The sequence below is a fragment of the Pungitius pungitius genome, chromosome 5 (genome assembly GCF_949316345.1).
Source record: "Pungitius pungitius chromosome 5, fPunPun2.1, whole genome shotgun sequence".
Taxonomy (NCBI): domain Eukaryota; kingdom Metazoa; phylum Chordata; class Actinopteri; order Perciformes; family Gasterosteidae; genus Pungitius; species Pungitius pungitius.
The window spans coordinates 12,992,823-13,064,911 of record NC_084904.1 but is presented as its reverse complement, the minus strand read 5'-3'; the positions used below and the strand labels follow the sequence as shown (position 1 = coordinate 13,064,911).

Below are 72,089 nucleotides of genomic sequence, written 5' to 3'. Positions count from 1 at the left end.
CACTGTACTCCATGACAATATGTCCCACATTTGAAATCCTTATTATAGTTTGGATGTGGAAAAAAGGAAATGTGCTTTCATTGTTCAGGGACATGTCCCCTCTCTCTCACACACACACACACACCCACACACACTATTCCCCTCACCCAGGTGCCTGTGCCACACCACCCACCCCTGTCGTTCTGCACGATGTAACCTAGCAACTATTTAATTAAAATAGCATCAGCAAGGAAAGAGGCTTTTTTTCTATCCCTCGCAACAATTTCCACCAATCAGAGTGCTTTTCAGCACACCATGGATCATAACTGACGCTATGTATTCCACCTTATTGTAACCCTCACTTCCCCGTCTTTGTTTCTACATTTGGTTATTTCAGAAAGACCTAGCTCGCGTCATTGACACCTGCCTGCCGGATCATACCTGGTGTCATAAATATCTTCTGCGGTGGCACCATATATTCATCAACTGGCCAGAGATTTAATGCAGAACGTTATTATGCCACAGAGTTGTACAAGCAAGGCCATCACCTCTCTGTCCTTCAGAGTATTCTATTAAGGATAATATGACGCCTCCTCTTCAAGAACCACACCCCCCCCCCCACACACACACACACCCCACCACTCCTTCTTTTCTCTTTGTGTGCCGAATCACAGCACCCTCTGTTTCAACCTAAAAAGGAGGCGTCTCTTACCATGCTCTACATGTGTGCCAAGCTCGGGCATTGCGGAGCAATTAGAGGAAATGTGAAGCAGCTCCACGTGTCAGCGTACATCGGACTTACTGTCACTCAAACCGCATCCATGACTCCTCTGCTGTGAGAAAAAAAAAACAATGGAGCAATACACTGGTTCAGGGATGTCAAAACAGGAGGCCCTATCTCTGTTTCGTTATCTCTTTGCCCGTCTTTTTCTCTTGTGCTTCCTCTGTTGCTGCTAATGGATGCCCTGATGTATCATAGAGCACTGAAGTTTTCTGGCCTTTCTTGATTTCCTGTAATGTAACATGTCGTACAGGTGCACCACAGGGATACTGGTGACTTTTCACTTTCTCTCAATAGGAGGACCTTTGTCATGACTTAAGAAGCACTGAAAGTCATAGTAAATGGCTATGACGTGCATCCATCCAAATGGTTACATTATCGGGTTAACCTCTGCTTCGGGTAGCCATAGCCTGTTGACCAAAAATAACATATTTCTTCCTGTTAAGCCCCTCTTTTCCTATGTATGTTATATCCATTTCTACAAACAGCTTATCCACTCAAGATGCTGCAATTAAAACACAGGCATTAAAAACCATAGAAAGTTAAGACGTGTAAAAGATGTAAAAAAAATTAAAATCACATATGCACTAATAGTCACATTCATAATCAAAATCACATTAAACCAGATTTAGGGGCTGCCGGCATTGGACCATTTTGTATGATCTCTTCAATAAAAAGCATCAATAGAAGAAAATCCTCTTAGCTTGAAGAACATATCCAGATTTATGTGTCTGACTGAATCAAACTCGGGGCCAAACTAATTTAGATTTTTTCATCTATTGATTCCAAATTTTGATTGATTTTGTTCTATTGAAGAATAAATTGAAACGATAGCTTATTTTTTTCAAAATGCTGTAAACAGATATGTTGAATTAGTAAAAAAAAAAACAGAGAGAAACAAAATAATTATGATTTTGAAATGAATAGTAAATGGACTGCACCTGACAAAGCACTTCACAGTGGGCCTCTTGTTCACCAATTGAAATACAGTGACGCAGACGGACCTGCAATACTCGATGCTGGTCCGCCCATCTGGAACAACTTGGGGTTCAGGGCCTCGGCCAAAACACGTGGACAGAAAGATTCACTGTTAACCCTCTGATTAATGAGCAACCCGCTCTACTGCCTGACACACAGCCGCCACTTACATGCAAACGCACTGATAATGTTTTCATCTTTAATGGTTCAATCACAAATCGCGAATATTAGTCATTTTCATAGATATAAACATACAGTATATGTAAGCATATATATTTGATTACCTCTGTAATTATGCAAATTCGCAACTGCCTATAGCCCATATAGCTATGTAAATCTTTGAGAGTGTGTGTTTACATATTGATTTGCATAATGGCACATGATTTTGACAGACAGGAAGAGCGAGAAAGGACCCCTTGACATTTTTATAATAGCACTTTACAGGGTGGACAAGGTTGGGGGTAGGATGGGATATGAGCAGCTGTATGTGGTGGAACAAAACACATGGACCTCCAGTGTATGTGTTTCCTTTGAATAGAGACAGTAACCTACAGTACTTTCTGTCATTCCAACCACTGTGTTTCACATCAAAGTTACTGCAATTAAAATCAACAGAACATAAATGCATGTATGAAGTTGCCCCTAATTGAAGATTTTTTATATCCATTTAGTTTTATTATTACACAAACCAGTATTTGACTTTGTGGTAGCCTTTGTGCAAAAGATAATACCTTAACCTACTAAGAGTCCAACTGGCTGCTCCCAAGGGTTGTGCATAAACGCATTTCTGAGTAAAAAGCAGAGCTTATTTCATTGTGTGTCACTTCTGTACTGGGTCACATCCTCTGAGATATTCACATCGATGCTCGGGAAAATCATTTAAATTCTTCACAGATAATAGACAATATTACATGTGCAGCATTGTATTAATTATCTACAGATTCTTCCAACTTGGCACAGCCCCCATAACAAAAATAATTGTGTGTGTTGGCATTTCATAACCTTCTCCAGCGTTACATCAGTCAAATTTAATCTAGCAAACGTGTCCCTTGTCAATACCGATGAGATTGATAGAGTCCCAAATCACAGAGTGGGGCATGTATGGCTGACACAGTGGTCTGTGGGAGAGGTCACCGGCAAATTAAAAGGTCATGGACTTTAATGGCTTCTCTTTGCACTGACACACAATACGCCCCTACGTCTTGTCTGAATGACACAATGGTGTTTCTGCATTTGACGCAAACAATCCAGAACAATGCTGCAGCCTGGAGCCATATGCTGTGCCTATTGCCAGCCACAAGTTCCTCTTCTATTTGTCTGTTGGAACACCGGGGCGACAGAAAGGGTTGTCTGGGCTGAGGCCCCGTAGCGTATCTCCAAGCATCATGTAGTCTAGGACATGACAGACAATGCGACCTAGTCGGGAGAAAGTAAATCAGACAGGATTGTTTCCAACACACAACGATTGTGGCAGTGCAGGTTGGAGCATGGGAAGTTAATTAGATACTTGGCATGAATAAATAATATTAGTCTTAATTAAACAGATTATTTTGAGTTTCTAATCAGTTTGCAAATATACAGAATTTGGACGTTTTTTTTTGTCTACTGATCAAAATAATACTAATCATACCATGGAGTAGTAAGACGATGATGGCGACCATCTCCATTTAGTCTCGACTAATTCCCAACTAATTATTTCTCCATTCCACCAAGATGCATCTGCTGTCTTGAGCCCCTATTTTTATACCTGGTTGCACATCCATCACACCTAATTCCTCAAATCCCTGTCATCCTGACACGCATGTACACACAGACCACATTTAAAATGCATAAAACCCTCAGTCACACACACACACACACCCCTGCCGTACGCATTAATGATCACGCTGGTAAAAAGCTAGCCTCTCCATTCACACCCTGAGCCTCTTTCATTAGCATAACAGTGGCTCGCAGCGGCCAGGGGCCCATAGGCTGCACGGTTCTCTTTTCGGGGCCCTTGATTAAAGGGAGAAACTTAGGAAATCCTACAACGCAAAGCTCTCGGTTCCTTTCATCATTGCAGACATGCGGCGTCTCTCGTACGATCCCTGGACCTCAAAACTGTCGAGTACGGGCCGGACCTTCTCTCTGTGTCCTTGACTCCAGCATACACTGCTCCCTCAATTCCCTCTGACCCACTCCTGTATACTTTCTCCCATCTCAATCTCACAATGTCACATCCTATCTCTCTCCAAACCCTTATGGGCCTCTTTTTTCCCCCCTACAGCTCTTAATACATGTATGCAAACAGGGAATCCTCGCAGGTGTCGGCCTTGTCTTTGAACATAGCTGCGGACCATATCATGCGTACCATTTCAGGTTCACAATGGAAGCCCCAGGTGACCCATGAAGGGTGTCGTTGCTTAAAGGCTTGTCCTTATTTCTCAAACCTATAGAAACACCTTTACACTCCTCAGTGGTAAGAGACCCGGACAGCCTAGCACCCGACGTAAAGGGCGGCTATCATCTCAAGGCCTTGCTCATCAGGCCCCCCCCCCTCACATCCACCCTGGATTTCAAGGCAAAATGTCTCATTAGCCGTGGTCCTTGAAAGAAGGGCACTCAATTTCAAATTCAGTTACACATTCCCTTTGTGTGGAACTAGGAGGCAAAGGAAAGGAGAGGGGAAGAAGGAAGGTATATGGTCTCAGTTGAAGGCTGAGGCCTTGGACCCAGAGGGAGGGAGAACAGAGAGGGGAATATTGTCTGCTGAGGCAACCATAATTTCACGCTATCATTACCTCTATGGGCTGGAGATTTATGCCAATGCCATTTCAGGGAAGAAGTGCTGGACCAAACGGCTTGAGATGGTCAAAAGAGAGCCAATTTTTTTCAGTACTGAAAATGCATGTCGGTATCCATTTTTTAATTTGTTGAATTTTTTTTGTATATTATAATCCCTTTGTTTGGTAATTTGAAAGATTACCTGATGTACTGTAAGTATGTAAGGAATGTTGCGAGAAGGCACTCCTCTATCACTCATGTCCTTAAAAAAAATACTCCATGAGAGATTGCACTTTACATTCAATTCAATTCAATTCAATTCAATTCATTTTATTTTGTATAGCCCAAAATCGCAAATTACAAATTTGCCTCAGAGGGCTTTACAGTCTGTACACATGCAACATCCTCTGTCCCGAAACCCTCACATCGGCACATGAAAAACTCCCCAAAAATGAGCTGGTTTCTGACATTCTCCCCCCCCCCCCGGTTGACACAGCACTTCTCACGCCAGTCAGAACTTCATCATAGCTTCGTACCGCTCCGTAGGTTCACATCTGTCCACTGCTGGACTAAGTTGAACTATGACTAAGACTATGTTGGACTATGATTTGTGTGGGCAGAGTGGTGTGAGGTCCGTGACCTGGACCCCATACTGGTACATGATAGCCTCCTGGAGCTCAAGAACGCTGGTCCAAGCTTGTGCTGTGGCAGCCACATACAGCACCGTCACTCAGTAATGCTGCTTGTATGGGTAGTGGCTACATGCACCAGGGGGGGGCGGGTTGACTTTCTCCTAACAAGGACCTGTCTCACAGAGAGACAGGTCAGGGGTGTGAGAGCCAGGCAGACATCATAAAATAACACATCACACACGGATGGAGAAAGTCTGACCCAGAGCAGAACTAATAATTAGGATTGGTTGATGTTACTAAAAGGAGCAAGGGGGGTCTGGCATCCTGCAGAGTTTCATAGGTAATGACCGACGTGCAACAGCAGAGACTTTGCCGTGCAATAACGAGGGAATCGATCGACGTTGACCTTTCAGTGATTCCTCCTTCTGACCTATCGATTATGGCATCTATTGATCTAACTTTCTGCTGTGTTCTGTTGCAGTTGTGGACATCAGAGATGAGATCAGTAGCAGATACATGCACCGTGGTGAGGTGGAAGGGGAGGATGGATAGTTATCATCAAGCCCACCTGTCACGCCTTCAACCTTCCTCGACAACCTCATCAAAACTCTCGATGTACACCGCGGGAGGTCAGGCCATGATAATAATATACCAGCTGAAAGGATAAGGACACAGACAGAAAGGAAACAGGCTATAACATGTTTTGCAGAGAATAGTAAAAGCATCAGTGGCAATAAAATGCCACTACTATTTCATTCCATCCAATCATTTGAACATCTTGACAGGACTGGGTGATTATAAAGAGTATATCTGCTATGCAATCAATCTTGATGAATAATATGATTGCACAGCAATGTGCAATAAAGTTTAAATTCTAAGATATCAGCTTCTGGGTGTTAATCTGATTAGAGCAAACTGGACACGCAGTGCTGCTGTTTAGCAACCTGATCATGTGATCACTTTGTATTTCACATAATTCAGAAATAATAAGGGATGCAGGACCCAGATTGTGTGTGCTCACGTACATTTTTGAAACTTCCAAAAGGTGGAGGAGTATGAATACACATACATGCAGCAGGATTCCTGTACAGCAAACCTACAGTGTCAGAAGATGTGATTCTTCTGTTGATGGAGCACCGCTTTGGGATTTAGGCCAAAATAACAGGCACATTATTCCTACAGTTGCTTGTCTAGCTCTATTTTTTTCCAGAAAATCTGATAAAACTATTTTAAGAACACAGAAAACAAGTGTGGGTAACATCCCTTGATGTTTATTTTAAGTGATATGATTTCTATCTCTACACCTAACGCATAAAGCTATTCACGTCAGACCGTTTCCTTGAATCAATTTGTCAAATAAAATTGGATTGCCTGTACTGGAGACTGAATTGAGCACTAAGGAATTTCTCCACTCCTTTTTCAAACAATACATGACATTTGTCTCCGGCATGTCTCCGATGGCCAATCAAGGTGAGGCTATACATTAAGTAGACGATTCCTTTTTCAAACAAGAGAGAGCTCTTCACCTCTTGACACGGATACACATTTCTAAAAGTGTGCATACTCTGATATAATGGCTGTCAAAAGTCAATTCATCCCTCCTTCAGTTGTCTGACATTGCTGCAAATTGAACTGTGCCAGAAAAGTTTTGTCGAAAGAATTCCACACAAATGGGGACAGCTTGGAGGAAACGGTGTCAAAACTGCACCAGGCAGCTGCTGTCTGTTTGCTTGCAGGAGGGTGAGCCTTTGTGCCCTACGGCACTCTGCAGGGGCTAAAACGTTCCTCCACATCTACGGAGGCTGCTAAGAGACTGGAGGCATACATGGGATTACATCCTGTGCTATTGCCCTAGGCTGTCACCAGGAGAGGCCCTCACACACACACACACGGTGAAACCACATACACAAACACAATGTTGTGGTGTAAGCGCATGCACGCTCACAAATGCACACAGAATCCAAATTGTGGTGCTTAATGTTTATTCTATTGCTCTGAAACACATCATCATCTTGATTCCATTGGTCATTGGTCAGACTGGAGGTTAATTACAAAGCACATTTTAAAAGAGGTTTATCTTTATTCGAAGAACAATTAATGCAAAGTGAAAACAACCAATTTAAATATTGTTAAGTCTATCTGATCAAGTGTCAGATTAACAACAGTTACTGAATGTGCAATGCAAAACGTATGTTTTCTTCTCTGTGTTGAAGAGCCCAAGGTGACATATCTCACCAGCTGACCATTCAGATAAACACTACAGACACACACAAATGCATGTCCATACTGCCTCAAACACACACACACAAACACACACACACACACACACACACACAGACACACACACACACACAGCAAGATCTCTGTGGTTAGCAGATGAAAGTCTATCTTTGCTGCACTCTTTTTGGTCATGTGGAGTACGACCCAGGGGGTAATCTGGACCGTCTAGTACATATACAACATTCCCCTGACACACAAACTCAAACTAGACACACAGCAATGTGCGTTGCATATTGAAGTACTCAGTAAGTACTGCAAGGTCACATCAGTGCAAGAATGTGCTCCCGTTACAGTCTGGGGGGAAACATATCTCCTTTCAGGTTAAGGTTATAGAGTTTATGCTTCACCTTACACCTTTTGATGTGTTTTTAAAGAGAGTTATGAAAAGAAATGTCAGGAACATTTCTCACACTCAACCCTTGTGGCCGGTAACAGTTAGTGCTTTGAGTAATTGTGAATGGAAGGTAACCCGAAATATATTAAATGAGAGCAATGATCCATAGACGGAGGACAGGTAAAGTGCTTTTAACGAGAGGGCTCTTATTTTACCAGGCAGAGGGGAGCAGAGAGGTGCGGAGCTGCTTTTTCACATTCAGCTTCAAAGCAGTGCTTCAAAATGTGCAGACGAGACTTCATTTCCTCTTATCTGTCAGTGTATAGGTCCTCCAGAGTGAGAGTGCACACAGTGGAAATGTGAGGGAATGGTTGGTGAAGATGTATGGAGCACACAACACCACAGAGAGACGGGGGAGACTCAAATTAGCTGAGTACGAGAAGGAGAAATGGAGGAAGTTGTTAGACGTTACAGCTACTTGCTCTGTGGAGTCTCTCTTGTTCTCCTCAAGACCATGAAATGTTTACAGTGAGCAAAGTCCACATCAGTCATTTTACAGGACACTGAACTAGCACTGCATAGACTCTCCATCTCAACTCGGCTCAGGGTTCCACTTTGACTTTTAGCATCCCATTTTTTTTATGTTCACTTAATATTTAGAAAAGAAAGGTCAAGGAGGGCCTGCAGGGAGCTGAAGAACATATAAAAAGGGAAGTCAAATTCCACGTGAATGTAAAATGAAAGTGAATGAACAAGCATCACATTTTATATTTCCGTTCGTAGTGCACCTACAACAACCCAAATCATACGAAATGTGTTAATAATGAAGTTAGCACTTTATATTTGTCAAACATAAAGCCTAAGAATATTAGAAAACACTCCCATTGAGATAAAACATACATTTGACGGTTAACAGGTGATTAAAATGACTGCAGCTGCTACTATCTTTTCATTCTCCTCATTAATGCTTTCTGTGTTTATTATATGCATTCTGTTCAGGAAATGACTTTACAACATAAAAGGTGATTTAGTGCTGCATTTATGATGTACTAAATTCAATCTGTAATGAAAAACCCATTGACATTACTACAAGTGGAACAGGTGTATTTTTTACTTTAAATACAAAATCTGAAAACTATGAGAAAACACAAACAACAAATGAATAAAAACAAGCAAAACCTACTAATTTATAGTAAAACAGATTTGGTTGCTTAACCAAACACACAGGGACTGGGCTCCCTTTAATGAAAAGCTTGAAGCCAGACCAAAATAATTTAAACACCTCAACCTACAAATCGGCTCGGCTCTTCTATGTCATTCAGGGAAAAGCTTTTAAGGAAATAAAGGACAACGCCAGAGCAGAGGTGGGAACAAGTCACTGTTAGGCAAGTCACAAGCAAGTCTCAAGTCATTGCCCTCGAGTCCCGAGTCAAGTCGAGTCAAAGACGAAGCAAGTCCCAAGTCGAGTCACAAGTCAAAGCCAACAAGTCTCAAGTCGAGTCACAAGTCGTACCATTTTATCTTCGAGTCAATTCAAGTCATCTTATTATAGTGGGGACGGGGAACCCTGGGTGATGGTGCGCTGCCTCACAGACCTAGACTACGAAGGGAAGGGTAATGGTGGATCGACTGTGACTGTGTTATAGTACTGTAACGCTCACCCCAATGCTGCAGCGTAAATAAGGAGGCGATGACTGGCTTGCAACTCCGCTGCATTTATTTATATAAAACAACTCAACTTCGGTCACTGTTGGCCGTCACCACGCCGAACGAACACTTCCGCATACACGGCCCCCCAAAACTCGGGTTGTCTCGCGTAACTACAGCTGGTAACAGAGCATAACGTGAACACATGCAACATCTGCATAACTGATTAACTAATAACTTTAACTCAGCTCATTACACTACTTTAAAACGGACGTTGACATAATGTTGGCGAGGATTTCCATCGGAGTCTGAATCCGGGTTCAAAAATCCCGATTTTTGTAACCATGAACGAGCTGTCTCGTTGATACGGTCAAATGGACTGCAGTGATTGGATGTCGTGCAGGCAGCGCGCGCTCTCTGCATACAGGTGGCGCACATTTTTTTGACAGATGCAGATAAACAGAGCGGCGCGGTGGTGTGAAAATGTTTTCCCCCAGTTTTCATGGGAAGTAGCAAGTCTTCTCGAGTCAAAAGGCTCGAGTCCAAGTCAAGTCACGAGTCATCGGTGTTCAAGTCCAAGTCGAGTTGCAAGTCTTTGTACGTTTTGTCGAGTCGAGTCTCAAGTCATCAAATTCATGACTCGAGTCTGACTCGAGTCCAAGTCACATGACTCGAGTCCACACCTCTGCGCCAGAGTGACACAACCTCTCAACCTTGACAGACATTAGAGGACCCAAAGTTGACCTTTTTCTGCTACCGCTGTTAGTAAGTGATATATTAACAAACTCTGTTAAGGTTTTTAATAAACTGTTTTTACAATGTATGACTGACGATTTTACAGTTTAACAACAGGCTACATTTCTTCCCCAACCACTGAATGCATGTTTTGGTCCATCTGGACCAAATTCAGGTGAGTTTGGAAGATGTAATCCCAGAAAAAGATTACACAAATAATACTAAGATCCAGTCACATTACTGAGTATGATGTAAAACTATCCAACAAATTACTGCAATGTTAGAGCAATAATGGTGGATCGAGATGGAGATGGAGGCATAACATGCTAATGTAAGTCAATTTTTGCTCTAGCATGCTTTCATTCAGTCAAAGTGAGTAGTACACAAGGCTTTTTGATTTGCTTTGCATATTTGTGCTTCTGACTTTGGAAAAAGCAACAAAATTGAAGCAAGCTAGACACTGAGCTCCATATTGGTGATGTTAGTAGGAAGAGAACATCAAAAAGTATTTATTTCGTCATCAAAAAATCTTACTGTGTTTCATTCCCCACTGATAGAAATCCTTGTGAGGAACTACAGCCAACTTAAATGCCGCCCTCCCACCTTACAACAAAGCATCTTGGACTAGAGAAATACTGCTGGAAACCTTTGAGGTTGAAACGAATGAATGAAAATGAAAAAAAAAATGTCACCAATTCAATCTTCGAAGATTTCAGATAGAGTCTGACAATGAAAGTACATCAAAGGGAAATGCAGACCCCACAGTCTTCAAAAGGACCCGCGAGCTCCACATTCAGGGTTATTAAATAGTCGAATATTGACAGGGTTTTTCCTATTTGAGGTGAACGAGACCTTAGCTATTTCCACAGATCCAACAGGACCAGAGAGATGGCGAGAACGGCCGGAGCGCTCTCCACCTCCCAGCTATTCACAGCGGCCTTAATTGACAGGCAAAACCCTACAACGGCTCTTTATTCCACCTCTCACCTCCTCGCTGCTAACTTTACCCACTGGACCAAGCTGTTGCTGAGCCAATCACAGGAGGATTTGTTTGTTGAACTCAAAAATGTCCGTCAGCAGTTTGGTCCCATTCATCTCACCAAACAATCCCCCTAGGAGTTTAACTGGTGGGCAAACACACAGCACATGGGTGATGATGGGGGCACCTTGACTGTCTGTGTGAATATTTACCCTGTCATCAAAGTAGGGGAGTGCATACCAATGTATGCCTTAAATCCCAGGTTCAAGTTCAGGTTTTCGGAGTGGAGGTAATGCGAGAAAGACAGCATATGAATAGTCCTTAGATTTTACAGCCAATGGAACAAGCTGGAGCTTTACATCTATGGAGTATGATAGAAAATTAGCTTGCTTTGTGATTCTACAGGCACGCAGATGTTGTTTAAAATCTCAGATCCATGAATAAATACATTTGACAATCAAAATGTCACTCTCCCATTGGCCAGGGCTACTCCAAAGTAGATGTGTGTAAATGCTATAGTGCATCCGAAGCACCCAGCACTTTTTACAGATATAAAGGTCTTGTGCCCTCTTCACGGAATGAAATTGAAACAAAGTCTGGTTTTCAGTCTTGTAAAAGCTTTGACCTTTTCCACAATATTTTTGTAGTTTAACCCACCGATAAAGCATCCCTCTTCCATAGCTTAAAAAAATACATTTGTAGGGGCCAGGAAACAATTCCGCTAAAGGGACCAGCAAGAAAGTATTTGCAATTAGCTGCTAGATTGCAGTGTTGGAGAGTGGAGAGGTTCTATCAGGCTAGTTGTGGCTTATAATATGCTAGTGTAATATGTTCAACCTGGGTAAACTTACAATAAGACGAAAAGACATTTTATTTAAACTCATGAAAAGCCTACAGATGCTGGCATGGTGTATTAGCGCTATGCATCTCCATGTGTACAAAAATGCCCATCTGTCCAATTTTTTGTTTCGACCTTGTGCGAATAGTTGCTTTATCATTACCACCTGTTCAAAAACAAACCATGAAATGTAACCAGGTATGAACATTTCACCAAGACAGGTAATGTTGTTTTGTTGTAATTTTTGCATGTCAAGTATTAAAAGACTCTAGTCTAGTCTAGTAATATGACACAATAGGTGGTAAAAACTCTTTTAGCAATCTATCACTGCACCTGAGCAGTGTGCGTGTGTTTGCGTGTGTGTGTGTGTGTGTGTGTGTGTGTGTGTGTGTGTGTGTGTGTGTGTGTGTGTGTTGCGGTTGAGGGGGTCTTTCTCTACCATCATCTCTCCAAGCTAACGAACACGTGCCCCTCTCAGATCAACAAAGCCCTAGTCACACATTACTTTATATGTTGTTTCCGAGACCCTGAAGATGCAACAGGCCAAAATGTAGTAACGGGAGTCATTTTGTTGCTCTGTTCTTTCTGCCATGTACACAGTGAAGAAAGTGATAATGCCATGAGGCATATTTTATTTATTCATTTTTCTGGTTTCTATTCATGATTCAGTGGCTCAGTGTGTTGGGTCCAGATGAAAACTAAGGGGCAAAATGTAAATACATTGAGGATATGGGTAAGGAAGAAGTAATTTGCACATTTGTAATATAATTATAATCAAGTGGTTTGTCTTTGAGTTATATATAATTTACACTGTTATGTACTAATAATGTTATCATTATTATAATGAGCAGTTATGTGACAATCTAGACATTCTCCATCATCATCCCATATTTCCCATTTGAGAGTTTGAGTTTTTTACCGATTGCCCCTTTCCAGCTGTGATCACCATGACAATATTTGACTCTCTTAACCATTATCACAATTACAACCTTAAAACCTCAGACCAACATTTATTGGTAACAAATATTTTGATACTCATAAAAAACTGCTGATGTGTGTAGTCAGTCACACATATTTCTCTTTAACACACACACACACACACACACACACACACACACACAGACAAAGCCTTTTGTACTGTCTTGCACACCAGCACTCCTCCAGGGGCCAATACTGTGCTCCAAAGCCCTATAGAGGGGCAGCAAGCCGGAAAATGACCCCATGCTGTCTCCGCTCGCCTCAGCCCCGCCTGGTTACGCCCGTTTCCCAGGGACCCGCTGAGGGCCCTAGGCCTCCCTCTCACGCCACACTACCTCCTAGGGCCAAACGTTAACGGGGGCTCCTCACGACGGACAATAGAAGCCTGGAAACGTGGGAAAGAAATGTCACAAGGCTCTCTGACAACCGAGGTTTGCCCCGCTGATCTCCAGGGCTGGTCCCACTGGGCCTCTTTATGTAAACACAGGTTGTGCAAACAAAAGCAAACCCAGTGTTAATCAGATTCATAACCCAGTTGAGAAGATGTATGGAGGCTAAGGTGTGGACGTTTTTTGGTTTGGACTTTTAGCTGCTTATTCATATGCTTTGAGGCATTTTAATACATTTTCTGGCTTAAATAAATCAGCACCTGATGAAATTCATTTGGATTGAATTGTTTTTAATCATTGATTCTTCAAATAAATATTCATACCTGGACAAAAATGTGTTAAAAACTGTCCCTCTGTGTTCCTTTAATGGAGTCATTAACAGGTTGAGGACAAAGACTGGACAAGCATCTGCTGTTTGAACTCCCCACAGCCTTGTAAACAGTCCTGGTCATTTAACCTCTGACCTTCCGCCAGTGTGTGCCTCCATTTTGGAGATGCAGGTCCAATGAGGATATGGCGTGCCACGGCGCTCCCTCAAGGGGGTCTGCACCACTTTTTTGCAATCGTAGGGGGGAAATTTGTTGTGGATTAGGGGCTTAACGAGGGAATGATGGGCGTTAAGCGACACTTGACTTCATCCTGGACACTTTGGCTTTGACTTTTTTGTTCGCAGTTTTTGTTCATTGGTTTGAATAAAATGTTTTTGAATTTTTGAATAAAATTATCTAGTAACGGGAGCTCAAAAAAATATTTTTGAAAAAAATATATCAACATGCATCTAAGTGATTCCTTTAACTGATAAACTACTCAAGCTGCCAATAAAACAGGGCCGTGTGTTAGTTTTCTTCTTCACGGGTCACATAATTATAGTGACGGGCAGGGAGGCAATTGGTCCTCCTATTTACAAACAAAGGGCCTAATCTGTTTGCTCAGGGCCCTTGAACTCCTTGATGACCTCATTGGTTCAAGAGCACAAGTGTGGGTCAGAACACTGTGGTCACTTGAGGTCAGAGGTCATGAAACAACACCTCGACCTCATTCCCAGGAGAGCCTTGCTGAAGGGCTCTTGTGCTAGTTAACGGACATTTTTAAGGACTTATGCTGGACAGTTGAGGGATTAATTATGAGGGATCAATTACTATTAACGCGCTACTAACTTATTATGACCATAAAGCCGGGCAAATGCATCGAGTTACAATGCAGAAGAACAACTAGAAGCTTACATTGTAGTCATTAAATTCCCAGTCCAACAGTTTAGCAATGGTATACGGTAAAATAACTCTCTATAAAGGGTTTTTAAAGGGGCAGTTTTTGAAGATAGCATCTTTCAAGGTTAATTTTAAGGTTAGCACGGAAATAAGGGGCCAGAGGTGCAACGGTTGCTGACCACAAGCCACATCCAGAATTAGCATGTTAACATGTTCTGTGTCCATATGAGCATTTTAATGTTAGTTTACCTATGAATTAGCACGTACTCTATATCCACCCAAAAATATTATATTCCCAACTTCTTGCGGAACAGCTTAATTTCTGCCTCATCCAAGCCTCTTCATATGTGTCCATCCCCTCATTGTCATCACCATCATCATCATCGCTACACCACCACCATGATGGCATGCAAAACCAAACTATCCCAAAAGAGAATAGATGAGATGCTGCATTGTCCCACGTCTCCTTGTGACTCCCCATGCTCATAAATCTGCCTGCATGGTCTGTGGTCGTTTATGAGCACTTTGCATAAAGATCGCTCTCACCAACAACGCCCTTCAGCCAGTAATGAAAGCCAAGCGTCAAAGTTGAAGATCAATGTCAGGTTCCGAGATTTGTGACAGGGATGGCTTGTATTTCGAGATATTCAAGGGATGCGAATGGCGAGCAATGTGAGCTACCGTGCAATCCATTATACTGACGGGCATTTTGCTGTTTCTGACACTCAAATAATGGTAGGAGCACCTTTTTAACTGGACTTCAGGCCTTTAAACTGATCTGTCCGTCAATCAGCCGTCAACAAACACTAAGATTGTTGTGAGAGTTCATTCTTAATCTCCAAAATATGATCTGATTCAAGGTTGTGTACGTGCTATTATTTTAAGCAGGATGATATTACACAACACAATGTTGTGCAATAGAAAAATATCAATGTATGTTTAAAATGTAATTGAAATCAAAACGTGGTTCCAAAACTTAATCTGATTGAAGCTATAGCCCCACTGAAATGAACTGAATCTGTTCTCAGCCTGTAGCTGAGGTCAAGGGTTAAATGACTGAGGTCAGAGGGTATTGAACCTCTGTCTAGGGAATCGCTCTGGGGAGTTAAGCATGTGTACTTAGGATGGTGGATTGATTAAGGACAAGTGTCTGATCGGTCTGTGATCAGTGAAAATAATTCTGTTACTTAAATCCCAAAACGTTTGTTTGTAAGGTATACAAACTATGTTTTGGATTTAAATACTAAAATACGCATTCACGTTTAAGGTCATTGTATAATATGAAGTAAACACCGGTTTAATAAAGTTATCCATGAAGTCCCTCAAATTAAACTTTAAGAGTCGTCTTGAACAACCCATCCAAGTGTTTTCTAATCAAACAACCCTTAATGTCTTCCAAAAATGATTAGAAATCACATTTATTGATTTGGTTAGGTTCACCCACAAAGACAACTTGACTACGGAAACATCACAGTTTGGGTTAGTTTGTAAGATTGGTGGTTTTGGCTTCAAATGTAGAGATTCAGGGACTTTCGTTGTTATGTTTACAGTAACAACCACTTGGTCAAGGTTGGGCAATAATTGTGGTCATGGTTTTAAATAGACAACATCTCCCGTGGTACACTCTGGAATTTGGTCAACCCATCGATCCCCCCGACCACTTCCCTAAGTGGATTTGTCCCCTTAATAATAATTTCAAGTGAATGCAAACAAACCACGTTTTAGGGCATTCGCCAAAGATTTCCTTTTTATTTTCATTGGTGGACAGACAAGCATATAAACAAACCAAAAAATTATTACAGCGAAACCTTTTCCACTTCTTCTGCCTCCTCATAAAAAACGTTAAATGCCAAGGTGTACTCGATGCTTTGAGTAGACGGCCCAGGCTGTGCTCAGGCAGGTGGCAGCTCAGATCAGCACCCCACTCTCGGGTCCGGGCCACAGATTAAAACACATCTCCCTCTGCCCACTTTCATCTACAGCCAACTATCCAGCCAAGCATACCCTGTGCCTCCTCACTACTGCATCTCTTATCCTTCTTATCGTTCTTGTCCTGCCTCCAGTTTCTCTCTCATGCAGGGGACCGAGATGGGCATGCAGGGACAAACCAGAGGCCTTGGAGAAAGAAAAAAAAAGGAAGAAAACAGGAGGGAAGGACATTGAGCTTTGGGGAGGGTGAGGAAGAAAGGAGGCGGGTAGAAAAAGAGAAACGCACATTGTACTTTTCAAATGGATGGGAAATGATTCGCTGGGATTTGCTGACAATTATACGGTGGGGTTTAATCAATTCGGACCATTCACAGCGTGGAGAGGGCTGATCCCCCAGTACAAAGGAACAGACCGTGGGAGGGCGGTACCTGAGAAAGCACCGGCCTGGTGTAAGTAACATGAGGCAACACTCCCCTCCCCACACATTGCACTGCAGCATATGGCCCCTCTCTGAACTTATTAGCGAGCGGATTAAGGCCAATCGCAGGGACCCAATGGCCTGTGGCTGCCTCTGACGCACCCTCCCTCGCTCCTCTTCACCCCAAGGAATGAGGCTGACTGACAAGGGGCATTGTGTTGGGCACCTAGATCACCACACCCCTCACTTACCCTGTCATGCAGTGTAGTTTGATGAGGTTATTTGGTAGAGAGAACAGAATTTGACCATTAACCTCAAGGCCACAGAACACACTATGCATGTACTTTGATAATCACTGCGTCGTGTTCTACCAGAAAACCACTCTAAACATGTCTACATCAGCATTTTTTATAAGATCATTTTTGCCTTTTCCCTTGACCACAATGGTAATGCTACCTGCAAATTAGCAGACTGCTCGGCTATGGAGTGGATTAAAAGCACCTGAATGTGAGCACACAGATTAGCCCTGTAGATATGAGGTCTAATTAGCATCTCATTGCAACTCGACATGCAAGCTCAACATGAGTGCAGACACGCTGAGAGAAAAGGCTCCATTGGCCAGGGGTTGATTATAGGTCTATTATGTGCACAGTACTTAGTGATGGGCTGAGAGTAGGAATTAAGAGCTTGATGGCTACTGCGAGGGTACCTGGGCTGAAGTACAGACGTGTTAGCAGTCAACAGGGCCTCGGGTCTACAGGAGGCCAAGACTGGGGGGAGCTATACAGTAGTCTCTGGCCTCCCTGAGTATTCATGGAGAGATTTGACAAGAGGAGCCCCCTATTTAAGCCTTCATTTGATCTGGCAAGCGGCAGGTGATCCTCTGCCTCTTTTTGTGTCAGACCGCAGGGGTACGTCGACCCCTCGTGACCTGTCTTACCTGGCGCCCTTCAGGACACCTCATTTAGAGGGGAAAAGAGAGGCTAATTCAGTCTCGGGTGTCCACCCATCGCGGAGCTCCACCTGGCCACAGGTTCGCAAGGTCAGCTCCACACTGAGACAGCGGGGGGGCGCGAGGTCGGCTTTTCTAATCCCCTCATATACCGGGAACTGTTGGAGGACCCCAAAGGCCAGAGTAGGAGCAGAAAAGCCATCTTCCCGATTATTTTAGACAGGATTAAGGAACAGCAGGGGTTGGACTTGTGGGGTTGAGGTTTTACACTCGGAGATCATGAAGGCATTTCTGAGAAGAGCAGCAGAAGAAGACCCAGCTTTGGTCTACTCTTCTGATACCGTCTTTGACCAATGACCTCACCATGACGGCACACAACCACAGCTCATAAAACAGTATATTGTGCAAGGCCTCTTCTCCCGTTCACGGTTCCCTTCCGAGTGAGTGTTTGTTTGTTTTGTTTGCTTTCAAGAAAGAGTTCTCGTTAGGCGAGAGCCAAGCAGTTGATCTTTAATGAGAGGGGGAATCCTCTCCCCCTCCTCCGTGCAGGATGGCTCGCTATACCTTATCTTGAACCTCCCTTTGCTAGCTTTCATGTGTGTGTCTCGTCATTCTGGGGTGAGTGACTGCTCCTCGGAGGGACTGTGTCTTTGAGAACCATTGATTAATGCTCTTTGAGGATAGGGGGGTGCAGCGCTGCGCCTCACCTTCTTTACATACAAAGCAACATTTCCTGCACAAACAGTGATGCGACAGAGACTGTGTTGGTAAGGGAAACCCACACAGGCCTGTGCTTCATAGACACAGATAAAAATGGGCGGCCTAGTAGTCAAATCTTTTTCTACACCCACTCTTCCCAATCAACGCTTCTGGACTCTGTATCTCACCATTTCTGACAGATTTTCACCTGTGAAAAACACCTCGGAAGGCCGTCCTTTCTCATCAGCAGCTTTTCTCCCAACAAAATTAGCCATAGTATGGAAAAATTCATATATATATATATATATATATATATATTATTCTGGTAACTAAATACGGAGATCCCAAAACTATTTAAAAAAACACACGTAGGCATTATTGCATTTGGATTACATTTGATTACTTTTATTTACTGAAGGTCAATTAAATAAAGTGAGAGCCGACCAATGGTCACCATATGAAATGCTTGTTACGCTCAAGAGCATTTAGCAAAGGATATTAAAAAACTACAACAATGAAACTTAGAACGACATCAATGCAAGGGCAACTGTTAACATTTCGGATTAGCTCCGTGACCTGGTTTGAACTTTGGGTTCATTTGGCTGCATTTGCTTCCATCATCGACTGAATAAGCAGATTCAACGGGCAAAGATCCATTTCCCTCCACACACTCAGTGCTCCCTCTCCTTCTGAGCTACTCAAATCAGGTTAGCCATTCAAATCAGGTTAGCTCCTCTTAAGCGTCAAAAGTACTTTTAATTCAAAGCGTCACTTCATCCACACCAGACGTGTTGGAATGCCAGAGCTTCAGTTGTCAGTGCCTCCGCACTGATCCACATCCACTGGGGTCAGACGGATCAGGATATGGAGCCACCCAGTTCAAGTGTGTGTGTGTGTGTGTGTGTGTGAAAAGGGGGAGTGTTGGAGATATTTTAGGGTTGGATGAGAAGAGTTCCTTACAATCTGGCAGTCCCCCACACTGACATGTGTGTTTGATGGTACACACAGCCTGTCGGCGGTCTCCGTGACCCACGGCTGGCACAGAGGGTCGAGTGTGTGACAACACGTTGCTGTTTGTGCTGCAGAGGGCCGAGGTTTGTTGAGGGCGGGTTTGTGGGTGCAAGGAGGAAGCCGGGGGTTGGAGCTGAGGACAGGGGTTGTTGAGACTGCCAGTCTCTGTGGTTATTGTAGGACAGGAAAAAAACACCCATCAAAGTATCTTCTCACCATCTGGATTCCACATAGATTCTCAGATGTATCATAGAAAACACATAAATCAGACATATTTGATATTTTCTTTATGTTTTTGGATCAGTTATGTGAGAACACAACTAACATTGTGTTATACCTAAAATAAATCAGCAGTGAATACTGGATAGCACCGCCTTTTCATTTCAAAGCCTCTAACAAGGACTTGGTGTGGACATTATTAGAGTCCAACTATGAACCGACCTGGATTTATCAACAGACCCCGGCTCTTATCCAACACGGTAAATGTCCATTTCTATACGCAGATAGATTCCAAGGGGTAAAGAGATATAGGAGGTGAAAATGAATGAGAAATGGACAAAGGGTCTATGGCTGAACTTTTTTTTCATGTGCCTGAAGCCACACTTGCATCGGGTAAGCCTTTATAAGACCTACCTGACCGAAATTAAAATCTAAATTCACAGTATATGTAGAGTATGCTGAGCTGCAACGTATGTATGCTGCAAGAATAAAAGCCAAATAAATTGTGTTCTGTATTGTACTGTATTCAAATATCTTGTGTTTTCAGTGTTTCATACATTCTACTTTTTTCAAGTGCACCATTTCTTATTTTGCTTTGGAAATTTGATGCACACCATGCACACAGAACAATTATGCTCTTGAAAGTAACTGAGACTGCAGGTCTTTGTGACTCATATTTATATGCCGCGTGGTGGAGCAGGCAGTCTGATTGTCTGAGGCTAATAACAATGGAGTGGGAGGAAGAGGTGAACAGAGCAGAAGTTAAAAAGGCTTTGAGGCTTACAGTGGGAGTAGGCGTACGTCAGGGTCTAAACGTGTGTGTGTGTGTTTGCAGGAGGGTACAGCCTAAGTGTAGGTACAGTGGTATGTTAACCCTATTCTGATAAATGTGTGGGATGTGAGGGTCGTTGTAGAGCCCAAGAGCCAATCTGCCCAAGACCCTCAGTGTAGCCTGAGGGCCTCCTCAGTGCCGTCCTTTACCTGCCTGTCTCTGTTTTTCCCTCTCCTGTTATTCAAACTCTGTACTGAATAAAAAAGGTTTACGTTTATGCTTAACTTGTAAAAATTGACAACTAAATTACCTTCATGATTGGCCTTGACTTTAAATATTATACACTAAATACATTTTTATGTTGCTCCTATGTGACGCAGTGAAATTATCCCAGAATCAAATCACAACTTACTGAACATAGGTAAACGTGGTCGACATTTTTATAGGAATTTTCCAGGACATTTTAAACATTTTTCTTATGCTAATTGGTCCATCGTTAAGAGCGTCAAGCCCTCCTCCGTCGAAACGAATGTGAATGCTTTGTTACAGATCAGTCAGAAAGCCTCAGGACACCCACTCCGCAGCAACACTGCAATGACGGCACTGTGCATCAACAAATAGACATTACAAAATCTGTGAGATATAGATGACACAAACACTTTGTAAATATAATTTTGGCATTTGAACTGATGAGTGGTGCAATATACGGAGCTTGGATCAAATCAAAAGACTGTGTGAGAGGAAGATGAGAGTTATGCAGAATCAGTGCGTGTGATGGAGCTGAGCTGCAGACAGAATAAGGTGGTTTTGATCAGGAGTTTCTTTGGGATAATTGTCAGGATCTGCTGTTTGGAAGATGACTGACGAAAGGAAAAATGTGACAGTGGAATTTGTTGAGGAAACATGAAAATGTGTCACACATCCGTCAAACAAAGAAATGCAATATTCATGGCTCCTTGAAGTATATCTCTGTCTCCCTCCCTCTCTCTCTCTCTCTCTCTCTCTCTAGACACACACATGCATATTGTTAATGGCGTCTCAGCGTCTTCTCTACAAATGATTTCCCACGTCGTCATGCGTTACCCTAACGTGCTTGCATGAAAGGATTCATTTTCAAAAAGGCTGTTTACATAACAATGACAAGAGTGTTTAAAAAAACGACAATTGAAAACATGATTATGATAAGCATGTGAAAGTTTTAATCGTTTTAATCTCTCTGCCCGTAATTCTATTGAGGATTGAAAACACCACATTGATCGCTTCAAATAGTCATGTAGAGTCATGTTTTTTCATCCATGTATATCGTTTTATTTTTTTATTTTACAGTCAAAAACATGGATTTACCCATGAACGTTAAGACACACAACCTCATTCTAAAGCAAGAAATATAGAAAAAAAAGTTTTCTTCTTTTTTGAGGGAGTCCATTGATTAATTAGAGCTATTTGTCGACGTCTTCTCCCTCACATCTCTCTAACGCACACACGCAGACACACACGCACACACACACAGTGTGTAATTTACAAACACACACTCACACACCGACTAAGAAAACAAAACCCCACTAATCATTTGAAGCCTGTGCTTTGTAGGTGGGGCCTCGTCTTTATCGGGCCTCAGCAGTGCAGGTTTTTGTTGGTTTTGGCTCTGCATCCTCAATCAATCGCTAACAGGAAGAACTTTAATCAGGGTTTTAATGCAGCTGTACAAGAGGTGGGCTGTCCCATTGTCCGGGTTTGAAAAGGTTGATCAGAGGGGAGTCCTCTTGCGTTTCTTTACATTCACCTGCTGGGCCCTATTGGGTCTCTTTCTGAAAGAAAAGGACAAGGGAAATGAATAAAGAACACAGTGTGTCCGCTCAACCGGCCTATGGGCTAATCAAGGAGCTACTTGTCAACCCGACAGAGCCTCACAGTTCTGGCCGTTAAGCTCTGCCTTTCTCTTCCCCGTGCCAATTCAGACGCACTGAGGAGCTGAGACAAGACGAACAACAGCAGGCCACAACACAACCATGAGCTAATGATATGCTACTCTGCAATTAATGTATGAAGCAGGTGAGGAGGGGGGAAGAAAAACAATATCAATCACAGAAATATAACTGAAATTATAACTAAATATATGAAATATAAAATGGAAGTTTAATATTTTGTGAAAAACATACAATAGATTTTACATTTTTATTTGTAGTTTTACTCAGGCACTTGCTTAGCCGTGCATTCCGTTAGAAAACCTTCTTCAGAGATACAACACATTCATGCACACCTTGCTGACTTATGTTCCACCTTCTAGAAAAATCCAAAAGGAACTTAAATGCAGTTTCATCAAGAGATCTATATTTGCAAAGCTGCAATGTGGCAACATTTGCATTCAGGCTCAAGGCCGATTAAATGATGCTCTTACTCCATCTAGTGATATGACAAAGTAATTCCCATCCTCCACACAGGTGAATGACTGTGTGTGTGTGAGTGTGTGTGTTTGGTGTTTCAGTAAATTAATATCCTAAGATGTCCAAGAAACTGAGAGGAAATTAACATTTTGACATTCAAGACATGTCTTGAATATAGTAGTATATTGAGAGGTTTAGTGAGAGGAAAAAACACAGGTATTTGTCTCTTTTTCATTATGTTAATTATATTTTTGCCTCAATTTAATATTCCTCACACAAAAACCACAAGAGGGCATTATTTATTTAGGGGATTGTAGCAAACAATATCACATGCACAACATGAAAAATATATAGAAAACCTTGATTCTGATGAATAGATTATTATTAGAATGTTGGAATTGACATTCAAATATATATCCCAATTTAGAGTAACTATACATTTTATTTCTTAAAAGAATGTGTAGCTATGAATGTAGATAACTAATGACAATAGGTCCATTGGAAACAAGAAATATTTAAAGTCCTAAATTACTTAGCCATGCCAGTACCATATCAATCATTCAGACTCGATTTGTATGAGAATGTTCATGCACACATTGTGATTAACACAATGCCAGTTACTAAAGATACATAACAAATGAATCAAACGATGAACGTTTTAATATAAATATGCGAGGAGCTGAGGAAACGACTAAATAGATATAAATTTAAAGTGAGGAAAGATGGGGGAGAATCGGAAGTCGATAAAAACCCTAACTTTGTATGCCAACATGTGCTGACGAGTTAAACAGAATCTAATACATGAATAGATGGACAGATGAATAAAAAGTCAATTAAGGTAGGTTTTTTACAATTTTGAACAATCATTGACAATTTGATAATAAATGTAAACTTTATCATGCAGTAAATGTATTTATTTAGATATATTGTATTACTACATGTATTTTGATGAGATGCACTCTAACTGAAAAAGGGCCCAAATCAACATTTTGTATCAATTACTGTACAAAGTGCAACCCGACGTCTATGATTTGTCACAGACAATGTAAGGTAGTGTTAGAATCACTGATCCGCCTGACAAGGCTTTTTGTTGAAGTCCACAGGAAATCCACAGGAAGCCTTCAGAGCTCTGCAACCAGGATTGATGCAACAAGGGGCTCTATCAAAAGGGATGGCGGCAATTAGGAAAACAAGAGAAGAGGGTGCCGGTGATTATAGTAGGAGCACTTGAACAGCCAACACCCGGTGTGAACACTGACAATTATAGAGGCACTGATGAGGCAGAAAATACACCTTCTGGTAGTTTTTTGGAAATGCGTTTTTTTTTTAATGAAAGCTCTGTGATTAATCTGAGACTATATGAATACAATTATATTTATTAAAAAATAAAATTGTGTATGTTTTTTATGCCAAGATGTGCCAACATACTTATATATTAGACATATGAGAAAAAAATGTAATCTTGTCTGTTATATTTCTTTGCTTTTGTTTTAATTCCTGTGATAAACAGGGCATGCAAACCCTGAACCCGTCTGATTGCAGGATTTTAAATGGTGTTTAGTTAAAATTGTGTGTAAGCTCACTTGAACCTGCTTAATTAACAGAATTGAAATGAATAAAATACACTGTGTATACATGCCAGTGGGATTTTATTTACTTCCACTTTTGCAATCTACATTTATAAACTTTTTTTGGCTGATTTGCATTGTTTGGATGCTGATTTTGACAGGCACGCACTTTAGAAGGTCAGCAATTCACCTGTAAGTCAAGAAATTACCCTTCCTAATTTTTGCTGTCCTTCAAGAACAGCCCGACATCCTCCTTTGCATTTTAATGCAGACAACCTGATTATTAAATCTTAAAAGGCTTTTTTTTTGTCTGGAATAAATGGTTTTGGTTGCTGGGCAACCTGACTTGATGAAACACAGATCCCCTCCCCCATTCCCAAATAATTCATCGTCTAAATTAGATTAAGATGCAAAACCTGCTGCTGCGAGCAAACTCACACTGATGTATGAATCTCACACAGAGACACACGCTCAATGTACTAGCTCTGCTTTAGTGATGCCTTTTTCGTTATTTAATTGTCCATTCAATAATTCATGGCAATGTGGTCCTTTTTTTAATTGATACATTTCAGTAAAAACGAAGAATGCATCTCCTTTTAAACGTATCATTTGAACAGACATATTTAAATTGTTGTGACACTTTCACCTTTGCAATTACGATAGATATTATATAGACAAATTCTTGTTTTAAATATGAGCATAATTGCATTTCCATTATAAAATACACAAATACACTCCATCCCTTTTGGGGGGAGGGGGGGGGGGGGGTGCCAACAAACATGCCAAGCCGTACATTACTCTACCAGCACACTACACAATGTGCACCCATTTCTCCCCCATATGGCCTTGCTGTTTGGAAAGGTGAGAACATTGCACGTTGATATAAAGGGTCATTTGGAGGACTTGTTGGAGCTTCGTTCTGTGAAGGATTGGATGTTCACTAGAATGGCTGCAGTTTAGCATCCATCTATCTGCATGTCACTCAAAGCTAGAGGCGCTCAGAACGATGGAAGACGACGTGTGTTTTTCACTCCCAAGTGATTTAAATCCTGGCAACACCATTTACAAATGAACACAAAACTTTGTTTTGTAAATAAAACCTTTTCTTTTAAACTCAGTAAAGGAAAAAAAATCTCAAACATTGTTGCACTGCATTTATATTCAAGGTACAGTTAAATGGATCATTAAATTTCACACAATTCTCACTGGTCTTACCGTGGAGGAGAAGTTATACGCATATAGCAAACCAAGGACCGCTGGATTTGTCATAAAGAGCATGCCATTTCACTCTCCCTGAAGCTATGGCTTTGATTGAATCCTGAAATGAGAAATGTCCCAAATCTCTACCAATATGCTAGAAATGAAAATTGGCCTTGGGGGTTTAAGGTTCCCATTAAGGGTCTGCTTAACATATTCTGTTAAGTGCGGTTGGAGTGCATCACAAATACAACATCATTACGTGTCCCCACGCACTGAAACAAAATGTCCCTAAAATGATTTTGTGCCCAAGTGCAAGAGGGCTTTGGGTCAGGCCTCCACCGGACTGAAGCCAGAGAAAAGCAAGCCAATATTCACATCATACAGGAGCAATTATCATGTCAGACTGGTACCCGAAAAAAAGATGGCCAAATCCCGTCTGAGATATGAAACAAATCTGAAATCCCGTCGGTGTATTTGTAGTGCTCAAGAATTGACGTCTGAATACAAACATCTGTAGCACTGGCTTTTATCACAGCCTTCCTTTAACATATAGCATATGTCAAATGATAGTATTTGATAGCTTCTGTAAGGTTTTATTAGAAATAATAAAGTCTTCCTCTACATCAGCATCTCCTTTCATGCCGGTAATGCCTGTCTGGCTCTCAATGCCCTGATTTGATACAACCGTCCTCCTTCCTATAGCCCTCATTTCTCCGGTATAGCTGTATTTTCAGGAAACAGGAAAATGTCTTTCCTGGTTGCTTAGTATTCACGTCACGTAAAGTGGGTCTGTGTTCCTCATTTAGTTCTGTACTGTACAGCTGGGGAGCTGTCCGGCGTATGCCGGCAGTATGCAAATGACTCAGGATTTGAATGGAGATGGAGGTAGACACAAAGCTCAATTAGAGACAGAAAGGGAGAGAGAGATTGTGGGGGAGCTTTCAGGGTCTGGAGGGTAGGGGGAAGGGAAAGGGAAGAGAAAGAAAAAAAAAACATGACTGTTTAATGCCAACCTGAGGAAACCAATGTACGGACACATGCAAACACAAAGGCATACACAGAATGCACATGAAAAGCCGGGCAGTTTTATAAATTCCACAGACAGCAGATCTCTGAGGGGCTCAGAGATCTCAGCCTTGTGATGCAAATTAATCACATTTAGAATATTCATAACATCCTTGTAACACGTAGCATAAAAAAAACGTGTCAAGCCAGCTCAGGTGCACTTTGTTTGTTTAAAGCTCAAAGAGAGACTGAGAGACTGGATGACGGCCATTTTGTTCGTGGGCGTTAGCCGATGCCCAGCAGCAATACATCACCTGACCCGGCCCCTGCATGAGTGTCCTTGAAAGAGTCTCTGACATCAGCACTGCCACCCTTGGTTGCCACAGCAACCTCAGTGTGTGTGTGTGTGTGTGTGTGTGTGTGTGTGTGAAGGGCAGAATAATTAATATGTCTAATTGCATTTGTTGGGGTGTGAAGCTGAAATGGATTGAGCGCTGCAGTGAATGATGAGGAATATCAGAGGAGGGGGGAAAAAGAGATTTAGCGAGCTCATTGTTTGAAAAATCATTCGCATCATTTTCGGGGATATTTCCAAATGATTTTGTTTCGTCCAAGAAAGTAACTTCAGAGATGAGACGGTGCAGACATGAGCCACAGGAGGAGGATTATCATCCATCTCTAGATACTTCTCCTCCACAACATTATAATGGGGGGGAAGATAAAGCTAAGGTGATGCTTCACACCGCATTAATCTGCCGGTCGATGGCTGACTTGTGTCCTTGAATTGCAATAATTTCCCCATGCCTCAAAAGGTTTTCAAACGCAGCTCAGAACAAAACAGACTTGACTCTGTGTGCCGAGACGAACCTGATCAGGGAGGCTCACAGATCATTCAGCTGATGCCACAGTATCACCTGGGACGGGTTTAAAACACCGCCTGTGAGATTATATAAACACATAAATCTGAAAAAACATTTTCTTTCTCTCTCCAAACCACCAGACACATGTGCAAACACAGATATCTCATCCCAAATGTCCTGCAGGCTGCATGGCGCGCGTCTCAATACTTGGCAAAATATGAATATAACGTTGCACATCATTTTTGGCCTCCACGGTCCACGTTTCTAAGATATTCCAAAACAGGATGAAAAAAAAGACAAAACTATGTCATCTACCACACCGCGGAATTATGCGAAATGCACACATGGAAAGGCGTATACTGGCAACAACGACGTGCACGCAGGCAGCCGGTCACTCACGCACGCAAACATCATACGCCCTATCAGTGCGCGCACACGCGGGCGCACATGCAGTAAACGTTGCGAGGGTCTCATCAATAATGCATTGGCACTTGATGTTTATGCGATCTCCGGGGCGCACGTCGGACGTGTGCAGCGTGTCACGCGCATATGTCACAGACGCCGCTCGAACATTCACGTTAAAATCGTTTCCACCTGTCGAGAAAGAGATTTTAGATAATAAAACAGTGCTCAGCACGTACCTGTTAAAGCATACTTTCTTTGATTCTGGTTTACGCGGGCTTGAAGGACTCCATGATAACGCCTCACTAAGGAAATAAAACTGTAGCTGCGGTGATATGCAAATGAAGGGCTCCCGCTGAATGCAAGGGCATTTATTATTCATAAATTACTCATGTTTATGCAGATGACGGTATACGGAAACAGTGGTGGGGGTTGAGCAGCTCCGTCTAAACGCACCGTGTGATTCAATTTCTGTTATGCTCTTTCATCCAAAATGCTCCGTATGCAGGGACTGGACGATCAGGGCAGGCTGCGGCATGTTATTCTGAGGTGGTAGATGGTAAGCTGTGGGCAGGTTGAAGGCCCACAACGTGCAAAGCAAGGGGGGCCTGGATAAACGTCATTTAGGCTTTATGGTTTGATTCAGGTTAGCTGAACCTGTTGCTCTTAATAGTGTGTTTTTATAGGGGTCTATAAACCATATTTGCATTCTAAACCCTTAAAAACGTTGTTGAGATTAATTATGAATTGTCATGTAAAGAAAATTAGTCGTTTTCAGCAATTAGTATATTGAGTAGAAACAGAACACAATTGCAATCACATTCATTGTCGAGGGATGAGAAACAGTTAACTCGTGTACAATGTTAGAATACCTGAAGTTCAATTTCCTGCTATATCGCAGAGGGATATAATATACTTTAACATCACTACATTTTTCTGTGAAGATTCTGTTTTTTCAAAATATAGCCAAGAATGATTCATGTATTATTAAAGATGAATTGACCCTGCACTACATCAAATAAATAAAATGAGCTCCACCTTTTCCAGCTGCAACATGAGAAGAATAAATGCAAAAATAATGATAATATATTTACATAATTTGTATTATTCTGTAAAATTAGTAGCCTCTGTTTACTTGGGCTGGTAGGGGGGTCGCCACTTCATTACCAACCAAAAAACAAATGCAAAAATGACATAAGAACTGAACATGCTGTTGTGTTCGAACTACAATGTTTGTCCTCAAAGGGGGCTCTCACAGAAAAAGTTTGGGAACCACTGCTATAACCTGTCATTCATTTTACTTTTATAACATACTTTAATATCCCCTTTTAATACATATGACGTAGTATTCTACCACTATACAATTTCGTACTATATAATTTTTAAATTTGTATTATTAGTTTGAGATTCATGGCAGACATCAGGGTAATGCCTACTGTTAAATATTTATTTTGCGCCGTGTATCATGAATTACGGTAATTTTACGTCATCAGAAGGAGACGACGTGACAGAGGGGAGTTGCGACACACGTCGGATTGTTATTGCTGGTGTGTTTTTTTTTCAGACAGCGATTTGGAAGTTTCACGAGCAATTGAAGAGGCTGTTTTTACACAAATAAAGTATGTTAATTGATACCAGTGCAAACCAGAAAATGTCAGGTCAACCTCCCCTCTCATGTTATGTAACGGTTCTGTTTTTCTCCTTTTACTTGCACAGGCAGCCATGTTCCACAAAAGCTCACAGGGAAAATACTGGATTTTTGAAAGCGAAGACGACGTTGAGCAGAAGAGGTTCGAGGCCAACCAGAAATTCCGTAACAAGATACTAGAGAGCGGGAAGGTAAGTTGGGACGTTACGTACGAATAATACCCCAAAGTAACGTGATAAGCACAAAAGGGCGAATGTGTGACTGCGTACTTCCTCTCGTCCCTCCTCTCCGCCTCAAAAAGCCCGCAGTGAGTGAGTCCAAGTTGTTGGAACGTCACGAAGAAGACGTTATATTCCGATACTATGAAAAGAGGATGGTTGACTTCTGCAATGCCTTCAAACCTGTAATGCCCAAGTCTGTTGTGGTATGTATAGGCTTTCTTTTCTTCTGTGTGAGAACAATCGTATGAAAAGAGAACTGTATACAGTACAATTTAAAAAAGGAAAAAAAGCTCCACATCCGGGTTCTATAGCATGTCTGACCTAACGTTACATGTGTGTCCCCTGTGCAGGGTACAGCCATCATGTACTTCAGAAGATTCTACCTGAACAACTCCAGTATGGAGTACCACCCTAGGATCATTATGTGAGTACACATAGGTTTGGGAATGAGTGTTTATTTTTATCGTGAATCACTAAAACGTAAATGTAAATGTAAATTCTGTCCGTGCCTTCCTATTGCAGGCTGACTTGTGCATACCTGTCCTGTAAAGTGGATGAGTTCAACGTTTCCAGCACCCAGTTTGTGGGCAACCTTCTGCAGGAGACCCCGGCAGGGCAGGAAATGGTTCTGGAACAGATCCTGGAGTATGAGCTGCTCCTGATCCAACAACTCAACTTCCACTTGGTGGTCCACAACCCCTACAGACCAATGGAGGGCCTGCTTATCGACCTCAAGGTAGGGCGGCTCCAGTGGAGAGCTGCAAATATTACTCTTGCACCAGTAATCTAATTTCTAGCTCCTTCAGTAGGTCAACAGTTTTGTCCTTTATCAGACAAATTATATCCTTTTCATAAATTGCATTCAACAGACAAGGTTCCCCACGCTGGAAAACCCAGAATCCCTGAGGAAAAATGCAGACGACTTTCTGACACAGGCAGCCATGACGGACGCAGGTCTGCTGTTTCCCCCCTCTCAGATTGCTCTAACAGCTATTCTGAACAGCGCCTCGCGAGCCGGTCTCAGCATGGAGAGGTGCTCATGTTAAATCAATTTTTTTGTCTGCTAATTTTTGATTTAGTAATTAGTAATAATGAACAGCAAAACATTTGACAATCATTTGACATTACACTATTTGTTTGTCAATTAAAAGGATGTTATGATATCCTGAAAAAAAACAAAGCACTCTAACTGAAATTAGACTGAAGAAGTTATTAGTTTGTAAAGGAAAACATTCCCTTTGTATTTTTAACAAGCTACCTGACTGAATGTCTGCAACTGAAAGAAGACAAAGAGACTCTATCAAAGCTGTATGACTCTATGAGACGTGAGTAAGCTGCACCTTCATTTGACACCACAAGAGGGAGATATTGAGCTTCACCGCAATGTATGTAGCACTAAAGAAGTCTTATCTGAGTTTAAAGTAAAAGGAAATGTTTTCTATTTATCCAGGGATGAAAACTCTCCTGAAGAAGTATGAACTTCCTAAACCAGAGGATGTTAATGCTTGCAAAAAGAAGTTGGAAAGGATTCATGCTGAATTTTCCAGTTCGAACAAGTAAGGAGATGAAGTCACTTGTGTGTGTTTACTTTGGGAGATTTCCAATGATCAGTGAGAAATAACATATTGTCACACTATACACTGCAATTTTTAAACTAAGAATGTTCAGCTTTGTGGAGATGAGACACCAAATAGTGTTTTTATCCAGTCTTTATATTAGGACAGAACTATTGTAGTGTTATCTTGCACGTTTTTAATTTCAATTCTAATAGTGTAGGGTATTGGTATGCTTTTGTAATCGGATGCCTTTTGTAAAAGTAAGCCATTGAAGATTTCTGTAGTTTTACATAGTAACAGTTTTATTTTAGCCAGGTTGTCGTATCTAAGATGCAAAAGGTTCAAGGTTCATTATCAGGTAGAAAAATAAAAACGAACAAATCATCAGCTGTATGAAATACAGAAAGGAAGTACAACAGCACACCACATTTCCACCTACATCATCCGTGCTCTGTAGCACAGCAAATATTGGTGGCGCTGATGAGGTCACCAGCTGTCTTTTAACACTTAGTGAGGTTGGTGAGGTCCGTGGTATCATTAAGTGCAACTACAGTAAACAGTTTGGTAAACTCTTGAGCTATGACAGGCACAGATTCAGACTCTGCAGCGGCTTGAGTCATCAGGAGGCACACAGGGCCGACCCCTCATGACTTTGAAGTGGATAAATCTGTGCATGGCATGACTTCTCAGGATGAAGCTATATGAAAATAGTTGGTGCAGGAGTGTTCTGAAAAGCCTCCTGCGAGAGCAAGAGAGGGACTGCAAATGCAAAAAAGCTTTTGTTTACACCCAAAGGCTTGGAGGTGTGGCGTTCAGGTGACGCTCCTTAGAGCAGCATATATATGTGTAGGTCCACACACACAATAGCAGGATCCATTGAGGATAAACACATGCACAGGACAGGTTACAGATATCTCCTACAAACTTACAGCCTAGCTTTCAGCGCTGTTCAGCTACATCGTACACAAGCCTAAGTATATAATATCAACAAACAAAGCAGCTTATAAAAGTCTAACAAGTGGTTCCGGTGCTACGTGGCAGTTCGTACAATGTCGTCTGGTTTGAAGAAAGACCTCGTGGAAAATACGGGTGACGTGGGCGCCGTGCAGGGAGTTAAGGCTTGTGTCATCTTGGAGAGAAGCGCTGTGTTTAAGTTCCCTGATGGCGGCAGAAAACGCTACTCGAATGCTTTGGGCCGCAAGTCTTGTCCAAGGAAAGTAGCAGCCATCATGGCGCCACGCACGTCAATAAATCGTAAACAGGGAAACTGCAGGAAATCAACTCTTGAAGGTCTTAGGCGACGAAACTTCTCGTCAAAGTGTCATCACTTCAACACACCATGTCTGGAGCATTTTGGGGAGGGGCTTTGGAAGGACGGTGTTCCGATATGCAGCGAGTGGTTTCCCACGGGGGGGGAACAGCCGTATAGCATTTGAACTGCCAGGGATCTAGGCCACATGCTTTCTAAATACGAACTGCTGGAAGTCTTCGGTGGGGCAGCTGGCAGGGGGAAGAGGACTCGCTTCGGCTGGCAGGTCGAGTGGTCCGACTACCACACTTTGACTCTCAGGTAGAGCTCTGTAAAACTCACATTACCTGGATGGCAGCAGCCAGTGACATGATGGTGCACTCTGTCCTGTAAGTGAATAAAGTGGACAGGTTTGAAAGCGGCCCACTTAATGTTTGTCTTAGTTCAAATGCTTCGAGTGTGTGTACATGTCCATTCATGGGGTGAACTTGTCTAAATGAAGTGACGAGGGTGGTGGGGAGAACTACAACTACACAATGGTGATCATGAAGATGTCGTTGAAACCCTGCGACTTTCCTATATGGACTTGTGTTAACCATCCGACCAAAGATCCATTTCTAAACTAGTAAAATTACTTTTGTATTGCAGCAAACGGAAGAGAGGATACGAAGAAGAGGGTCACGTAGCAAAAGAACCACGTTTAACAGAAGAGGTGGGACTGCATCGTGCTTTACTATGTTGACTTTGTTAAGGAACATATTTTAAAACTCTTGTTGGTTTGGTTGCAGGAATGGACTGACGAAGACTTGCTATGAGCATTTACCACAATGGTTTGGGATTTAAAGATATTATTCTAGTAAACCAACAGTTTATTCCAGTAGTGAACTGTCCAGATCGGAAGACCATTGCGTTACAGAAAATACACGGAGAGTCAGACAGTTTGCATAAGTGTACATTTCATATTTTCTTTTTATAAACAGATTCAATACTTTGGTTTGCCTTTGTTCTGCAGTGAGAATAAAGATATTTTTCTACATTTGGTGTCTTATTTCTGCAGATTAAACAGAATGAGAATCATGGTACTTGAATACTTGCATATGTTAATCTTCCTGTCAGGGGACAATGAACAACTCCATTATCTACTTTACAAAACAATGTTTAATAAGTGCGTGCATGTCTGATACAATCTGTACTATTCAAAATTGTTGCTGCTGTAAACACTTTCATTTAACTTGGTTTCCTCTGATTACGAGTCTTGTCCGGCATTGAGAAGTTTCAAAAGAAGACCAGATAATCAAAATAGCTGATGCAATCAGAGGAAAAAATTCAGCTCATTTCACTTATATACTCATGATTCCAGCAAGAGAATTCTTAATATAAAATAACCATACTTTTCAGAAAAACTTTGTTTCAATCTAGAAAACAAAGAGGAAAAAAAAAAAAAAGACAGATTCTAGTTTCAGCACTTTGAGGATATTGTCACAACCTTAAAATAAATCAGTCAATTGCAGTATAAAAAGCTTTATCGCTCATAATCCAGTTACAAGAAAAGGGGTCTGAGAGAACTAGCTTCTTCATGTCAGTTTCCTCATATTGAGGAGGGAGGTGAGGTACACTTTGGCAACCTGTGCTGTCAGAACACATTGTGGGTACGAAGAATCTCTTAAAATCGGAATCTTTGGCCCTCGTGATGAAGGCAAAGAACTGTACCCGAGTCAGCGCTGTGAATAGTTTGGTGCCTCCGGCTCTCCTGCAGGTCGCTTTTTGGTTTTTAATATCTTTTTAGGTACTGCGTCGGTTGTTTCATAGCTCTCTTGCGGTGAACGGGGAAAAAATGGCATGTGGGAAGGTGGGGGGGACGGGCAGGACAACTTGAAGAGGAAATGATGGAGGGGTTGCCATGGTGATGAGGGTAGAGCATGCTAGGGTCTCCTCTGGGCTGCACTCTGGTGGAGGAGACTTGACGGGAGGATGGGAGGATGAGGTGTGCAGTACTACCTGTTGCTGTTGGACATGGCATACTGAGCCTGCTTCTGCTGGAGGAGCTCAGTGATGGCCAGCAGCTTTTTCAACACGTGCTGCAGAGGGAGGGGAGGGAGGGAGGGGGGGGGGGGGGAAGCGGGAGTTAGACGAAGCTTCTGAAACAGGACAGCAGACAAAAGGGTCGGCCTCTGACCTGCTGGGCTCCCCTCTCGTTGCTCAGCGTCCGGAGCTCGCCCGAGTGCGTGATGCAGACCTCGTGCAGCGCCGCCAGGTCCCGGGAGAGATCCGTCCTAAAGTGCTCTGTGGTTTCAGGGAGGTCGGGGACATTCTGCGGACACAGTGGACACTTTGCTAAGCTCGTGAAGTTTGCTCAGCTGGCAGGGTTTCGTTAAGGAGACCCAAAGAAGGCGACTCACCCCCAACTCATCCAGAAACATGATCATCCGATGTTTGTTGTTTTTGATGAAAGGGTTCACACCCTCCATGTAAGGTTCCTGTTTCAGGATGGGGAAACATTTGTACAATGAGTCGATAGTAATTAATACGATGAATGCTACAAATGCAAATGACAATAAGTCACACTTTTGATATTTGTTCTAGTACATAATCCACACCTTAGCACCAAATTCCACCAGGTTGGCCAAGTTCTGGACAGACTTGGCCACCAGTGTGAGGGTCCTGCCTGCTGCTGAAGACGGAGGGTCTGCGTGAAGAGACGCACATTGAAACATCACATGGCAAACGGATGGGGTTGAGCTGGCTAGTTTTGACGGATGCTCACCAGCTATGATGTTGAACAGTCTGGGGTTGAGGATGGCAGGACAGATCAGCCTTAGAAAGACAAAGCCACTGGAGGAATAATGGATGAAGTACGTTAGACTGAATGAGAACAAACACTAAATAAGATGCAAACGTTTTATTACTGATAGACCGTTAACGCAGACTAAACTAATATGGGTACTTTTTAACTCGGAAAAGAAGTGTTTGCAAAATGGATCATTTTTGGTTACCTTACAACTCTCGTCCTCATGGTGGTGTTAGTCGGCCATTTCTCCTGCACCGACTTCTGCAGACAGCCATAGATGAACCTCAAAGTCCTGAATAGCTCGCAAAAAAAAGAAAAAAGACTGCTTACTTTTGGTTCATTAGACCTTTGCGTTTGAATGATCTGTCCACAAGACAACACCATGTGAGCATGTGTGGGTTCATACTTACGGTGGCAGAATCTCAGCAGCCATGAAGATCTTCTCCACCAGTTCAGACAGGATGTTGAGGAGATGAGCCAGGTTCAGGTTCACGTCCTCATTTTTTTCCAGTTTTGAAGGGTTCAGCTTCAAAGCAAAAACGGAGGGAGGTAAGAAACACAAATGACGAAGGCGTTCCAGGCGTTCAAATTCACCAAACATGATTGTGAACCATAATATAATAAAAAGACAGTAACGTACATTACATGTTGTAAATTGGGTGTGTTGGGTTAGCCTGCGTTAGCTACTAGTAAATGCTTTTTTTATATTTCTTATTCAAAAAATGTCATCCTCATTATGCTCACGCACCACCACGCTAATCACGGAAGGTTAAGATTTGCACCTAAAGGCCGGCACAGTGACTCGCACGGAGATCATTTGTAGGTCTTTACCTCGCACGACTGCTTGCTCTCCATAATCTTGAGGATGGTGTCTTTGAGAGCGTGGTGGACAAAGGGCGTGGCCGTGGCCTTCATGTACTGCTCCATCAGGGTGCTGGCCAGTGTGGTCGCTCGGAATAATGTTGTGGCTTCGTCTGGTGGTAGAGCACAGGCACGTGTGACGTGTGTGTGTGGGCACTGATTCGCAGCTACAGAGATCATTTACACCTATACATTATCATTTTATTTAGCATTAATAATGAAAGTGCCGTTCTCCGACCTTCCACGTTGATCTCTCGGTCGTTGAGTGTCCTGAGGAGAGGGGCTTCAGCCTTCTCATGTCTGAAGATGCGCAGGAGGAGGCTTGCCAGTAAAGTGCGGTCCTGACCACACACGTGGGCCAGAGCGTAGATGACATGGAACTCTTTCTGCAAGATCATCTGCAAAGGACACACAACAATGATGTCATAGTCATTTCCACGTGAAGGGGAGAGAGGCCGGTCGTCAATGGACACAAATCAAGCCACTTCTCCGCGGTTCAGACCTCTTTGAACTCGCTGTACTCCTCTTCAGGCATGATCTTCTCCATGGAGTAGCGGGCACGTACACGTAGAGAGCCGGGCTCGATGCCCTTCAGAGGCACGTGGGAACTGAGAGGGAACCACTCATCGATCATCTGCCCCTTCTGCAGACGGTTCAGCTGGCAACGCATGAACACTGTGTGTGTGTGTGTGTGAGAGAGAGTGAGAGAGGCATGGAATAACAAATAACGACATAAGATGAATGCAGAAACTTACAGTGATCATATTTGGGTATGGTTCCACACACACACACACACTTACAGATGTCACTTTCTTTGCTCTTTTTTGTTTTGTTGCTCAGGCTGATTTCAAATCGGTTGATTTCACTCGACAGATCACTGAAACAAAAGACCAACACATTTTAGAAATCTGTAAATACAGAAAGAAGATGGGTTGCTTAAATTGTGAGGACAATACAATACAGAGGATTGAAGAGCTGTAGAAGAATCAAAAAGGGAGGAAAATGTGCATTGAGACTCACTCAAAGATGAACTCTTCAGTGAAGACCGGGTTCTGCCCCTCCCGGGGGTGGGTCTTGGCCACCTGGACGCTGTTCAGGTAGATGTTACAGTAGGGGCTGTTGAAATACTTCACTGGCAGCTTGTGGGCCTCCTCCACATACAGCACCAGGCTGCTCACCTGAAAATATCATCACATGAGATTTTCATGAAATAGTTTGTAATAGATGATCAGCATTTTTCATTTTTTTACAGAGAAAATAAGACATGTATAGCCTAGGAGTAACAGATAATTTTTCCTTTATTTACGAGATAAATGGATTCACACTCAATTACATTTGCCTGCACCTCTTGAGACATGTCACTGTCTTGTATTGTATGTGATGTGTCAAAATAAAGCTTATTCATGTAACAAAATATATAGAAGGGATCTCCAGGCATGAGGCCTTAAAAAAATCACCATTTAGGTTGAACAATGTGTCGAAATGGAGAAATAATGCATTAAGAAGATTGACTTGTTTTACAATGGCAGTAGAATGCAGACAAAGTGTGACAAAAGGTCACTTAGTCTTTTGCTATATTAAAAAAATGTGTGATGTGTGTGTGTGTTGTGAAAGTTGTAATAAATTTAAATGAATAGCTGGTGAAGTTCGGGTGAATATGCTTTTACAGACTCGATAGATTTTATCATCCACTGATTCTACTTTGTCCTCATGATCAAACAAGGGTCAATGGAAAGTGTACCTGTCGAAGCCTTTTGTTGGAAGTCGGCTGAGTAGTTTTCCTTAAGTTACTGCAGAACGTGTGAAGGCATTTCATCCAATCCTGGAGAAAAACAGAACACGCTCAGAACATTTGGAGCCCAGTGGACACGAGCGCCGTCTGTAGAACAACTCCCAACACTGTAAACTGTCCACACGGTTTCATAAAAAATAAAAAGCAGCGGTTCTTTGCCACACACCCACACAGAGTTTCTCATTACCACTGGACCCAACTATCTGATGCACAACCAGTTCAAGCTGCAACGGTATTCTCGTTTTCTACAGTTCCCGTTTTTGAGTCATTTAGAGACAGAAGACAAAATTATGAATTTTGAAAGTTATCAGTGCTTGCATTACCTGGGCTTGCTCTGGAGACTCCCCTGCAAAGTAGAATATGTACTGTTCCTCACTAAAGTGCTGCACAACAACCTGGAAACAGTGTGGCCTGAAAGAAATGAGACAGAAGACAGAAGAATTTTTATTTGCCCGGTACAAGATGGTGTTAAAGAAATGTGGTGCCCGGGCGGCTGGGCATTCGGAGCTGAATCAGACCAAAGCAAATGTTTAAAACATCTCACCTGCCAAAAAGACTGTCATGCACACCATACACAGAGCACACACTGAGGTCGATAAGCCCTTTGGGTTTGGTGGCTCTCTTTTCGCTCTCAAAGTAGATGAGTTGGGCGTCGTTACCCTCCAGGATGAAGTAAAGGTTCTTCCATCTTTTGCCTTTTCCTGACAGTGACAGGAATCATTCAAAGGTTTTAACAATTATAGTTTTAGATCCAGATTGAGAAGAACACAAGGTAAAAGGGGAGTTAGTATTCAGGGCTACTCAGAGTCCTTACTAAGTCAGATGTCATACATACCTTTGTTGAACTGGAGGTAGCCTTTCTTCACTATGTTTTTGTAGAAAGCGTCTTTTGTTTTCCGTCTGATAGTGTTATAAATTTCTCTCCCATCCACTGTGTCGCTAAGAACTTGTTCCTGGTGCTACAGTAAAACCAAAAAGCAGAATAAGCCATCACACAACTATCACATAATTTCCATTGAGGTGGGGCAAATTACGTAACCTTAAATGAAGCGATATATATGCTGAGGGAGAAATTAAATTTTCTAGATTTTGAGGAAAGCAAACAGGAAAATGTTGGATGCAATATATTTTCTTCAGAATATCTTCAGTTCAGTGACACTGGCAAACAAAGTCAAACATATCGTCCAACGGGCTACATTTGCACCTACCTGCACGGACACTGGCTCTTTCAGATTGTAGCCCTCAACGATCTGTTCTTTCTTGTAATGGTCGATGATGTCATCAACACTGCCAGCAAAACAAGATCCAGTATGTCAGGGTTTGGAAGTCAAAAGACACTTGACGCCAGCTACAACTTCAAAAATGCTACAATTAGCTTTGAAGATGTTGTGACAGCTGCTGAAGGCAGAGACATCGCCAAACTCACCTGTTGTAGTACCTCCCCCCCATCATGTACTGATTGTTGGGAGTGGGGGAGATCTTAAACCTTTGGATGTTTTCATTGGTGCGAAAAAAGAGGGAGTAGTCGCCAGGTGTGTTGTCCGATGGTCGGACAAGGAAACTGCACACCTGTCCAACTATGAAATGAGAGGTGGTGAAAGAATCCGAATCAGATACAGTGACAAAGAGAAAAGGGTTTTGTGCATGCTCAGCAAAGTATTCTAACAAATGTACATATAGGTTCATAGCTTATTTGTCACAAATTGAAGGCATCATAGCTAGTGATTAATAACAAAAGGCAAAGAGGAATGCTACCTGTCATCAGCAGGTTGTAGGCCTCTTGCTTGGTGATCTTTCCGTGATACCAGCTGTTCAGGGAATCGCCAATACAATTTTATTATTATGACAGGATATTGCTGGTAGTGACTCAGTGTGCATAATATGCTCTCAGGCCATTCTTACAGACAAAGAGGCTTAGCTGACTGGGGTAGATAATATCCTGTTGACTAATAAGACTAATCCACTTGCTTCTAATGAGAAAAGTGGGAATTTGAACCTTTACATTGTGAATAGAAAGCAACACAACTCACGCTTTTCCCTCATGCGGATCCTCCTCCCGTCCCTGAAAAATATCAGAAACCGAAATCGGTAAGACACCGAGTGATGGGCCGGTGAGGGCAGTTTTTGAGACATGGACTGTTTTGCTGTATATTGACTGCTTTCATCACCACCTTTGGTTGCTATGGTAATGCATGTATTTATTCCATACAATTGTCTTTAATGAGTAAAGGTATATAGAGTTGTGATATCTTGTGCTGTACTCACCACCTCCTCCACTAGATCCTCCACAATGAGGCCCTGCTCTTCTGTGCGAACATTGGTGACCCACATCCAGCCATCATCCAGTTCATTGTGAACAATAAACATGTCCCCTTTCAGAAAGCTGACGATACAAGAAAGTCAAAATGGGCATTAGGGAACATTCATCAGATTGTTCAAATAAGGCAAAAATAAACACTATAAAAACGTATGTTATAATGAGGCAACATTCTCTAACACATCCTTTGCAGGCTTTTAAATCTGAATATTGTATGCTGTCTGTTTACTGTCCATGGTTACATCAAAGCACTACCAACACACTTGTTTTCTGAGAATTTCCCTAAAGGGTACAAAACCGAGCCAAATTTGAACAGGATTATAAGGTAGTCGTCACAAACGAATATATGAATCCTTCACACCGTTTGAAACATTAGAGTCGTACAATCTACACTTATCCGTTGGAAAATGCTCCAAACACAACTATGTTTTTGTTATGCAAAAATGTATTTTCAGGCTATAATTTATTTCTTTACCAGTAACATATAAACTGATATGTACACATTAGAAAACTCAAAACTCTGGAACTACTTTCACTATATGCAGAGTAATTCTACCTCTTAGCGCGGGTATGCCATTTTCGGAGCAGAGGCCCAAAAACAGGCTAGGGACCGTACCCCCAGACAGACTTATGGCTGAGGCAGACTTCAGGCAGATGTTCATCAGATTTAGGTAATCAGGGACAGCTGGGATCATCAGTAAGTGTGCTTAGTGCACTTTAATGGCAGGGGCAAGACTGTTTTTCAATAACAATCAGATGATGTGCTTTCCAGGCTGCCTGTGACAACCCCACCCCCCCTCACCAAAAAAAAACACTAAAAGGAATACTGCGCTGCTTAGGGAGCAATACAATCAAAGTAAAATGTTTTAAGCCCAGGGGATCATCAGGGATTGTCTGGGTCTCAGAGATTGGAGAACATAATTATGAAAGCATTTGTAAGTGACTGGATGGATATGAACATTTTAGCATACAAGTATTACACAAGGGAGGTGAATAGTTCCAAACAGAGCCTTACCTGATCTCATCAGTATCTGGCACTTTGGTGTATGGAAGTATGGCTCTGACTCTCCTCCTGTCCTCCACAGGCTGTGGAAACATGCACACAAAGCAGAAACTCTTTCTCAGCTGTGACCTTCAAAAAACACATCCATGTTAAATCCTCCAATTACTCCACAAAGTGTTCTACTACAGGTCCCTCTGGGAGATACCGCACTCCACTAAAAAAAGAAATCTAATTAGTATTAGCTTGAGTATTGCCTTAAACAGCTGTTTATACTTTCCGAAAGAAAAAGTTAAAAGGGGAAACTACAAAACACTCCCTTGAAAATTGAAAAGTGGCTGATTAAAGGAATCACGACTGACTTCCAGTTACCACAAAGAGATAAAGATCTTCCTGTCATCTTTCAACCAACATTTAAATTAGATTAAATTAAACTGCTTTTGGAGGAGAACATTTCTTGGGATTAGGATAAGTTTGCATACCTTTTGTTATTTCATGCATTTAACATGTGTATATACACACATTCTTTTGGGGGGTTTTCTTTATAAAAGTCAATTTTAAGCAGCAAGAAGCACTTTTTCAGGCAAGCAAGTAGTAATATCTAAAAAGATGCTGAAACACAATTTTAAAACACAATTTCAGAAGAGAAACAAATGTGGGATGCAGGAAATGCAAGATGCAGGAAATATTTAATAACATGCAATTTCAGCTCAAATGTTATAGAATTATCCGAGTGGGAGTACCTCACATTATTTACGCAACGTGTATTTTGCAATAATCATTTAAAAAAAACATACTAGAATTGGCAGGGAAAAGCCTCAAAATTGAAATATACTAGAATTGCACTTTAACATGCAGTATTACAATAAACACTCCAAGGCACGGGGTCGGTCTTACCTCAGGGGGCGCCACTGGCGAGAGCAGTTTCTCTTCTTTTAGCAGACAAGACACATAGCTGTAGTAACCGATCAGGTCCGATAGAGAAGAGAACCGCCGCCCACCAATGTAATAGTCCCCACACATGGCGATTATCCTGTTGAGAGAAGGCAAAACAAGGATAAAAGAAGCCAAAGTTGTTTGTAAAAACAGGCAGTGAAGAACATAGGACATGTTCTACTTCGTCTTAATGGAAAGGGAAATATCTACGAACACTGGCTGCAACCAGGTTTTTCATCAGATGGAATATTTCACGTATGAGCTTCAAGATAAAACATCAAAGTAAACTATAGCATGATCTTTGAAGATGTCTGAAAATAGTAATGTGATAGTAGAAGGGTTTCAGACAGTGAGAGAGAGATTGAGGCTGACCCTTAGAATCCAGCCATCCGACTATTACTATGCTATGATAAAAGTACTGCTCTAAACCATATCCCATTCCATGGCCACTAATCCTAAATCTCTGCTCATCAATCGAGTGGATCCTTTATAACAAATGCACTTGTGTGATTACTCATTTGCTGCGTGCACGATCTAAGGACATTGACCTTTAAAAGTGTAGATCATACCATTTACCTTAAGTTCACTGTTCCATTACAAAAGGGCTGCCTTTTACCAGCATTAATGACTTCATGCCTTTAAACTAAATCTACGGTAATCAAGTAGATGAGGTCATTGTTATCATTAGAGATTTGCACTTTGCAGACGAAATGTCTCCGAAAGGACAAAAACCTTTTTAAAGAACATATATTTGAACCAACAGGTGCAAGTGCAGTATAGTGCTATCAGGAAATGCTAAAGCATTTGATGAAATGACAGTTTAGCAGAAACTGCACAATGTACTGTATAGATAGGTGCCAGTGAAGGACTTTTATCACAGGCCCATATTAAGTCGGTATGTGCTTACAGTGGGAATTAACGCATACAACGGAATGCTAAAACCTGGAGGGCTACCTGTAGAAAAATGTTACTCTACTCGAAGCATGCTTATGGATCTAAAAGAAACCCTTTCACCAAGTAGACAAAATACGATTATGGGAATTACGGGACTCTTCTAATAATAATACTAAGTTGTGTTTGATACTCACAGGGTTTCCTCTGTATACTTAGACATCTATGGAAAGCTTTATTTTTAAACTTCCTTACAAGGTTCTTGCTCGCTCTTTGTAACATACACATCAAATTTACTTTAAAATGACCACTTAAAAAAACAGTCAATTATATAAAAGCTTCAATAAATGTACCGTATTTTCGCGACTATAAGGCACAATTAAAATCCTTTTTTTTTTCTCATAAAACGACAGTGCGCCTTATAATCCGGAGCGCCATATATATGGATCAATTGGTTGATCCATACTGGTTAACGAGGATCCATTGGAGGGAAAGTCTGGTGCCAGCAGCCGCGGTAATTTCAGCTCCAACAGCGTATATTAAAGCTCGTAGTTGGATCTCGGGATCGAGCTGACGGTCCACCGTCTGTTCCAGCGCTGCCTCTCGGTGCAAGATGCACGAAAGCATTTGCCAAGAATGTTTTCATTAATCAAGAACGAAAGTTGGAGGTTCAGAGATATTGTTAATATCCACATTAACGTTTGAACAACGTTACCATGGGAGTGAACGCTTAATAACGTTTGATTTAGCACAGCCCGATCTAGTGGATGCATAACGCAACCCCAGTCAAACCTTTTACTGCAGTATCTTCTATTCTATGCGCCTTATAATCCGGTGCGCCCTATATAGGAAACCAGTTCTAAAATCGGTGATTCATTGAAGGTGCGCCTTATAATCCAGTGCGCCTTATAGTCGCGAAAATACGGTAGTAATTTCCTTTACTGTAGTAGCTCTGCCGGGGGGTTTAAGTCACGGTCGTACTGCAGAACATATATGCTTTTGTTTAATGTTTTCTTTGTGTACATTTGATAACAAATGGAAAGTCCCCCGCTTTCTGTCCATTGGCCTCCTCAAAGTTGCAAAAAACGTTCCTTCCCTTCAGAAACTCACCCAGTCCACACAAAGAGATAAAACTTACTTTTCTTACTTACTTTTAAACTCCTTTGTTTTGGGTGCTAAAGATATGCATTTTAAACTACAACCGTAATGGTGTGTATGTACTCCGTTGAAAAGGAGCATCATTTTTGAAGTTCTTAAATACCCCAAAGTGTTGTTTACAGAAGTGTGCTTCTGCACTCAACTTCTTCATTATTGGTCTGCCCACGCACAGAAGTCAGGACACAGACTATAAAACATTGTCTGAATGTCTCAAATGGGCTGAGGTGGTCTACAACAGCACCAGAAACCACTTCAAACCTAAACATTTTCAATTCAGCATCAGCTGACCTCCGATATATGTTCATATTCGTGTCTATCGGCCCTTTTGGTTAGCATGTAATGCAATACTTCTGTACTTCCCCTATCCTAATCCTCTACTTAGGTGGCCTGCTGCCGGCTTAGTGTTATAGTTCACCTTCTAGAAGGGGCTCTATAGAAAATAGAGATGCCAGATCACACAATTCAAACTTCCTACACAGAGCTCTGAGATACAAGGTATGTGCTTATCTCTGGTCTGAATGGTAAACACAGAAGCCACTTCTAGGATCCTTCAGTGTCTTATCCTTTTGGTTTCCCAGTAAATTACATCAGCACTGGCAAGAAATGTGTGTTAATTGGACAAAGACTTTGTCAGCATAGTGTAGGCCCCCTCAGCTCAAGTTTAGCTACACCCGTTCTTCCTAAAAAGGCACAGAGCGTCGAAGCGGATTCAACCTGGGCCTCAGTGAGATTACTTTGTTTCTGCTCGCCGCATGCACTCTTTCATACCTGAAATGGTTGACCCCATTGGTCACGCTGAGGAAAGACAGGACAAAGGAACCGGGCCGGCGGTCGCTCTCCCTGATGAGGTAGCTGCCGGGGTTCCGGGCCTGGCGCAGCCGCTCCTCAGCAATGGTTCGGTCTAGCTTGCCATGGTACCACCTGAGATGGAAAGATGAGGAAGGAAAGCATTAGGAAGGGTGGCAGACGGTGTGTCAGTTCAAACTACAGTGAGAGCTTTGTTGATAAAAAATGTATAGTAGCAATATAAATGATCCATATTTCCATATGCATTTAAACAACATTCGTTCCAAAGTCATTTCTGTTAAATGTATCGAAATAAAGATAAAAGAACCTACTTAAAACTATTACAATTGTGGAAATACAAACAATAACCTCCTGAGGTCAAAATAATAAGTTGATGAGATTTGTTTGAAAGCCCAACACACCAGAATACGTTTGATGAAAAAACAGGATACAGATCCCACATCGTTTCAAACAAAATAGAACAACACAGTATTTTGAGTTCTTATTAGTTTTTTTTTAAATCAAAACTTCCATCAGCTTATCTGATGTCTTAGACATGAAGACACACACACACACATTCAACCTTGAGAGCATTGAGCTTGGGTCAAGTATTCTTTAATAAATTCTATTTCACTTTTCCAGCAGACCATTAAAAGCTGCTGCTTTATGAATTAAACAGAAGCCTCAGGAACAACACTGGTTAAAATTTTAGCAGGTGAGGCTGAACTTGACTGGGCCTCGCCAGCAGGTGTAAAAAATTAACAGGCTTTTCTAAATTCAGGCCAATGGCGTCTCTCGAACTGGAAAAGAAACATCCAGCGGCGAGGAGATGAATTGGGTGTTGCAGTAGCTCTTTTCACAGGAGACCTAAAGGAATCCCATATGGATCAGGGGAGGTAAAGTCCCTGCTCGCTAAGAAATACCTGGTGAAGTCTGCTATTAAGAGTATGCTGGGAAAGGTTTGTTGAGCTGGAGGGGAGAGTTAAGGGTCTGTGAGGGGCCTTTGGGTGATAAGAGCATAGAAGAGGAGAGTAGCACCTATCAGCCCTCAGAGGCCTGGGAGATCAGGGGGAAACAAGTGATGGAGACCTAAAAACTAACACAGAAAAGGAAGACAGGCGAGGTTGGAGTCAATAAGGCATTATATTTAAGTTCATACTCCCACCAAAACATACAAATTATGTTTTGTTAAACTCTGTATAAAATGACATTAAAAAAAGTTGTAAAAAAATAACACTGGCCACAATTCTGTTGTCATGCCAGCAAGCAGCAGAGCGGTGAGATATGAGCCGGCATGGATCAGGATGGACCTTGAACTCTAGAACCCACTTCTGATGGATCTGTGTGTGGTGGATTTGACAGCCACATCAAAGGCCTTTGATCAGGGGTCGGGCAGATCTCTGTACATTTTCCCCTTCCATACTTTACTGTTAAACTTATGAAACTAATAACAGCTCGTTAGCATCCTTTAATTACTGAAACCCGTTTTCACCACGAGCCTCAAACAGAGAAAGAGATATTTTGAGGTCATTCGACATCCTCCCAAATGTGTTTTAATCCACTAGGGATAATCCATATTAAGCACAATCTCTCCACTGGTTTAAGGACAGGACAAGGCTTGCTTTGTTGTTTTTTTGTTGGTTTAACAAAATAGTTGATACCTATTGTATTCTGCCTTGTCTTTAGAGCTGTGCACTTTTCCATACTGCCATCAAAAACTCAAACCTATGGATTTGTTGTTTTGCAACACTAATTTACATAGCTTGGTTGATTTAATTTAAAATACATATAACTGTCACCTCTAAAGTGCTAGTGACATAAGATCAGGTAAGAATCTGATCAAAATAATAATATAATATGGCGTTTTAAACTTGTATTTACTATTTCTGTGCATTTCTCTTTGCACTGTACATCACACCTATACATTTGCGGAAAAAGCTACTTAGTTCAGGTTCGCGGAAGTTTTACATTTGAGTATTACATTCCTATATTATACCATCCATTATGGGATGTAAAAAAAAGGCAGGAAGGGTGTTGCGACAGGCTATTATGAGCATGAGCCCTGACAGCGGTGAAAGAACGCAGCGCTACTGTCAGCCTGAGGAATGCTCCGGCGTGTCAGTACATGAACAGCGAGCGGCACGGCGACGTGCTGCCTCTCTTCTCTACGGACGCTCAGCTCGGGATGAGGTCTCTCTGAAGACAGTTAAGTAAAAGTCAACAACAGCTATACTGAAACAGATGGATGGGTATTAATGCGTGCAACAGAGGCATTTCGCATGCAGGCCATAATGTGGTGTTTTTCCATAGTAACAAATACATCCCTTTCACAACAGACACCCATTTAGTCACTTCAGTGGGAGACAAGCACTACAGGCAATGCAGTTCCTGCACGCAAAGTGGCTTGTAAGTTAACTTGTAGGCATGTGTCATTTTGAAAAGCACAATATTTCTCCTCTGCTGCGGATATTGAACATGCCCAAGCTTAGGCAGCTTGGGAAAGACGCCAGAACATAGCACTTCGGCTCCAGCAAGCACCGCAGCATGAATTATTGTGTGTACAATATACACAATAATTTAATTTAAGAATGCCTTAAGGAATTGCATCCCAAGAATCCTGATGAGACAGGACTGATTTACTTTGTAGATTAGGCCTGTTGTGTTGAGCCACTTAAACAGTCACTGTGAGTTTACTCAAAGTTTAAAGCTTTTGATATGGAGAGAACAACCTGTGGCACCACGAAGGCAGAGGCAAAGAATGACACCCAAGTTAAAGAATAAAAATACTGTAAAGATAACATTTCATAATTTATAATAGATATACAATAGTAGTATTGAGTTATATAGATTAACAGTCTAATGTGTGTCTTAACTGCAGAAAAGAAAATATGTGATAACATACCGTGCATGTATTTAAGTTATGTTTTAATTAAATAGAAAAACGTTTATCTCTGTAAAAACTAATAAAAAAGGAAATTTGTATAAAGCAACATAAATGTAGCATCATTAATAAACTGCAGGCCAAAGACCATCAGCTGTTCACATTGCTTACATCATTAATGTGTTTCAGACCGCACTCCTGACGACTGCCTGCTTAAGTATGTTGTATACTTCCCTCAGAAAGAATTACTAATGACAACGATAAAGGGGATAATTACTGACAATAACATGAATGGAAAGAGAACAGAAATAAATTAATTGTGTGCAAGTTGTGTCATTCTAGGGTAAAAAGACGTTTAAGCAATAACGAGTCCTCTGAAACGTTTGTGCACCAAACGAGCACAACACATAATAGTTTAAGGACAGAACTCATTCAAGCATGACTTGAGTCTTTTGGGTAGTACTTAATGATTTAAATGAGCATTACGTATTCATTTTTTTAAATTACAATGAATACCAACATTAACATTTCAGGTGAACAAAGAGCTTCCTATTTGTGTACTGCTTTACTGTTACTGCATGATAGAACAAAACTCATTTTGGTTTGATGGACTCGGATCAGACTACAATGAGACTACAATCAGACTACTGGGGCCGAGCGCTGTGACTTGAGTGAGTTGGACGTTATTTCTCTGTCAGTCCGCTTGTCCCTCGTTAAGCTCCTTTATGAACTCTTTTTTTCCCCTTTGGCTCATGTCTCTTTTCTTCATCTTCTTCCCTCACTCAATGGATGCAGCTGTACTTAAACATCTCCACAGACATCCTGTCAGGCCTCCTCAGTTTCAAAATAAATTAAACGTTGCATTACAATGCATTAGCAATGCTGCTCTGTGCAGCTGCTGGCTTCTTAAAAATGGGCATGGAGTACAACTTGTTTTCTACACATAAATTTAATGCTTTGTAAAAGCTGCAATGATAATTCTAAACAGAACCACTACATTAATTAGTCTCACCTACTTCTATGTGGTTACACATTTTAGCATGAGACTCATCTGTCAGATCTGTGAACTGTATTATCAGACAAACAAGGCACATTTTGCCATTATTATTGTTTATTATTTAACATACATCTGAGGAAAACATTAGGGACAGTCAGGAATGTCAGATGTTAACAGATGGCTCGCATAGCACTTATAATAGTCCTCTGCATAAAATTAACAACACACGTTCCCTTTTAAAATGGTATTACTAACTTCATTAAGATTAGCACTTTCGGGCCCAACCATTCCCATTGTTGGGGAAGCAGGGTTGCAGTTGCGGGGGGGGGGGGGGGGGGGGCATGATGCCCCACTTACGCCGAGTTTGCTCTCTGCTGCATCTCCCTCGCGTCTCCTGTGGTCTCACAAGGAAAACCCACTCCACCGATACTGCTGGCCAGCAAACACCGGCGAGCTCCAACGTGGAAAGCAGAGCAGAGTGAGGTCAAAATCCGTACGAGGCATCACAACGTGACCCTGCTGCTCTCTTGGTGGAGTCATCTGTGTCGATGCACATAATCCGTGGGGGTAAAACGAACGCCAGGACACAGATGAATGTAGGGAAGATATGTCATTTGAGGATAACTGGAAGACCATTATCATTATAGGACCATTGTTGCGTTATCCTTCTGAAGAATTGGATTTTTTCAAAAACTGAAGCAAACTGGTCCGGGTGCGTTTGCTCCAAATGTATCCTTCTCTGGCGATCTCTTGCTCTTACCCTCCCCTCTTCCTCTCTCTCATAAAGCCACGCATCATGAGCATGTCGCCTATTGGTTTTTAAAGCAGCGGGCCGGAGAGGGTAGGGAGTGGCATCTCACCACATGAATGCATATTTATGTGCTGCCCGTGATCACTCAAATAAGCAGAGGCGTCAGTGGAAACAGATACCACAAGCCTCTGACCTTAAAGAGAACTTCATACACACCTGGCTTTAACGATGCTTAGATTAAACGCACGTTAACCGCATCCTCACTTTTCACACTGGTTTTAACTCCACACCGAGTATTCTTTTAGTAAATGAGTTCTTAATGCAAAAACAGTATGGGTTCATGCACCAATCAAGCAGCAAAATAACTGCAATGTAAATTGTTATCCCTTCACCATCTACTCATTGTATGTACATATGGAGAGAGGCGAAAGGGCCACCCACTCATCGCCCAGCTCGCTGTGCCTGAACGCCATCGTCATTTTAGCACAGAGCCAGACACACAGGGACCAAAGCAGACATCTCGGCTTTCCTGCTGTGAATCAGCGTCCGTGAAAGAACACCATTACATCAGTTATAATAGGCTTCACTGTCATCTTACCCGTACAATACTCTCAGGCTTTTGACCCTCTGCTATTAGAATTCAACGATACTTCAAAACCTGTAGTCCTTTAATTTAGTCCAAACCAAATAAAATAAATTCTAGATGAGTTTTAGTTCTGGTCCGATTTTCTGCTGAGCCGTGCTCTTTTAAAAACAAGCCAAGAGGACTAAGGAAGCTTATGCAGAATGACAGGCAACTTGATGATTGTGGGTCCTGCATTATCGGGACCCAAAAGGGGAAACAAAATTCTGGCAACTAACAGAATTAACGGCAGTTAAATACATTATTTAACGTGTATATTTGGTACACATGTGGGACAAAAATTTCCAACGAAGTTTAAGATCAACTATAGCCGTGTAAAATAAAGTTTTTATTGGCAGAACTTTGGTAATATATGCATGTATGCTTTTCTAGGCACCAATCTATAAAAAAAAAAGTTAGGTTGTAAACGACAAATAAGTATTCAAATTGAGAGGGGGAGAGCAGGTTACCATGGTAGCGCAAGGGTTTGAGGTGGGTTATGTGGCGGGCATGTATGAGGTGGTGATCGTGGGCTGGCTGTCACACTTTTTAATGAAACTAATGAAATGACAGAACACCAAGTGGAACACCAGCACGTTTTTTACAGAACCAAACAAGCTCATGTGCATGCCTTAAATGTACATCATCCTGACCTCGTCACACTGTCGGGGTTTGTTTGTGTGGTTAGTGCCACAGTTTGATTGACAGCTATCACACCAGACTAAACGAACCGTACAACCCGGGGAAAGCAACCACTTTATTTCGAACTAATCAAACAGGTTACGTGTGAAAACAACCTACGGTCTCACTTCCTGTCAAACAGAATACAATGAAACCTAGACCAACATCCGCGAGACGGTCAGACTGTGCATCTCAATAAAATGGAGACATGCAACAATAGCTGTCATGTTGTTATGTGGCTGCTCTTGTTTAAAATATGTTATTTCACTTGTTGTGCAGGAAGCCTTCCTGTTGCTATGGTGCATAACACTAACCTGGATTATTCAGCACACCCAAGCAATGTGGACTCATTCAAAAGAATCCTAGGTATTGTCAAACACGACTGAAACGCTTTTGAAGATCCTGTTAAGGCCACAATGAGTGGCTTGGGAGTCTGGAAAACAGGATGTGGGAGAGAAAAGGCAGGCCAGTGTGGGTATTAGAAGGGCACGACAGGACGTTGCGTGACAAAATGAAAATTCATTGAAACCATAGGCTTTGCCTTATCAACTGGTATTTCAATCAATGGGGTCAAGTAAAAAAAGTGCATCGTTTAGTTGTGCATGAAGATGCAACTACAGTTCCATACAAGCTGAACTTTTGTATAATAGGGAATGAAAGGCTTAATACAAATGTCTGACCTCAGCCAGTCATCAAAATTGAGCAATAACTGATCCAAATCCATTAATAAAACCATGTTTTGTTATTAAAGAGCAGAAATGTTTTGGCTCTATGGAAATATCCTTGTTAAGCTATGTGATATGGTCCTTGTGCGGTTTCAGATTCCACTGTTTTTCGGCCTCCCTCAACAATGGGCCATTAGGTAGTGTGGCTACTCAATTAGCACTGCAGTTAGAGAGACGTGTCCGCAGCCAAGTGCTTAACTCAATCACACAGCCACTGTTCTTCAAATCCATCGTTTCCCTGTTCCCCCCCCCCCCCCCCTTCATCCACTTACCACCGCCTTCCCGGGGAAACCTTTATACTTTTTAAATCCGCACTAATCTTCGTGGAAACTCAAAATCAACAACTAATTTCCCAACATTCAGTTTGTTTAAGCTCATGCTCTGGGGCAGAGGTTTCTAAGGCACTCTGTCTGGGCCACCTGACATCTTCACTATTGTCTCTTGGTTAACTTACCATCAGAGTGGAATTCTTACACATTGCTGCAGCCACTGTTTATGAATTAATGACTGCTGCACAGAAGTGTGAATGATTGGGACTACCACTTTTTATGTTTGGTTGTTTTTAAATGTTTCACTCTGCTGATGTGCCAAGATTAGCTTTCACTGTCACTGTGCAACACACAGTGGGACCACTTCCAACGGTGTGGAAGTTTTCCACCATCACTTTTACAACATGTACTTTGCAGACTACGAACATAACTCAAAAGGAATATAAGATCAGTCTTGGAGCCTGATTACACTGATAGCAACCCAGCTGAAGGGACAGGGGAAACTCAGCAACACTCAGGGTAGTCAGATGTGAATAAAACAACCGTTACTGCAAGTGGTTTGTTTGCCACTGTTATAGGCAGATTAAAAGATAAATATTCACCACAGCAACAAAATGTATGTATTTGTTCATGTGATTCATGTTAAGTTAATTTCATGTCATACATTTTCCACCATGCCTATGACACATTTGCCTGAATATTCCCTAAACATTAAATTGGGCCTCATCTGATGACACAGTGACAAAAGATCAGAATGTCAGCCCGTATATCACAGTGGATCAGTGACAATCACTGAAGGACGGACAGACCCTCGCCATATCTGGGTCGTCTTCACGAGGCGATGGCAGCACCGTATGACTACTGCCGAAGAGAAGGAATGAAGGCTATGTGCCTGGCTCATGGGGGAGCCTGCGTCTGGCCTCGCTCATATCGCTGTTGGCAAGTGTTCTCATGATGAGCACACGCATAACTGTGCAAACACGCAGCAATTGACCCAAATAGTTTTTGATCGGATGTTTGGTGCAAGTAATTCTCTTATAATAGAAAACTAGTTGCCGATTGCGAAAATTAAGCCAGAAAGAATGAATGTTGTAGTCCACCAGAAGCGCGTGGTATATTTTTTCACTGTCCTTCAGCAGATTGAAGGCCTCACATGAACTTCATTGTACACTTCCAAAACACATATTGGCAAAGAGCAAACTACTAACTACAAACAAAAAAAAGAGTGGTCCAACTTCCTTCACCACTACAAGCAATTCAACAAAACCACAATATAGAAACAAGGATTGTGTTGCGTATGAGCCTTTCACAACTAAGTTGAGTAAAGTATCTCAGATTAGGTAAGAAAGAGAGCGAGTAGATTCATTTGGACTCTCACAAGAATGTAAAGTTATGTGTGTTACTGAATGTAACAGATAAATATTTGACTACAAGACACTCATTGTGAAACAAGATGGACCAAAAAAAATAAAAAATGTCATCCATGCACAAGTGACAACCCCCCCACTGTCTCACTGGCCACCCTGCAGGGTGATAAACTGCAATTCAAGACCAAACGTGTAAATAAGTCTTTTTTGGCAAAAACAACTACTTCCACAGTAGTATTATATGTAAGATATTGGATTCCGTTGTTGTTGCACTTAGGGGTTCATTATCGGTACAAGCAAGACCTGGGAAATGCTTGCCTTCCTCTGTATTCTGTAGTTGAGATAAAGTGGGGCTCCGATAAGAAGAGCTGAATCCACACTGCAGGTCCAGTCACATCTTACAGTAAGAGGGCCCAAAATGACAACGCTCAGCAGGTCTCTAATGAGGCTAAAACAAAAGGTGTGTGTGTGTGTGTGGGAGGGGGTGAACATAGTTAGGTTATTACAGCACCAAGACGCGGCGGGAAGTTGGTGTGGTGTGGTCGCCTCACAGTAAGAAGGTCCTGGGTTCAGTGGACTTTCTGTTTCTTTGTGGAGTCTGCATGTGGATTCTCTCTGTGGGTGTGGGTGAAAGGTACTTTAAAAGTAAAGTAAGTCACCTGGAAGTCAACTCAGTTTACTTGAGCTTCCTCCTCTAACCTTCCCTTCATGGTAATACTGCTTGAAATTGGCATGCTTACTCTCAATGCTTTACTTTTCATGTCAAGGCTCATGATGTTGATGATCGTAAAAGAATGCACAGTCTTCAATACTGTTGGCTGCTTTTTGAATGGGGTCAAACAACAACTAAATGCATGATCAAATTTCACTTTCTGCTGCCAGTTCAAATCAATCAGAGTATACGAGTATATTTCTTCTTTTTAAGTTTGAGAATGTAAGACACAGAAGTTAATCAGTCTGGTTTAATTGGGATTATTGAATGATTAGAACTGATGATAGGTGACACTGTTACTCCTGCAGGGGTCAAATTCAGACTTCACATGTATTACAGCAGGAAGGAAGTGGACACAACAAGTAGTACAGGATGCTGGTTTCCAAGTATAAATGACCCAGATTTAATTGAAGTACTTACTGGTTCGTAGGAGGTGCAGACAGTGGGAAGACCACTTCTTCTTCCTCGTATTCCGGTCCATCCTGCATGTCGCTCTCATCCACGGTGCCCCCGGGGGGCACCCCGCAACCTGGAGGGGGAGGAGGCGGTGGTGGCAGTGGGGGGAAGTCGGTGGGTCCATCCGGGCCTGTGGGTGTGGGGGAAATCCGACTACCTGGACCCTCCGAAGTGGGAGAATAGCAAATGCCGCCCGCGACGGTCCCTGAACTTGTTCCCTGTGCGACTGGATGTCCACCTCCTGCTCCGCCACTCCCTGCTGCGGAAAGCCCTGGCCCGGCCATATCCCCACCAGGAAGGGGGTGGGTCGAAGTCATTTCGGGAAGTGAGCCCGAAAAAGGGTTCCAGTTTTGGCGCAGGTTTGGTGCCGGTGGTTGCCCCAAATCAGGGACTCGCACTCGGCTCGGCTTGGGCTGGTAGGTGAAAGGGGCCGTGTCCGGGCCTCCTGCGCTTGCCACCCCTGTCCCTGTCGTGACCAAGCCCGCATCCTCACTGCTGACCTCCGTAGCCATCATACTAGGGCAACGTGTAGCTGCGGGGAAGTCCAGACGGGAACCTGCCCTTCCCCTCGGCTCTTACAAAACTCCTTCAGTGTTTACGCTCCTGCAAAACAACAACACCAAAAGTTTTTCAAAACGCGTTATGCTAGCCAGCTAGCGTTAGCAGACAAGCTAACTTAGCTCAGTTGGCCGCACTAGCGGGCGTTAGCGTCACCTCGCATTCGCTCGCTACGAGATAGCCAAGCTAGCGCTAGCGGGATGGCTAGCTGCCTCGAGACACTTGATGAGTTCTTGCTCGCTATGTCTTCATTGTTTCCTGAGTTTAAAGTTCACACAGCAACACTGTCTGGCAATTAACGTGTACAATTCAAATAGAGTATAAATTCACCAACATTTCCTGTTCATTTAGCACGGCTTCCCACCCCCTCCCCTCCCCTCTCTCGGCAGAAGGCAGACCACTTGTCTGGGAGTGTTGTTTTTTTGTTGTGTGTAACCCGTCTTTTCCCAGTGTTGTTGTTGTTTTCTTTCCGCGGGAGTTTCTAGCCGTCTTGGATAAAGTCCACGGGCGACGCAGCCTTATCGCCGAAATCCAGGTTGTTCCGTGCGAACTCCCATGTCCTAAAAGTACATTATTATCATTCCGCTTCGCAAGCTAAAGTTCGCCTTAATTTCTGTGTTTCAGGGCTGGTGGCTTGCCCGCTGCTGCGCTGCTCTTTCTCCCCTCCCTCTCCCCCTCTTCTTCACTCACCCACCAGACACAGCCAGTTGAACACAGAGCGGCTGCGCCTCAATCCATGGTATCTTCATCACTTCATCGGTGCTCTGACAACACAGTTTGGGTCCCAATTGCTTTAATAAACTACAGCTTTATAATCATAGTTTATTTTATGAATGTTCACAGAGTGCAAAAAGAGCTGGAAATTGTAGATATTAAACCAATATCATGTTATACTTCCTGGCGTTTTGGACTGACAAAACACTGGATTAGAAGAAACCTCTGTGGAGTGTCAGAAATCATGATGGACGTGTTCAGTACCTTCTGACATTTCAAAGACCAAGCGATTGATCGCTAATGGAGATGATCGTTAACTCCAGCCCATCGAATAATTTCCTCTTTTCGGTTGATTGACATCCAAGCTTGTCATCTGGACAGCCATCATTTAGTCTTCCTGAATGAAACATGCATAATGGTCTTGAGAAGGTTTTTAATTAGCACCATGATATACTGCCGAAGACAGTGAATATAGCTCTGGCTTTGTGACAGAGAGTCCATCTTTGTTCATTTTTGCTAGCGCAGCACTCCATTTTTATGTTATGCTTTTGGCCTCTGGATTATTTTAGACTGCCACAGACACAGAGCGATCCCTTCAAGCCAGTCAGAAAGTATTAGGACGGTGATAGCTTTTCAATTTTGGGGGTTTTCATATAGGAAGAAGGGCTCGGCAGAGCATGATGTCTGATTTAGTAACCACTGAAAAAAGTGTAGATTCACTTTTCACCAAACATGGACACACAATCATCTGCAATATTTTTGTCTTGGGCATTTTTGCAGCTAGTTGAATGGCATCTCTGTGACACATTTAAAATGTTCTTTATACATTTTAAATAAAATTTTCACATTACATATTACTTAGTGGAAATATACAGTGATGTTGCTCTTTTATGCAAATTCTGTTCTGGTTTAGAAATTACATTTCAAAGGCTGGAAAGTTGATTGTAGAGCTTCAGTTAGCCAGCCATGGGTTGAACTTGACCTGACAGAGCTAACATAGTGTTGAGTAGTTAAGGCCCCTGTTGGAGATCCGCTCAACATTTGCAGTCGTGCTCTCTGTGCAGCTGCCTTCACCATTCAGCTTTCACACTGGCCTGTCTTAAAGCAGCTGGACCCCTATAAAAATCCCCTTTGTCGTTGCTCTCTCAATTCTTATTTTATCATTACTCACTCTTTTGTTTGCCACTCGAGAGGAATTCCACCTTGCTTTCCCGTAGGTCACTCAGATAGCTGATTCTCCACCGCAGCACAAGCTTCCCCTATGTCCTGTGTACCAGATGGTCAGCGAATTGTAAAATGTGCGGACAAACATGCACAGACAATTTGAGATAGACAGCGTCAACCTGCTGAGGAAGTGCCATACCATGAAAAAGATCAATATCAGGAATAGTATAATAGTAATAATATCATTTATTTCTGTACTCATAGCACTTATGAGAAAAGCGTGTCTTGAGTTTCTTTCAATAGTCTTTTTTTATCCTGTGTGGGTAGGTTTTGAAGTCATACATTAGATATAAACAGTAACACAGCATTGAGTGTGAGATGCATACATGAACATACACTTCCTTTATTTGTGTCTCTTATCTGTCATCACACACAATACGCACGTACACACACACACACACACACACACACACACACACACTTTTTTCTGCAAGATCTTCCTTCTATGTAAACAGAATAACCCCTTGGTGTCTCGTTTAAGTACTAAAGTGGTGAGTGTCACATTAAGACATACAGTTTCAGGGGCAGTGAACATGGCTTGCCTTCTTTTCCTTTACTCAAGAAAAGGACACTTGAAGGCACATCAGGACTTGTGTGAATAAATCAACAGATTAACATAAAAGTTTTAAGAAGGGAGTGGGTGTCCCATGGATGGATAGCGTGAGAAAGGTTTCTCAGGAGTAGTGTGCTGGTATCTTTCAACATTACTTTCACAGGGTATATGGAACCTTGCCATGCCATGTCCGATGTCAGCCAGATGCTTAATGTTCAATGTCATATGTGAATTATAAATTCATATTTTAAGATGTGACAAATCCTCAAGTGTCGTATGAAAGAAATTACCCCCAATAAGTGTAAGTGTTTTCATGAATATATCTCAGATTGTGACAGGATGCAGTCTTTGCATTTTAAGAATCTATGAACTGTGTGAAATATGTTTTATATAATTCAATTGCATTTGAGGGTTCATTTCATCAGCATAATATTATGCTTTCACTTGAACTTCCTGTTGTTGGTTTCAGGAACAAGCATTTTAATGTTTAGTATTTGAACAATTCACGTGACTCAGTTCCTCCTTTGCACATAATGGTTATTATGCTCAAGGTCTCTCTGTCTCTCTCTAAAAAGATCCATGTATGTGTGTTTGAGGTGACATTTAAGTGAAGGCTGTGGTGTTTGTGAAACAAAGAGTGTGAACAAAGGAGAGGCGTGAGGACTGCTACACATTTGTGTCTGTGTTTCAAGCACAGCACGCATGTGTTTGTCTACCCACACACTTGTCATGTAATATTCTAATTGGTACCGGATAAGATTTATTCTGGCATCGGCTCAATATGTGCCATATGTGCCCGCCCGGCCTCTGTGTGTCAGTGAGTTACTAATGTGTTGAGCAGGCTATGGCACAGTTTGCTGCACTACACCTCCTGCATGCCCAAAGGGAGTTGGAGAAGGCAGATGGGGAAGCACTGTGGTGTTTTATTAGTGGATAACTGCAGGTTGTCAAAGTGTACGCACAATGAATACATTGATTCAGTCACAACACAGTGTGAAAATACACAAAAAAAGACGTTCCTTCGGTTCTGCCGATGAAAGAGTCGTTGCAAATCACAAGTTGTCTGTTTTGGCAAGCCATATAAACACCACACGCCTTGACTGTTTTTGTTCCTTGCTGACATTTGCAGTGAAAGCGAGACACTATCTGCCCATAAAGAAATCCTACCAACTCAACTACATTTGCCGTTGTGGGGCTGTTATTCACTTTCCTTTTCAGAGGGCGAGCGGGGGAGTTTGCAGCTGTCATTCGAGTGCACATATGCGAAGTGTTGTTGTGAGATGGGGGCGGGGGCGACGGAGAGCACATGGCTCAGTCACGCTCTTACAGAGGGATTGCAGAAGCAAATCGGCAGACAACTCTTACATAAGAGAGAAGTTGGAGTAGAACTTGCAAGGTGTTAAACACCACATGTGATGTGCGTGGTCATGATTGTGCCTCTTGCTTAGTGGTGTGGTGGTTAGCAATGTTGTCACAGCAAAGAGGTCCTGGGTTCGACTCCACCCAGAGGCCTTTCTGTGTGGAGTCTGCATGTTCTCTGCGTGTCAGCGTGGGTTCTCCCGTAAAATTAGCTGGGATTGACTCCAGCCCCCCACGACTTTGTATGAAGGATAAGCGGCTTTGAAGATGGATGGATGAATCTTTACTCACAATTTCCAGATATTTTACATTGTTTTGTGACTTATTTTTAGACAGCTGGATTGGCAAACAATATTTTCAAGTTTGTCCATCTGTCAATAGATGTTTGTGAGTTGGAATAGCTGCGATATCCGTTCCTTTTTTGGAAAACATCACAAGTCCCTTCAAACGTATGTCTGTATTGAAACCTCTTACGAATGACCTCCTAACAGGTTTGAGACCATAAATGTAAATTTTACACTGCCGTGCCTTTGTCATATTGTTTGAAAAACCTGCTTGTCCAGATGGGCTCTGGAGGAAATTGAGAGCACTTAAGCATAAGCAGGAGGACAACTGATACTCCACGGACAGACTACTATTACAACTAATGGACTGCATCAATAAGAGGACCTACGAGCTTGAGGTTAAAAAAAAGATTTTACAGATTCAAGTTAATAAGCTTAATTTACTTGGCACCCACTCCGATTTATATAAAGCTCACAACTTCCCATTTTATTTGACAAGCCAATTTCACTTGTTCTGCAGGATTAATACTTGCAGAAAAGAGGTCCCGGAATATAAAAGAGGAGAGTGAAGGATGAAGACCTTTCACAGTATGAAAATGGCTCAGTGCCCATGCTTGAGGTTGACGATCAGATGATATCACCCTGGCACTAACAGTATGGGCGGGTCCTTTTCCCGTCTGGATTTGCCACGGAAGATGGACAGCAGCTCCTCGAGGCACAATGAAATGGTTATTTATTAGAAGAACATCCAATAAAAAGTTACTTACAAATATCATAATCATAAAACACTTAAGCGTGTGTGTATGAGAGAAAGAGAAGGTCATAAAGGCATGGTATTATCAAGCAAATATTTATAGTGTCTGAAGGAAAAAACAAACAAATTTGTACCAATCCACATCATGGGTCAATCCAGAGACAAATATGTGACTATAAACATACAATATCTAATGTAAAAAAACTTCCGTATATAAATATCTAAGCAAGAAAATTCCCAGTTCAACAAAATTCAACATTCCCGTCTGTGACCTCAATGCTCACTTCACTGATGCCGGTAAGAGTAGTGCCTGGGGTCTTTCATTGCCTGCAGCTACTGTGCATTGGTTTGCTGGTGATGAGTCACAGCCTATATAAAGTAATCCCATCCATCTGGACATGCAGGCTGACACCAGAAGCTACTCACTGTCCAGCCTATTTGAGAAACAGCTGAGACATCACACACCCCACTATTTGTCCACGGAGTGAATGACATCATCTTCACTGTGGTGTTCTGTGTGCATCAGTGAGGGATTAATACGTGACTAAATTACAACTGCTGTTGTGCTCTTTTAGCTTTTTCTCGCCTCTCTTTCCGTGCAATACAACGTCCTTCACACATTTCTGAAATTCCTGTTTGCTGTATTTTCCATCATCTCTCTCTCTGTCCGTGTGTGTCTTTCCTCCCTGCCTCACCTCCCTGCAGCGCTTCAGGCCGCAACATGTGCGTTGCAATCTGCAGCTCCCGTGCTCTGCTGTCTCCCCAGGCCTCCCCATCACCCCGATCCCTCCCTCAAGTGCTTTTAGGCCCCTCTGTTTATTTCATGAGCTTCCTGTGGCTCCTGTCATGTCTCATCGGGGCCACCGGAAGGCACGGTGTAAATAATGGAGCGTCCCCAAAGACATGTTCAAGCTGACTGTCACATCAGCGCGCTGTGCTCCCGCAGTATGTGTTTCTGTGGCTTTCTAACACACATGTCAAGCTCATAACATAATTTTTATGCATAGGGGGAACCTTAAGTGTTATTATAGTAGGGCTGCTGGCGTGCGTAGACACATTTTGTGTTCCAAATTTGACCAACTTTGTAGCTTGCAGATAATACACGTTGCATATTTAAACAAATGAAAAATAAATTAGATTGGATTTCTATCCCCAGCTTCAAGCAGGGATTTGAACATTTCAAAGAAATTACTTTTATAAATTACATCACATTGCATTTGTTTGATTTCAATAGTCTACATAATCAAATGCACTGTTCCCCCATAAAACATGCCTCATTTATCAGACAAGCATAGCATTCTTCCACTGCTAGAATCATTACCATTGATCACCTCTGGGAGTTTTATTGGCATGATTCACAGCCAAGGTGGCGTCAAGGCAACATCCCTTCAGCGATCTTCTGTGGAATCCTTCCTTAGACCCCATAACGGGATGCTCAGATCAATACTATTGTGAGGCAAAATGAGAAATCAGGGCAGTGCTAAGGGGGCAAGGTCCTCACTTAATTCTCACAGGGCAGTCTACAGAGGGAAAATCTTTAAAATGATTTGCTTGTTAAGCATCGCTGTGCAATTCCTCAAACACACCAACGATTAATTTGTCTCACTCAAATATGTGCCCTCGGGGTATTTGTTCTTGGTACATCAATAAAAAATGGATCAGGACAGGGGACTGAGCCTGGATAGAATTGTAAAGCTCCAGGCTCCAAACATGGTAGTATTCCTCACTTCCTTTGTAACATCATCCCTCACCCTAAAGGATGTCTGCATTTTCAATTTTCCGAGCATCAGGCATGTTTTTGTCTGGGTAGATTGATCAAACAAGTAGGTAATGTAAAAAGGACTCAACAGTGTGATGTGCAGATAGAAACTGAGTCAGCTGTGGAAATAAAAATAAACCTATTTGGCTTTGAAACCAAGCTGAGGGCATGTTTTTCATGTCTGGATGTTTCGTGAGACGTATGTGTTGCAGATTTACAGCAAGCTTTTGGCCACATGTTCACCCAAAGATGCCATTATGTTTACCATCTCACTTATACACTACACACATTCCAAGAGACTGCTTCCTTATACTAATTTCTCTTGATGAACTTTATTCTAATATTAGAATTAGGTGTTGTGTGTTTATGTTTATCCATTCGTTCAGATAAAGAGATGGACAGTGACATTTTAATGTAAATGCCACTGCAGTTGATCACATCGACGTCTGACATACCTTAGGGGCACCTGTATAATATAATACTGAGATGTATTTTCTGCTTGATGACTACCTGTATCAATGTCTCTCCTGAGAAAGTATGATTGGAACAACAATACCATCCTGTTATAATAGGTGTAGCCAAGCCTGCCTCATTCAACAGCGGGTGTTGATCATAGATGGATGAAAACAAGACAAAGACCTGGAGGCTTCCTTAATGTAAAAGCCAAATAACGTACTTTGTGTTTTTCTATTAACTTAATACTTTATGGATTTTCAAGATAAATGAGGACAACATAAAACATGATTTTCAACTGAAAAGTTTAATTCATTTAGAATAGCATCTAGTTTTGTTTATTCAATCATTAGAGCAGTGGATTCTGTGTTTAGTGGGACCCCAAACAATGAGGATGTAAAGTAATTTCCAACAAAGTAGGGTTAAATTATTTTGCAAAACATATATGACAACCACATTATATGATATAAGTGTGTAAGTATAATAATCTCAAAATATATCCCATCCCTTGCTTGCTTTTGCTTATCTATACAACTGGTGGGACAGAAGCTGTTAATAAACTCACAAGCTGACTTTTCAATGAAACAACATTTTGTTTGATCACTTCAGTTGTGGCGGCAACACGTCGAAACAAATAAGCCACTTCACCTTTTTGGTAAGCTCTTTATATCATTCAGTGGCTCAGTAACAAGCTAAATGTCCCCCCAGAAAAAAGTACATCCAAGCATGAATAATACATTGCAGGTTTAGATCATGCAATAGATTGTATTATAAATCAGTAGAGTGTGAGTGTCCGCTATCTACTTGGCATAATCCACCCCTTGGAATGAATGCCAGAAAAAGTGTTCTACTTACAATGAGATGAATTGTAAGTAACACACAAACTGGGTCTCAGCAGAGCAGCTCCCATGGGCTGCCTCGAGTAATTCTGCAGGAGGCTTTGTTTTGTGTTAAGTGGAGGAGCGATGGTGGATTAGACACTGCACTGAAAAATAAGGGCACTGCAGGTGGGTAAATCTAGGACAAGCCATTAGACGAGGAAGGATATTCATCTTCAGCACTTAACCGATGTGTTCCACATGAAAGAGGCTAGAAATATTGTCTTTCTAGCTTTGGATATTCTGTTTCGCTGTCCACACGTCAATATTAGCTTCCTTAACCCAAATAATACAACATGTACTTTCTTCAATCCAAAGATGGAAACATACCTATAAACCTTTGCCCTTTCAGAACTTTAGATGTGAGATCAAATGTGTGTTTTCTTTTAAATATGAAAAAAAGGCAGGTGAACTAGCCTCCTTGTTAGTTACTGCAATGATCCTGATGCTGCTGCTTAGATCTGATTTCCAATGGGAAAGGCCTGCAGCTAGAAGCATGTACTTATACCTGCGGCAAACAGTTCACAACAAGTGCGTTGCAATATGCAGCCCCAGAGCTCTGCTATCTCCTCAGGCATCCTCATACTAGGCATAGTTTTTGCTTCAGGGGGAAACTTGCTCTGCAATTAATTAAAAAGTATGTTCGTGACACTCCTGACGAAGATACACCAACGGGAACATGCAGAGTTGCTGTGCCTCGGCACCCGGCTTACGGAATTTGTGGCAACTTGTAGTGGTAAGATTTTCACCATTGGAAAATATGATTGTTATTTTTGCACACCATGAGATTATGAAATAAAAAATAAAATACTGGTTTCAGAGAATACAAATAATTACTCCTCAGTGTTGCAAGGAGCTCTTTATGTTCCCGTAGGCTGATTGTGTTGAAAAGAGGATGAAGGTCAGCACCTTGATAAGCAGTGTTCAATGATTCAAGGATGCAAGGAACTATTTTTATCTGCCCTTTCTTTCACTGTCCAAATTTCCATGACATTTACTGCAACAGTGAGTGAAGTTGTGTTTCTTTTCACTTTCCACAACAACGGCAATTTATGAATTCACAATGCAGGCCTCTGTTGTGCTCAGTTTTAGCTACCATATATCTTGCTATTGTCTCGCCATATAAAACTCTGACAGAGATGGGTTTACCTGTGTCATATATCTTTGCATATGTGGTATAATATACTGTTGATGGACTGGTAGTGTCTTAAGTTAATCAACTGGCAGGTTGAGCTTGACTTTTCTCATGCCGGTCGGAGTTAGTGTGCACTAAGCCCCCTCTCCTGGTCAGATCTTGCTAACCTAAAACAAGAGGTGTTTTGTCTAAAGGAAACAGGGGATACAATTACACAATGAACTATTCATCCGCAATATCTTGAAGGGCATTCTCCAAAAGCGTTCAGGTTTGACAAATCACACTATTAAAACCTGTATTTTTATATTTGTTACATTAAATGCATTATGAAGCACCTTGTTTCAAGGATCCATGTCAAGCGACAATGTTGTTTGACTCTTATTAATGCCCATGCTACAGTAGCAGTGGAAACCAGCCGAGTGGTTTGGCGCTGAGCTGTTAGAAGACGGCCTCTGTTGATGTCAAACCAACCAGGCAGGGTACACAGAACCACATCTTGATTGGTTTTCTATTTTCGCCACAGGCCAAAACTCTTGACTTTTTAGGCTGGCCAATAGATGGCACTGTAGTATCAAAGCTGAGACAAGTGTCCTTAAAGAAGGAGGGAAATACAGTAGTGACCAATTTGAGACATATAAGCCACACTTTTCCCTCACAAAAAAACAGATTGGTGGAAAAGCTTAAGTATTCATAAGAGTTGTAGGAGGAAATGACTAATTTCAGGATTAACGTATCCTGAGGAATTAGGATTTTCACAGTTGTACAATTAAAATCAACATAAAGGTTATTCGTGTTCTGAAAAAAGCATAGATTGAATTACTAATTAAACACCCAAATTATTACTGAGGACCAAAACAGATTTGTTGTTTGTAAATACGCTGCTCCACTGCCAAAACCTGTGTGTGTTCTCATATCTTGGGATCAATGAGAAGAAAATAACAGGAATTACGACCTCTCTGTTTGGCTCACGCTGCCATGAGTTCCCCATCGCCTGCTTCATTCAGCTGTAAATAAAGGTAATTGTACAAAAGCTTAATTAAATGACATAAATTCTGTTTACGATGTCTGGGCTTCACTGAGCCACTGAATTGTAGGGGTAAAGACGGCTGTAGTGTGTGTGTGTGTGTGTGTGTGCATGTGTTTGTATGTTTTCTCTCTCCCCCCTCCCTACAAACCGCTCCACCCTACGGCCTGTCGGGTTCCTAGGATTACACAAAAATACCCACACACAATACACCACAGGGCATGCAGAACACAACCTTCCCGTTCTGTTTGTGGATATGAGGTACAGCTGTTTTGTGGTTCTTGCTAATGTCACTTTCTATGAAAGGACACTAAGTGTAAGTGTGTGTATGGCTGTGTATACGTATATGGTGGGGGGGAACTGACACACTAAAAGAAAGCTTGGCCCAGTATAATGTTTTTTACCAGGTTTAATGAGCATAGGAAGCGAGTACACAGACAAGGACGTCCCCAGTGAAAAGGATGAGCAACCAGATTTATAGAAGGTCAAATAGAGTTCAAAGCGTTAGGGCTCACACATGAATCTCATACTGCCATGGCAAGATGTGGGGGATATTTAGCACGTCAATCAGCTCATATGTTTCAGAACATGTATTGTCTGTACATACACCCCTCTCTCAGTATCTGCAGTTTTATCCAACAAGCACAATCTCTGATGATTGATTGATATTAGGTTGAATTGGCTGGCTGTTGTTTCAGCACCATTGAGCTCAGCAAGAGTTGCAGACGAAAATTACAACACTGATTGGGTTTCAATTTTTAATGGAAAGTGCCGGAATATCTAAAGTTCTTTAGGGTGAGTTCAAGCAGAGTGTTTTGCACCATTAGCAAACCCTCAGAAAGACAAATTGGTTGCATTACCAGCTGCCTAATGTTCATTCATTATTTGTAATAATAAAGCGGCATGTATTTGTGCTCTCCTGTAATTGATAATGTTGTAAAGCACACCGTTCACGGAGGATGAGGTTTTTTACAACCTCATAAGTCATTCAGAATCTCTGTGGCAGTTATTAATGTGTCTGTGTGATGAGGTGTCACTGAATCAACTGAGCCTGCTCCTGTTGGATTCAGAGGAACATGCATTGAGACGTGATCCCTCTGTATGTGCTGTAATAGCATGCTGCCTGCTGCCCTGTCAACCGTGGACCATTAGACCCAGAATCAGTGCGTAACTGATAGGGGCTCCCCTCATATTGAATGGTTGTGCATGGCCGGGATGATGATCAGAGATGATGCATGGCGAGCAAATAGGTGAGGGGCTGTAGTGTCTTGTGGAAATAGATGAACTGATTCCACCACACTGCGTCCATTCATCAAGCGTCTATGAGTGGTAAGTAGAGTGAAAAAGTGGGGGAGTAAAGTAATGAAAAGCAAAAGATTATGGCTCACATCGCGTGTCATTGGCTGATAAAGGGCGGATAGGAGTGTGCCCTGAAAATACAGTTGATTATCAAAGATATAGAAAAACATATTTTAAAAACGTGCGTCTACCCACAAGAAAACTCTCTATTAAACGCACACGTGACAGTTGGCTGCGCACAGGTAAATAAAGGTAAATAAAGCATTTCTACAGTAATGCAACGGATGAATTATTCACTATCAGAAACAGTACTGCTCCCATAATACATCTTTGGCTATCTATGCAGCAGACCAAAGTGAAGCAGCCCATAATTGCTCAGGGCATGAAGTAGTACTTAAAGCCCAGAACGATGTAGATCAGAGTGTGGTGCACACTGCACTGACAGGCACCGCTAGTGACTGGTCCATGGTGCTAACCTCCTTACAGTAGCTGATGAAAAGGGCCCAAAAGGGCCCATAATGCTGAAGCCCTGTGTTGCACATTTCTGCAGGCTATTCCACACATTTTCTCTGTGGCAAAACAATGCAGGGAAGAGCTTTTATATCAAAGGGAGGAGATTTAGAGCAATAGTTAGAATTTAATGAAGTCGTGTGAAGGGGAAATCTCAGGAGGCACAGGATTCCGATGAACTTTGAAATTCATTTTTGATCCAGGTTAAACAAAACTCTAAACTGACCAGTGCATTTAGAGTGCATATACTTAGTTTGAAATTGTGTGATTTTTGATTTCTCACTTAACCGCCAATAGCTCAAATGCCAATAAACATGGTCAGGTACCAAGCTCCACGTTCTCATCCTTATCTTCCTCAGCAGTGTGTTCAAAGAGTACTTTTTTGTAGCAAAAGTAAAATCCCCAATATGATGGATAACATCCTTCTTTGGATTATTACATTGTGGCCATTCCTCAAAGGTCAAGAGAAGCGATTTGTCTCTCCACCGCTCTAAACTGTCTCTCACTCGAAATCCCAGTGGTGCCTGGGCGGAGATGTTTGAGCAGTCTGTACCTTCCCACCCACAGTCACTGACCACCTCAGGCCTCTCCATCCTCCCCTACTACCTCCATTTATCCCTCACTCATACAATGATTTAGACTCCTTATTTAGAACAAGGCAGAGATTCTGCTAAAAGTGTTGCATGAATGGCATCATTTCATAAAGTTTCAGTTTGGGCTTGTCTCTCGTGATGAATCTGTCCTGGCTGAATACATATTTTGTGAATATAGCCTTGTGATGGAAATTAGAAATAGTTTACTTGAAGTTGTTTTTCAAGTCTGTCAAGAATTTGTCCTCCATTGAGAAACTTTGACATACTAACATTTCTGTGTTTTTTTCTCACCATCATAAAATAATTTCATCTTCCTGGTTTATGTATTTTGCATCCAGGTCACCACTTCTTTCATTTCTCCCTTTGCAGCTACAGTTGCAGATTCATTCAGCTTTTCTACACTCCTTTGCCTTACTCACAGATAGCTTGTGAGGAGTCCCCCGGGACACTGGGTTTGCAGAGACTTTTTGGCCGGATATTTAGCTTTAATATATATTTACAAAACCCAACAGACTCTTCATCGTTTCTTCTTTTTTCATGTTTGTCCCCATCCTCACTCTGAATTTACAATAAGAAGATTGTGTAGGAATGTTCATCCACGTATCTTTTGTGAACATGACTGCAAAGGTCGCTATTAAGGAAGACGTTTTTAAGACAATTTTCACTTTTAAACTACTTTTAGACTGTGGATGGCCAACCTGTGTTTTTCAAAAGTACAGAATGTGTCAATGAATGAATGGAATACAAATCAAACCTGTTTCATGTGAGCAACTCATTAAAACATTAGTTCGAGGTTAAATAGAGAGACGCGGGGCATGGTTTAATTAGACCATCTTTTCTTGCTCTGTAAAGCAGGCAATTCTGCTCAACTTTAAAATACTTCTTTTTGGTATCTTACTCAGAAAAGCGGATTTAATGAACCACAGAAAATATCAAGCCTTAAAAGAGGTGAGGGAACATGAACCCAATTTAATAACAAAAGAATCCTCCACATTTCCTTTTCTAGTGTATAGATGTCTGTTATAACCCAGATTCCATTGAGCTAAGGACACAAAAGAATTCATTTCACTTTGGGGTGAGGTATGACAATGGGGCAGCCTAACTTAGGTGTCATGAATGTCCATTTTGCACTGCTAAACAACACCCGCTGGAAATAAATTTGAAGAAAAGACCTTCAGAACAAAGACACCAAATCACATTTAAAGTCAAGGAACTAAGCTTAATTATGTTACTAGACTTTGAGGCAGGTGAAATTCAATTTTAAACTCTAAAAGACCACAGCTGCATCGAATTGAGCTTGAAGTTGTTCAATTATTTTTCTCCCAAGTAATGAAATATTGTGATATAGCCATGGGGGAAGCTTTTCAAGTGAGATGAAAGCATTATTATTCAGAATAAGGATACACTATATCAAGATAATACTGCTGAGAAGGCCTTCTTTAAGAGCTTATAACAATTAGATTAACAGGTTTAGATCTCCACTGGCAATGATGAAACAACAGGAAGATTTTGGTAATATGTGGATAAAGTTCTGCAAGGGATTTCTTTTTGTTAAACAAATATCTCCAACTTGCATGAATAACTGTATTGCCTTAACTTTCTAAGGTCATCTTTTTTAGAATTATTGGTGTGTGTATATATATATATATATTTATTTGTATCTCCACCTTCATTGTTTCAAATAGTTTTCTTTTCTCCACTTTTGAAATGCACCACTCAAATAAATCTCTGGATTCTCAGAGCCCCCAGGAGCCAAAAGGCTGCATGTTCTATTCAGAGTCACTTTTTTCAAAGTTTGAAAAGAAGTCTGCCTGCCGTCAGTTTGGATTCATAAACCAAAGTGTGAAAGATGTGACGGGGGTAGCAGATACACAGTGAGTGAGGAAGAATAAATAAGCCAGCAGAAGGGAATATTTCTCAGCTTCCTGAGGCAAACGTGCCGTCAGCGTCTGTATGTGGATTTAGGAACAGTGGATGTGCTCAAACGTCGTCCGTTGTTGCCTATCAAAGTTGAGGATGGCTTTCGGTCCCAATGAGGGTTGTATTATGTTCTATATTTTTCTAACATCTGTTATTGTTTTTTACAACCTCAGAACTGTCCATTACAGAGTGAAGAGTCACCGCTTCCTGCATAGAGTGGAGTGAATGATGCTTTTTGCTTTTGTAACCATGGGTGTACTCTGAAATAGAAAGAGCCACGTGTCCCTCAATGTCCAAGAGCTCTGGACTGAGACTATAGAAAATGTTTCAAACAGGATTTGTTTTGTAACAAACACAGGAATGATATTTGGGTGAAGACTTAATGCACAAATACTAATTTCACCGAGAAGTTGTAGTTGTTTTGTTTTACGTGGTTTGGAGTTTTATTGTAACACACTGCTCCCCTGGCAGTTGTCCGATCGTTCTCATTACAGATTCAGAAAATGTTTCTGTTCAGTCAGCCTCCTCACTTGCCATGCAAGCTGAGCTGTCAGGCGGGCGCAATCTTTCCCTCAGTCCTTATCATGCCTCCTCTCATCCATTGCTTTTGCTTTGCCTCGCTTTCCCTAAGTGGCAAACCAACCCTGCCATGACTTTGTTCCCTAAATTAACCGGGGCAACTACTGTGATTGGACCAACCAGTGGAAAGTCCACTTTAACCTCTCTTATTAATTGGATATCTTGGCCTCTCCTATCAGAGGGAAGAGGGTTTGGAACAGTGTGATAGTTTTTGTTTTTGTGGACTTTCCCATACACACTCACACTAAATGTGTCTTTGGATAGTATAAGTCGAGAGATATAACAAGAAATTCTCAAGAACCTTTTGAGTGGTGTTTATCCTTTGAAAGGGGAAAGGTAATTAAGATTGTACAACTTTTGAGGTATTGCTGTTAAAACAACGTTTTGCTCTTCAAAAAACAGAGCTTTAAACAGTTCATCATCAAAAGCAGATCTGAAGGATGTTCAGAAGAATGTCCATCTGCAGGCCTAACTCATACTGAAAGAACTACAGGGATTACATTTAACGCAGTGGCACATTCAAACCTCAAATATGACAAATATTTACGCCTCGTTCAGATCCCAAAAACGTAAAAGTAAAAGTGGTTTCTGATCCCTTTATCTTTGCAATATTGAGTTGGTCTAATGAGCCGCTGTGGCTGAGGTCCTGGCTGCCATGTGGTTCGGCGAGGCTTTAAAGGCACCATTCACAGGCCCGACTGAACTCAGGCCAACCTGAATTGTCCCTGCTTGTTTTATTTAAACATCTGTGACGTCCAAAGAACACCATAAAAGACTGTTCTGCAGAGAACAAACCAACTGGAGCACCCTGTGCTTGTCTCTGCTCCAGATTTCCCTTCACGTCTCTGCGTTGTACAAGCCTTTTCATTCATGTCCCCCCTGCAGTCAGTTGTGCCTTTGTGGCCTCTATTGTATCACTGTTGGAGCTTTGTTCCCACCTTCAGAGGAAACATTTACTGTTGCATCGTGCCCTCTGAACAAACACGGACAAGAACAATGCTAGAAACCCAATCAAATTGTGCCCCTCTGAGCTTCATATAATGAGATTGACCTGTACTGAGTTACTTATTATTCAAATGAATGAAAATGAAAAAAAAAAAATGTGTTTAAACTACAGATTGAAGAACCTACATTCCAGCACTGTATTTTTCAACCATGTAGCAGTTAACTCGCTTAGTAACACTGATGAGTATCCTTATAAGTGTGACAAGTCCCTCGTAAACTCATTGCGTGTTGCTGGCTTAGAGTACATTTTGGTCCAGATGGGGGAGCTATCATGCTACCCACCAACTGTACAATAGTGTGCCATTATGAGGCCTTTCTACCTCTGCTTCTATTGCAAAGGTTGACTATTGCAGAACCACATAATGGAAAATCACAAATATGGTAGACAAAGTTTGCAAAAAACCATAAATGTGCTGACTCTCAGACTTTACAACATTGTTTGGTGCCAATGGGGAACGCTTATGGAGACATAGTTCCCGAACCTATGCTGATTCTTTATCCATTTATGTACTGTATATGCATCAATATGTCTCTGTTGTTTGTCCCCAATAAATGTAAGTAAAAATAGCATGAGCAACATTGTAGAATTTACCATATATATTTTGACATTGCTAGCCAGCATATTTGACACAGATTTTAGGGATTGCACAACAGCTGCATTTAGTCTTTTTAGTCCTTTTTTTGCAAATTAAGGAAGAGATCTTTCTAAATTTGTCTGAATGCCGCATGCATATTCCAGTAGTGTTCCTGTCGTTGTACTGGAACAATGTTCCAGGGTTTACACATGTGCAAATAAGTAGGTGTTGTGGCCAATGCGAATGTGTAAAATGCTGTGGGATGAATCTCCCCAGTGAGAGTAACAAGAGAGGGAGACCACTGGAGAG

General features: G+C 41.8%; 2 protein-coding genes and 1 long non-coding RNA gene across 4 annotated transcripts; 1 reads left to right on the top strand and 2 right to left on the bottom strand.

Moving 5' to 3' along the window:
- Nucleotides 1–21,805: 21,805 nt before the first annotated feature.
- LOC119224422 (uncharacterized) lies at nt 21,806–28,392 on the bottom strand. The gene is made up of 2 exons (XR_005121042.2): nt 28,180–28,392; nt 21,806–22,329 (listed from the first exon to the last, which is right to left on the bottom strand). It is a non-coding gene; the product is annotated as an uncharacterized LOC119224422 (long non-coding RNA).
- A 1,037-nt stretch (nt 28,393–29,429) lies between these two features.
- On the top strand, nt 29,430–33,608 carry ccnh (cyclin H). The gene is made up of 10 exons (XM_037482570.2): nt 29,430–29,559; nt 29,657–29,779; nt 29,890–30,012; nt 30,160–30,233; nt 30,332–30,545; nt 30,679–30,842; nt 31,064–31,134; nt 31,260–31,365; nt 33,263–33,326; nt 33,403–33,608. Exons 2-10 carry the CDS (start codon nt 29,663–29,665, stop codon nt 33,427–33,429), a joined length of 960 nt encoding a protein of 319 aa, XP_037338467.1. The 5' UTR covers nt 29,430–29,559; nt 29,657–29,662; the 3' UTR covers nt 33,430–33,608.
- Nucleotides 31,652–55,852, bottom strand: LOC119224994 (ras GTPase-activating protein 1-like). Of its 2 annotated transcripts, none has more exons than XM_037482567.2 (27): nt 55,319–55,852; nt 54,569–55,207; nt 45,126–45,278; nt 42,270–42,405; nt 41,388–41,458; nt 40,321–40,438; nt 40,086–40,117; nt 39,811–39,863; nt 39,482–39,632; nt 39,264–39,342; nt 38,891–39,014; nt 38,600–38,756; nt 38,379–38,466; nt 38,005–38,085; nt 37,284–37,441; nt 37,064–37,140; nt 36,766–36,938; nt 36,502–36,661; nt 36,234–36,376; nt 35,813–35,928; nt 35,608–35,694; nt 35,379–35,446; nt 35,212–35,300; nt 35,014–35,091; nt 34,791–34,925; nt 34,613–34,692; nt 31,652–33,001 (listed from the first exon to the last, which is right to left on the bottom strand). In XM_037482567.2, the coding sequence occupies exons 2-27, from the start codon at nt 55,117–55,119 to the stop codon at nt 32,953–32,955; spliced, it is 3,207 nt and encodes a 1,068-aa protein (XP_037338464.2). In that variant the 5' UTR covers nt 55,120–55,207; nt 55,319–55,852; the 3' UTR covers nt 31,652–32,952. The 2 variants fall into 2 exon arrangements, with proteins under 2 accessions (XP_037338464.2, XP_037338463.2); XM_037482566.2 differs by having other exon boundaries at nt 55,497–55,852.
- Nucleotides 55,853–72,089: the final 16,237 nt, after the last annotated feature.

Coding starts and splice junctions, on each gene's coding strand:
- LOC119224994 (XM_037482567.2), bottom strand. CDS start 55,119: ATGATGGCTACGGAGGTCAGCAGTGAGGATGCGGGCTTGGTCACGACA. Junction 42,406..45,125: donor AATGGGGTCAACCATTTCAG/GTATGAAAGAGT, acceptor TTCTCTCAACAG/GATAATCGCCATGTGTGGGG. Junction 38,757..38,890: donor CTACCTCCAGTTCAACAAAG/GTATGTATGACA, acceptor TGTCACTGTCAG/GAAAAGGCAAAAGATGGAAG.
- ccnh (XM_037482570.2), top strand. CDS start 29,663: ATGTTCCACAAAAGCTCACAGGGAAAATACTGGATTTTTGAAAGCGAA. Junction 30,546..30,678: donor GCCTGCTTATCGACCTCAAG/GTAGGGCGGCTC, acceptor TGCATTCAACAG/ACAAGGTTCCCCACGCTGGA. Junction 31,366..33,262: donor GAATTTTCCAGTTCGAACAA/GTAAGGAGATGA, acceptor TTTGTATTGCAG/CAAACGGAAGAGAGGATACG.